We start from the raw sequence: 53,114 nt of genomic DNA, 5'->3' as shown, positions 1-53,114 counted from the left end.
AAAGGTCAGAGCCTTTCGCTACTGCCCGTTACAAAGATAGGTCCGGGCTCAGACGCAGCATTTGACTGACTGTTCCCTGTGCTAGGCACGCTTTGTTGAATATGCTGTCATCGTCTTTGTCTTCCCTGCTCCTCTTCTTGCGGTAGACGAAAAGCCACATCTAGTCACCAAAGTCCCCGAGGCTAGTGTCTTCTACTGGCGCAGGTTCCTCTGAACACCTGAAGCCAGCCAAGAGGTAACATTAAACAGAAAGTGGATGTGAGGCCACGTGAATGTGACCGGTAGTCTTTGCTCCAAAAACTTCCAATCTGTTTTTAATTCTGTATTTGCAGAGTCTCTCTCACAGTAGGATAACAGGCGCTATGTAATAGGAATAATAGCAGCATATAGTATCTGTCAGAAATGGTTCTAAGCAACAAATTCACCTGCTAAACTCTTTGCTACTTGATATAGAAATGCTTATGTATTTAATGATGTACCAATCGTATTAACCCTTCATACATGGAGCTTTATAAATGGAGCTGTTCTCTAGCTGTAGAACATAAAGGGAAAGAAGCGCAGTGACCCAGCAAGCTGACAAGAGCCCGATACTCAGAAATGATCCTCCCTGCCTACCCAAGCCACGGCCTCTCTCTGGAGACACAGAAAACCTGCTGCTCACTTCTTTTCTGGTATGGACAGGAACTCGCTCCGTACTCTGAGGCTTGGAAGCTCGTTTCATGTCAGACACCAAACAGTTGTTTCCTCTTTAATCAATTGCTTAACTTCTGCATGTTAACACCACCAACAAGAGATTTAGATAAGCTTGGGTTATTAGGAAATCTTTTTAGAAACCGTGGAGTACATCAAGCATGTGGAAATGGCTGTTAAAAGCATTTGTATTACTTAGTAATTTGAAAATAGAGAAACATAAAAAGGAAATGATGTCCACAGTGAGTTGGATGGTATTTGTGCATCTCGGGAGACACGAGCTGGAAACTGGAGTGTTACTTAAGAGTTTTGACCCCTGAAACTTGTGTCTCCTTCCAACTGGCAAGCGAACAGTGCTAACCATGTAAGAGGGCTGGGTCTGTCTTGCCGAGTCCTCCAGCAGTACTCTGCTTTCTGTAGAGGAAGGAGAGAGGAAGCTTCAGACCCCTCTGCCTCTTCCCTTCCCGCGTGTCCTATCTTGACTGTGTGTGCGGCCGCACATGATGCAATGTGGAGTCTGTGGGCCTGACTGGTGTTGGAAGTTGGGACTCCCAATTTATGGTCTCATCTCCTCCATTAATTTCAATGCATAACCTTGGGCACGTAACTGCAAACGCTCATTTGTGAGTGGAAGCATTTGGGACGTCTTGAAGTGAAGGCTCCCAGCTGTCAGTGTATTCCTCTACCCCAGCCCTCCGGTACGCATGAGCCCCCTGCTGAACCGCTTCAGTTAACAGCAAAGTGTTGAAAGGTGCTGGTGGTTGACTTAGAAAGGCCACACTGCAAGCAGTGACATTTCAACACCCGATGCTCCACCAGCTCAGGTGAGGGGCAGGCAGCCAGTCTGAGCATCCCCAGGACTCGGAGTGTTCAGTCTACGTGTGCTTTAATCAACCAACTGGAGATGGCAAGCGTTTAGGGAACGCTTTCTTAATTGAGGCTTTCGGAGCAGGCGGAGATCTGCAAATTGCAGGTACAACTTAGGGGCAAAACTTGCTTCGTACCCGAGAGGTCTGCATCACTCTATGCTGCATTAGGTATGCGGGCACTGATCCTGTGAAACAGACGGGGGCATTCAGATTAAAGGAGGCTCCTTTAGGAGGCAATTATTTTCCCCTGCAAGTTTCAAACAGAAGGAAAACAAGCTGCTAATAAAGAAGGCAGGCAGAGATTTTTTTCCCTGAAATTCTTTTTCTTCTTTTAGAAGTTATTTGCAGTGAGAGCTTTTGGTTTGAGTTGACTTGGTGCTCTGCCCGCCTGCGGAAGATGTTGTACTCTGCAGAAGAGATTTTAAAGGTCGCTAATCCAGCGAGAGGAAATGTGACTCTTGAGCCGAGTGCTGTGACACTCCCCTGGTGAAGGGGAATTCAGGTGCCAGTCCCTATTCCAAGCACTTTGTCTTGGTTTTGTCCCATGGCTGTTTAATGCAAAGTAAAAAGAAGTATTGTTGAATTAAGCCTATGACGTTTTCAAATACATATGTGCGATAGATATCTGTCTTTAAAGGCATTGCATTTAAAATGTACGTTCACTCTTTATTCACAGCTGTGAATTTCTGCTGAAGTTCATAATAGAACTCTGCTTTACACCACACAGGTGTGTAATACTGTGTACTTTGTAGTTGTTCTTTCTTTCACATGGTTGCTACTCCTGAGGTACCTTAGGTGTTTGGACGGGTCAGTAGACATGTGAACAAGAAAGTATACTACAGCATCTCCTTGTACCGCGGAACAGGAGCAGCAGAGCACCAGCTGTTGCTTTTGCTTTGTTATATTAAAATTGCATCTTAAGTAGCTGGGCTTTTTCTTCTGATGTATAGGTTATATTCGTAGGTGAGTTTCATTAATGATTATAATTTAATTGCATAAATTTCTTGCATGCTGATAGAAGAACAGGCCCCCTGCATAAGTACCTGAAGCATTCTGGAGTGGTTTTTCCTCTCCTGCTCCTAGTATTATGACTTGTTTCTCTAAACGTTGTTTTTATGTAATTATTTGTTTAAATGTCAAAAAAGCTACAAATCCTGCAGACACTTACCACTAGGTGTAGCACTCAATACCAAGAGTTTTAGTCCTGCTGACTTTTTTACAATTATGTATTTATGATAGAAGTACATTTTAAAGTGGTTTCCAAGAAAACACAAGACAAAATTCTGCTTGCATGAAAGCTTTGCTGAGATGTGTATGTATTTATTGCATTTACCTCTGTAGCAAATGAAAGGCTTTCACTTCCATGGCAGTTACCAAGGTAGTTACTTCAAGGTCTGTAGTGATATGGAGATACGTGAATTCACCCAGACACGTTAAAAACTACTAAATCACTAACGGAGCTGATCAAAACAAAAATGTATTATGTGCAGTGGTGTTGTGCACGGTTAAAGCGGTGATGATAGCCACATAAATAGACAACAGCATTTGCAGGACAGGGTACTTTTCAATTCATGGGACGTAAGACAAACATAGCATGACACTCGCTTTGACCCTGCAAACTACTTACACAGGATAAGCTAAGACAAGTTACCAACAGCCAAAGGAAGGATGAGGGAGATATTAAGAAGAAAGGAGGGTTCTTGGAATAAATCAGCAATCAGGCAGTGGCCTGAAAAGGGAGGGAATGTGTATCTGATGGAAAAAAAAAAACAGCAGATGTTTTCAGGTGAAAGTTAAAAATCTATTGGTGCAAGCTAAAGCTGTTTGGGAATTTCCGGATAAAGAAACTTGGATAGTAAAGTGTCAATATATCCAAACTTGAACTTTTCATAGTGTCAGTTTTAATGACGTTTTCCACGAGCTCTTTCAGATGGGTTGATAAAGAATCATGCTTTCTCTTTCTCAATCTTGTCAAATAAAATACTGTGACATTATACCAAGGTTCCTCAAATCAAGGTGGTCACACTTGAAATACTCGATCTGGGACTACCTTGCTCATGGGGATGCTGTGTGGCTACTTTAGAGCTACAAGGCTTACGGACCCCCTAAATCACAGATGCTTCTTGGAGGAAGTCTGTTGACTTTCACATTGTTCCATGCCTTTGCAAAGTGCTTGGGGAACCCTTAGCAAAGCAATGACATCCCCAGAGGCAAGCTGTTATAATCCTAGATATGTGAAAACTTCAGCAAAATCTCATAAAAAATCAAACATTGATATGGTTCTTTTGCTGTAAATCTCAAGAATGAAGTGAAAAAATTAAACTGTCACCTTTCTCCCCCTCTCTGCCACAGACTGTTACGAGTTAAACACAATGTTACATAAAGAAATGCAATATAAAATCCAGAGGTAAAGCTTAGCAATTCTCTCAGTGCTGCAAAATTTGCTTTATAAATGACTTTCCACTCCTCTCACCCCACTCCGATTCCAGAGCACTGTGCATGCTGGCAATGAAGCCTTTTTTTGTTGGAGTGCCAAAGTTGAACTCACCAGCGACTTTAAGTGGAAAAAATGAAATGGATCCATTTGTTTCATGGGGATGATGCGTATCCTGTGAAAAGCACTTGGAGCTGAAATTTAAGGCAGACTGTACTGGCTTTTAGCTGAGGGAGATGATTAAGGAGATGGATATTATTGCCTTGTTTTTTAATGTCTTGGCTCTGTTGTGTATACAGACAGTTGTCATTTTTCTCCGAGATGTTTATGGACGAAATACGGAACTTGCTTTTGCTGCTAGCTCCTGGAAAGTGCCTGGGAAGTGCTAAGTCTGGAGGTTTGCATATGGGAACTGGTAGACTGAGGTTCTAATTCTGGCTAGCCACATAGTAGGGTGTTCAATTTATGTTGGAAGAGCCCATCAGAGGAACGTAGCAGCTGCCTTTCAAAGACATCTTCCATCTTTGCTAAGGTTGTATGATCAAGGAGACCAGAAAAGCAAACACCTGACCTTGTCTGGGTTTTGTAGGAGCTACAGTTAGATTTAGGGTCCAGTCTCATTCCTATGCCACTGTGATGTCTGAAGAGTCCTGCCTTTTGACATGTCCCTTGCAATGCTCCTGGTGGTTATTATCTGCTCTTAACTTTCTTATGCCGATATTCACCGCACTGTGTTCTGCTCAACTGAGACATCTTTACCAGACTGATGGCTTTGCTGGGATTAGGTACCAGCAAACTCATTAATCCTGCAGGGATTGATAGATGGAGAGTCCTTTTATGCTGGCAAAAACACATCCAACCTATTCAGTAAGATATAATGGCTTTTAGGTATACTTGATCAGAAGCAAAACTCTAAACCTTTTTGCCTTATATCGGAAATTACTAACAAATCTTGATTTTTTTTTCTTTTTTTCTCTTTTTTTCTTTCTTTTTTAAGTATCATGTCTTATTGAAGTATAGCTGTATTGAGATTCGAGACGTAGCACAAATGATGTAGCTCAACTCCTCCAGAAGCATCGCACTTCACCAACATCTCTCTACAAGTATTTATCATATGTACCTATGCACACAAAACATTTAGCCTTGAGACAGCTCTCTCCTGTGAGAGGGGAAAAATTAAATTCCCGGAGCTCAATGCTGTTGCTCGTGCAGTTTGTCTTTTCTCCCCCCAATCAACTTTATTTTGTCTGGAATAGAGAACGGTAGGTTGTCATAGGAAATGCTTGCTGTCATTTATTATCCTACCATAAGACTCTGAAAAATCATAGTTAATCTAATTCATGAAATTGAAAAGTACTATAGGTCAGGAGGAAACACACAGTCCAAATTTTTGAGAAAGGCAAAAGAAAAGTCAGGAAGCGAATGTGAACCACAGCTCCTAATTCCTGTGAAATACGAGAGATGAGGGACTGCTGACCAAGGTTGGATCAGCTAGTGCAAGTACAGCCGGTCACTTTGACCTTAGCAGAACTACACCCCTTTGTAGCAGGCTGAGCCACACGTGTGGTGGGGTCACTTCTGGCAGGTAGCGTTCTGCTCTGTTGGGAGACAGTTCTCTGAAGGTGTCTACCCTCACCCTTAGCTTGACTCACTTGCTTGAAAATGTTTCTGCTGCAAAAAGGCCTGCAGGCAGTTCATTTGGAGTTTCAAAAGCAATGGCTGAGTGGTATGAGAGCGTGCTTGCTTTGCTCCAATTTTCTCTTTCTGATGTGTAATTGCTTTGCATATTTATGTGAAGCTGAGTTTGAATCCCCTGGAATTTTGTGGCTGTGGCTGGATCTTTCCTGCATTATTTGTAGCCTTTTGTCAGTGCTGTCTCAGATTTATCATAGCAATCTTTGTAATAATTACATCCAGTTCCTTTTGATTACTTTTAATCAGAGATGTGAAGTGTCTTGCTCAAAGTTGTGTGGAAGACCAGTGGGATAGTAGTACAGACTTGGAAATTGCTATGCTTCACAATGACCGGTCTGTCCTGTCCTAGCAAAGCAAGTACTTTGCACCATCTTCGAAGTTAAACTTTCTTGCGGTTTAACTTTTAATATGTCTAGATTACCTGCTGCGTTCTGGACAACATGCCAGCTACTCATATTTAGTATTTCATCAAAAAAATGAACGCAATAACTCCTTCTATATTTTAGTAGATCCTAAAGTTGGAAGAGGTATTTAGACAGTTTGGTCAATCTTTGTATACAATCATACAGTTTCACTCAGTTTCTTCCCTCTGAGTCCAGCTACTTGGGTTTGACCAAAATATATCTTTAGCAGGATATGTAGTCTTAATTTCCTAATATTTTACCAACAGTAACAGTCCCAAAGCAGGTTAGCATTTTGTCCAAATTTGAATGAATTTGTCAAATTTGTGCTTTCACTGTACCTCCATGAAAATCCCTTCTGTAACGTGGATGTTAAATGTTACGGTGGCTACCCTGAGCAGAAAGATAGGGCCAAAATGCAGTATTGTATCACCCTCCCTTTGAGACGGACTGCTTTGCCTCTGGTACCAGCTCTGAAGCTTCCTCCTTCAGCATCCTTCACTCCGTTCTCTGGTGCCTCTAGTCCGGTGACGTGGTCTCCTGGAGACACCTCTCTTGGGGATGATTGTGTACACGCCATTATCTAAAAGCAGGCTGACCTCTTCCACCTGTGTGGGCTGCCCACTTGCCGGACGAGTGTCTGTAGGAATAAGGTCTCCTGGGTCACATTTTTCTCAGCGCAAGGTAGGAATAAGCTTTGCTGAAGTAAACGGGAAGCAAAGGAAAAAGACATCTTTGGAAACTCACGTCTGCTTGTTCTGCCCACGGAGGTCTCTGTGGTTTGCTGTCTGGGAGATTCCCAGCGTGGCTGCGTTATGTGATACGTACCCGACGCCAACCCTGCGGCTGCTTTGGTTACAGCGCTGTGCCGATCTGCTGTCCTTCGCCGCTTTTCCCTCGTGGCTGTTGCACGGTGCGACGGCTCGGGCTCACCGCCTTAGAGGACACTTCTCTGCAGAGCTCGATGCTTGCAGGTGCTGGCCGGCGTCTCCTTCAGAGCTGGGCCCTGTGGGGCGGTAGCTGGGAGGGGCCCATGCTGGGGCAGGGTCTCCTGATAGGAAGTCCGTGCTGGAGCAGGTTTATCCTGAAGGACTGCAGCCTCTGGAAACCCATGAGCTTTTTAATCTGATTTTCTCCCCCTGTCCCTCTAAGGAGGGGGAGTGAGAGAGCAGCTGGGTGGGTGTCTGGCAGCTGGCCAAGGTCAACCCACCGCAACAGGCTCAAGAAGTCACCCCTGAGTTACACCTCGTCAGCCAGACCACCCCCGGATGCCCATAGCCTCTCTTGGGGCTGTTAAATGAGAAGCGGAAAGGACTGGATGTTTCTCCAGACACTCACAGGAAGAACAGGCTTTGCTGCAGTGCCAGCAGGAACCTGGGAGCCCAACTCCCGCTGAAAACCAATAGATTTGAGGCTTCTGAGTCACTTAAGTCCTTTTGAAAAGCTTCTCTATAGCCAAAAGCTAACATTACAGTTAAGAGGACCAGAAACGGAGCCCCACCCTTTACAGTCTTTCTTTAATTTGTCCTTTCCCACTAAGAATTGAAGGATGGATGTATCTGAACACCAAGAACAATGAAGATGAGAGCCAGCAGACAGCATCTCTTGGGAAATCCTGTTCTTCTCCCACTGTAGTACTTCAAGTGGCCGCAGGGAAGAATCGACAGGTAGGGCTGAGCGCGCCACACAGTAGTGCTGGCACATGCAGCAGTGCCTGCTGCTTGCATATGGTGGAAAAATCATGATGCGTCTCCAATTCCTCCGGGCAAAGAAGATGCTGTAAATAGCATGGCCAAGTTTCAAGCTCTCACACTACAGTGGGAAGCGATCCAGGCTTTTCTGGTGTCAGGAAGGAGAGGAAAAACGCATTTTATGCATCCTAGGGGGAAAAGAGAAGCAAAGCTGCCCCAGCTGGAGTTGTTAGCTCTGGGAGGGGCAGCCATTTGGCTCTCATTAAAAGTGGCAACATCTGAAGGAACAATAGTTCCCTATTGGATCTTGGTGAATGTGCGTTGGTGGGCTCTGTCATTCACCCCGGGAAGGACTGATGCCACGCCAAAGTCTGTTTCAGGTCTGCGCCTTAGGGCACAGCTTACTGGTTAAACAGAGTATGTGGGCAGCATCCCAAAACCCAAGTAGTTTCTCTGTCCAAAGCTTGTACCGTTCCCTGTAGGCTTTTCACTTATCCAGGCTTTCCTCAGTCCTTGTCCTGACTCATGGATGCCTGAAGGAGACTGTGTTCTCCTCTCTCTGTTGCTGATGGTCCATCTGGGAGTCACCTAATAGCTTCTAGACATAGGACACGTCTCTCTTTTTCTGCTCCTTTGCAATCCTGCCCAACTCTTTGCGCTTTAAAGGCCCTAATTGCAGAGCCTAAAGGGTGTTTAAGCACCTCATTCCCACTTAAATTCAGTTTGGACTGTCACCTGGTATGTCATCCTGCAGTCCCAGCTGAAAGGCAGCTGAATAGTTAGAGGTAGGACTGATCCCAGTTTCCCTCAGAGAAACCAGTAATCCTGTGTCAGGACAGAATACATGTAGCTGAGCTCGTCTTGAGGTTCAGGCATTGTAGCTTTGGCATACAGTGGTCCATATAGTTTTCAAATAATTCACAGGAGAGAATAGTTTTGTGGACTTGAATGCCCCGCGTGATTTTTCTTCCGAGAAGAAAACTGGCGGTAGAGTGCTTTCCATTTGGACACAGGACTCGTCTGAAAGCTAGGCCAGCGCTGTGCTAAATAAATCATCGTGCCAACCGCTTACGGGTAATTAGGCATGAAGGGAATCAGCAGTCTGCTCCCTCCGTTGTGACTCACAGACGGCATATTTGCAATGTGCCTTTAGCTTCCAGGACTTCAGCACTGTGGTACTCGCAAGGAAAATGGATCCTGAGCATACAGCAGCCCTGAGGTACTCAGTAGCTCTATCACTAGCGTTGTGGGGTGGAGATCTGTGGTGACAGTGCGTGGTTACAGCTTGAATATCTGAAGCAGTTCATGCAGCAGTTCTCTCGTAAGCGCCAGGGAGGGCTGAAGCACTTGTTCATTTTGTGGACAGCTGTGGTGTCCACGTGTTACGGTCACCCTAGCAAGTTACCATCCCAGAGGCACGCCATGACGATGAAGCACACATGCATGCTCCTAAGGTGCTTCAGTGCTGGGTCCATTGGTTTGGCTCCTACTTCTGGTGGCAATTCAAGCTCCTGGATGCCACGTTGAAGCACGCGTCTGCCCTGTTCATCCAGCTGGGCTGCAGAAGTGGTAATGAACAACTCGGGAAGACAAGGATGTCTAAAATCACCACAACTGTTTGCTAAGCGAACATGTGTTTAAGCTTTGGGTTCATCAGTTCAGAGCTTTAGGGCAATTCCTTTTAGTCATGAATAAGATGCACTGTCCACCTGCTTTCGATGTCTTGGGCTCAATGAACACCTAATAGGTTTAGTTCTTGGCACAGCCAAGAAAAGTGTCTGAGGGATGGTCCAGAGATAAAATTCCAATTTAGCTGCCTGTTAGGAAAGTCCCCTGTTAGGGACTTTCCTGACCAAAGGGAAGCTTTGGGATACGACGTGGAAACATACCAAAGGGAAAAGTCTTTGGGTTAGTGCATTCGGGTTTAATTAGCCTAACATGGCTGCTTCTCCGAATCTGCAGGGAACTTTCTCTGGGGATTTCCAAAATCTCTTCAAGTTCAGTACACTGGAAATACAGCATGGCTTGTTTTTGTCAAGCAGTTTTGGGACTATTTCCTTTTATGATCTTGAATGAAACCAGGAAGAGCGGGGGTGTGTGGGCAGTTAAACTATTTAAAAAAAAAAAAAAAAAAATCTTTGTTGCACTTAGGAGGAAAGGACCCACAGTGGTTCTGAAACATATCCATGTGAATACAGTTCCAATGTGCACTATTAAAATTTGCAGTCTAAATTCGGTGTATATTCTAAAGGTCTGAGACATCTGGAATCCAGAGATTTAATCTCTGTCATGGTCTGTCCTGTTCAAATCAGGACCCGCAGCCTTGTGAAGTCTGGAGTTACTCGGACACTGAGGTCATGATCGAGTTCTAACCTATTTTAAAATGCAGAGCAATAGTCATTAGAGGTCTTAGAGTGGTAATGGCCCATCCAGTTGTAATTCTGATTAGTGCTCCTTCCTCTGACAATATTATGGTTTTTGTTATTTCATTATAATTCTTACGACACTTAGTGCCCTTATGAAGGCTGTGACACGGCAGTTGGGGCCAGCATAGACTTCGTTACAAAAAGGCTAAATTTCTAGTCCTATTGCGGAGAATTGAGATGTGAGAGCTAAGTGTAACCTCAAGGAAAAATTGGAAAGCAACTGAAAAGCTTGAAATCTAATGAAAGGCTTTAAAAATAACACATGCAATTTTGTAGAATTGCTTTTCTTCAGCAACTCTTGTGAATTTTGTGAGGAGGGGGATTTCTGCTGCACGGTGTTCGAACACTCAGACACGGCAATATTGTAAATTGCAAATTGAAGTGCCAAAACCAGTCTGTCCTGTACAGGTCACTGAAGTCGACACAGCTCTTGCCTGAAAGCATTTGTAATCTAAAACCCCAGCACTATTCCCATTGAAGGTAATGACAAAACTCCATGTGATTGCAAACGGAACAGGATTAGGCCCTAACTAAATAAAAGGTGCTTTTTCCCTCCCCCCTTTTTTTTTTGTCACCAGATACTCCTTACCTATGACAAATTCAAGTAACTTCTGTTCAGGAATCTCATGACCTAATTTTGTCTGAAAAACTTCTTTATGCAGCGTTCTTTCCTCACTTTAAAGCAGGTTTGGAAAGACAAGATTTGAAAGAGAATTCCCATCTGTTATTGAAGCATTTAATCATTCTTTAAAAGCCAGTGCAGTTTTATTTTCTCTGGGGAGCGAGTAGCATTAGCTGAAGCATAAAGCAAACTAGACCAAGTGTAGAAAAAACTCACCCTGATGTCCTGTTTGACAAACTGACCCGCAGGTCACAACCTGAGTTTATTGATCTGTGGGGCCTTGTCTGGGTGTCGGACATGTTTTCTGGACTTTGGTTTCAGCTGCATTCCTGACTTCTGAAAGAGTAGGGGGTGTGGATTTCTACTAGGAGTAACCACTGGGAAGGAAGTAATGTTCATTAAGTGTGCAGGCAGTGCAGGACTAAGCATGCTCAGTGAAAAAGCTTTTCTCCTTTGCCTGTCAAGCCCTATGTTTGAACTCATTCCAGAATGCCGGATTTACTTTTCACGAAGAAACAGTACCTGGCTGGACTGCATTTTTCTTTCCCTCCTTAGTCACCGGAAGATTGGAAACAATATTCTTTTGATGATCAGTGCACTCTCAGTAATGCAGCGTGCCTGCATGCAAGTGTGAATCTTGCAGTGGAGAAGGAAGACAAACTTTGCTACCTGTGAAATGAAGACTTCTTAGGTCAGTAAGAGGGGTGCAGAGAAACTAACTTCTCGAGCAGCTTTTGACTTTTAACTAATGCTTTTGTTTTCTGCTCTCCTGTATCCCTTCCCATCTTTAGCAGAGCTGAACTTTTAGAAAAGTTTAGCAGCTTTCTGATTGTTCAGCCTCTCTGATAAGGTAAACTTCTTTTAAGTGAAAACGTTACTTACGAGAAGATTTGGGGGAGCTGAGCTTAGTTTTTGAAAACTTGAGTTGCTGGTAGCATAGAGGTTTGTTTTCTTTGCTTTTCCTTTTCTTTCTTCTTTTTAGTGGTTCCTATAAATGCAATCCTTTGCTTCCAGTGTGTGTGTTTTAAAAGACTGTTCCCCCTTCTCTCCCCGCCCTCTCCCTTAGAGCTGAAAATGAGACTCGTTCTTGAATAATAAACTCTGTATGTTATCAAGCAAATCTTGTGGCTTGTTCATGTGATCATTTCCAGCCTGAGCATAGATGTTTTGCCTTTTAATACGTTTGCAGTTCTTTCTGGAAAATGAATTGCAAAACTGTTAGCAGAGGGGTGAGAGAAAGCAATTTTACTTGATAAGACCATGTTTTAACGTAGTAGACTATTGCACTTTTAAATTTTTAAGTGCTCTCTACTTTTTGGTTTTAAAGACATATATAGAACTCCTGTCTCTTGAGGTTTTGAAATATTCCCAACCTTAGAAGGGGGAAGGAGAATAAATTTTTTTGAGACTTTGTGCTGCCTAATGAAGATTTTTCTGAACATAGGCCAAATGGTCAAGAAACAAAATGACCACTGAATAAGAAGTGAAATGGACTTAAATAATTAGAAACTGTCTGTAGTTAATGATTGTTTGAAGTAGGTCAGAAACATTTGGCAGTTTCTGGTGTTAAATTTTGTCCTCCGATGTTCTTCAGAATGGTTATATTGCTTATCAAAAGTTAGCATTTGATTTTGTAAGTGTGAAGAGTCTATACAGCCTTCAATATCTGAATTATATGAATTTTATAAACTTGAGATAATTGAAGAAATAACTATACATGCAAAGGTAAAATCTTTGTGTTTGAAGGCTATATATTTATTGTTTGGTTATTTTAAACTGGAAGTTGATTTCCCATGCAAAGGATCTCAGTAAGAAAAAAGGGTAGCAGGTTAGTCATGATGCGTACTCCTAGTTACAGGATTAGGCGTGCATAATGTCTTCGCAAACTACAATAGGTTATGCTGCTGCTCACCACTCTCAGCTGAAAAGTCTGCAGAGCCTCAGCATCTCTTCTTTGCAAAGGGCGAGAGTAGGGCAAAAGTAGAAGTGACTGGGTCTCTCGGCTGATTCCCGCCGGGATTACCTGCCGCGTGTACATGGAGGGACGGGGAGCCGCTAGGCCAAGCAGAAGGAATCTGCAAATGACCAGAGCTGAAGCTCTCTGATCTTTCCTTATGTTTACCCCCTGAGATCCAAGGAAGTTTTTGATGAGAGAAGGCTGGGAAAATTTCTTTGCATTTTTCTTCTTCTTTGATTTAGCAACCTGCAGGGGATTATGGAGGCGGTCAGGGTTGTGCTGCAGATGGACACGGACTCGGTGTGGCCACAGCCTGGTCTCTCCCCTCTTTGCACGCAATGCCTCCATTTCCTTAGCTGTGAAATGGGGAGGGTGACTGGGAGGGTCTTTTGGGAAGGTACTTTGCATATTTATAGAAGAAAAATGCCTTGTACTTGCAGAGAAGTGATAAGCCCAGGCTGCAAAAGTGCACATCCAGATGTGAGTTTTGAACACTAACTTTTGGACCTCAGGTCCACAGATTTAGCTTAGACCCTTTTAGTGACAAGGGAAAGGCAAAATATTGTCCTTATCCAGACACAAACAACATGGCCTCCCTCATGCTATTGTTAATTTTCAGGTATCCAAATCCAGCAGCTTTGTATGAATCCATTTCATGTGCAAAATGTAATTAGGGACAGGAAATGTTTTTGGATTATTTCATTTCCCCTCCTAGGGTTGAGATTTTGCAATTTATAGGCTTGTAGAAGTTATAAGTGGAAAACAACTCTTAGGCCGTGGAGCCCAGATCTTAACAACCCTACCTGTGATGTATAATAGTAAAGTCCATTAAATGAGTATCAGCCAGATTTTGGCCAATAAACCATTTAGCCTCTTGCCCATCTTTATTTTCATCCTTCATCTTCCCAGGTATTCCCAAGGCAGGTCCGCTACTGTTCATTGGTTGAATTTAAATCCTTCTTTATTTTTAAAACAGGAGAGGGGAATTCCATAGTTCTTGGAAAGGCTCAGGTCTTTCTAAGGTTTCATTTACCTCCAGAGTGGAGCAAGCTGTTGCAAATGTGTGTAGCACAGTTTTCTGTCTGTCTTTCATTTGTGTGCTGAATCCTGGCTTTTTGAACAACTTAAATGGGGAAAAACTTACAATGCGTCTCCTCCTCTCTGAGTTCCGTCTGTGATCTTGCTCTTTGAAATGGAGGTATATCTTCTGAAACCAGCCATAATCAATAGGCAGAGGTGAAATGTGAATAGAGAAAGCAGGAGGTGCAGGAATGGGATATACCGTATGGCCCTGAGCAGTAGGTTACCTTTGCTGTGAGTCTGTTCCTGTCCCGGGATGTGCAGAGCAGAAGCACAATGGTCTTGGGTTTCTGGAGCAGTTAATTGTGGCAGCTTCCTTGCTTCAGTCCTTACATAGGGACATCCTACTAAGGCCTTTTTTGAAGATGGTGGTTGCTCAGAGCATTTTGAGTATCAGGATGTCAAGACCCATCTGAAACACCCTGGCTAAGTCACTCAGAAAAGCAAGCCAGCTGGTATCCGGCACTGCTGTAGACAAACAGACCCCAAATGGGTGTATCTCTAATGGGTCATTCGTGACCTACAGATGCTAAATGTGATCTGTTCAGATAATGTACCCTTGTGATTATTGAAATGTTCTCCAAAACTGGGCAGGACTTCCCATATCGCTAAGTGCAGTGAAATACAAAACAAATAGGGGATGATTTATTTTAGAGAAAGCGGCACTGATGACATTGCATCTCTTTTGAGGAAGCACAGAATTTGCACTACATGTCAGAATGCGCAACTGTACATTTTCATGTCCAGCATAGAAGTGTGGGGCAAAAGCTGGTAACGGTACCTCAGGCAGTATTTTGGAGTATCGCAGCCAGTAATGTGGATTATCGCCCTGTGCTTTTGTCCTTGAGAAGAACCAAGGAACAGCAGGGCACGTCATTGTAGGCTGTTCTGTCTAATGTTTGTTTTGAGGCAGATGATCTTGGTCATTCTTGGGAAGATCTTGAATGTGCCTTTCTTTCCCCACTTTCCCTGTCCCCAAGAGTAGCGTGTGAAAGTAGCTGCAGGGAATGAGCCAGCCTTTTTTTTTTTTTTTAAAAAGGCATTTAACCTTTTCACCAGGGGAGTTTTCACAGCTCCACCGCTCCGGAGGAACCACATCTCAACCTGTCCCCTCAGTCACCTCTCGCTGAGATCTGTTCCTGAGCCAGTCAAAGCCACACGTAGAGCGTCAGTGCCCAGGATTACTGTAGATACAGCTGAAGAGCCAGGGGTCTGCTCTGCTGAAGAGCTTAAGTATTGCCTCCTCCTCTCCATTGACCAAAGTGAAGCAAGCTCTTTCTTTTCTCTGTGCACTGGTGGGTTTGAGGAGGCATCCAAAGATGCAAAGGCCTTCAGAGCAGAAGCAGCAAAACATGGATGAGTTCTGAGGAACACTTTTCCTCAAGGTGTTGATTTTACTGTAATTTTTCCTAGAAGGCAGCGAGATGCTGCAGGTATTGCCACATCATTGCTACGTCTTTGAGTCATAGGACAGTGACTATAAGCAAAAGACAATCCTTTAGTGCAGCACTGGTGAATTCCAGTGAATAATGGTGAATTCCTCCATTTATTTTTACAGGTAGCAGTGGAAATGAAAACAATTCTATTTACGATATTGTTCACAGACTCCACAAATGTAAGTACAAATATAGTTCAGAACTGCACTATATTTCACCATAGGTGGAAGTGTGAGTCTAATGATCAAAGAACAATACACGCGTTAATGTTGTGTGGGTTTTAAAAAAAGCAAACAAACAAGGAGGCTAGGGAAAAGTTACATATTTGACCTTCTCTTGCTGGCTTTGCACAAAATCAGGGTTCATTTGGATTTAGATCCTGCTGTATTTGGGCCAAAGTTGTCTCTGGAGAAGTCTGGGAGGGACAGAAGAGGAGAAAAGCTTTTATCTCTGTCTATTGAGAAACCTCCCAGGTAGCAATGTCAAAAACTCCTGTGGGACTGAGGAGTTTAAGTCCTATTTTTAGAAGCATTGTGGGAGCTTAAATCAGGCTTTAAAGCTTTTAGGAACCTGAAAACACAGGTAGGAACCCCGTGGGATCTATGAAGTGTCTGAACAGGTTATGTGCCTCACTGAGAGTTAATACTTAACTCACCATAGGGGTGTTAGTAAAAACCACTAGACTTCTGCATGAATCTTCATGTATCCCATATCCTTATAAATCTTGTATCACCTCATTTCAGAGGAACTGTGGTTCATAAATACTGAGGCCTGAGTTTAAGGTTCTCAATGGATGTAAGTGATTTTGAATATATTATCCATTGCTTTAAAATCACAAGTGAAAATAATGAATGCAACGCATAGTATTAGTGTCTATTGGTGCCTCCTGAACTCGCTTCTGTGTTCACCGAAGTTCAGGGGATTTTTTGTCCGAAGCTTCAGTTTCTGCCACTTGAGGTTGGAGAGGGCTGCAAAATTTAAGCTGAAGTTCAGTGCAGATTCTGATCACTGTAGAAGTTCGTGGGAGTTGCAACCTGGGCCAGAATTCAGCATCTGGAGCTCCTTCCCGGGCAGAGATGCAAACAAGCAGAATTTTCTGCATCGATATGCAAATTCTCCGAAGAAATGGGTGCCTTTCTGAATTGCTTCTGTGTTGCTGTTGGGGTTCAGGTGGTTGAAAAAATGAGCTTTGTGTTCACAAGGCAGCAGGGACTAGGGTTTCTCCAAAGTGCCTTTGTTTGGGTATATGTAAAGCTATCAATGCGTCATTCTTTCTGCTTCAGCTGTTAGAGACTCCCATCTTCTCTATTGATTTTACCCAGAATGCTTACTGCCCTTGAAGGTGTGACCTGTACCTCAGGCTAATTTATTTCTGTCATGGCTGCAGCATTTTTTAGAGGGCAGCGGGGGTAGGAGAGAGAACAATGAATTCAACATGGATTATAAATCCCAAGTCTGTAGCCTTCAGACATTCCGGTACATACCCGGCTCCATTCTCCCATTTGGCATTCTGCACGGTCTTGGATTAAAAGAGAGGAAAAAAAAAAAAAGGCATTTGTATAACTAATCAGGTGAGCCATTCTGGGGTAATCCCTTTGGTCACACATACTGGCATGTATATTAAAATTTTGCTAGGCTTCTAAACCATTTACAATGACCTCCTAGTTTATGAGCCTGAATGAAGTCTCACCTTGATGGCCTAGAAGTGTTTTGGATCTGAGCACTGTTGCTTTAATCTATTGAAATTTGTGTTGTGGAATGTGGATGGACAAAGACTTTGTTTTTGTGCTGAAAACTCATTTTGGACCATGGTGGTGGGGGGTGTGATGGATTTTTAAATTTAATTTAATTTTATTTTATTTTACATTGTATCGCATATTCTTCCCTGTTCAGTTTTTATTGGCAGTAATGTGAAACTTAAATGATGTGTAAGCACAGAAGTTTAAACTCTACAAATACTGAGCTTAAGCACCTGGTCCCTTTCATTATTCTATTGAAGTAAGTGGGGTTTGCTCTCATGACCTGCCTGTGTAGCTGAAGTCTTTCCCTCCTGCCCCGTGCCATTCATCAGTAGCGTAGGATTTCTCTAGGGCAAACGTGTTGCTTCCAAGTTCCTCCACAGAAAGGCTGAGCATCATGTGCTGCAGTGGGATGTGGAGAACTTTGTCGGAAAACTTTGTTGGACTGGTACCGTGTCCTGGGGACGCATGCAAGGACTGGGATAGATCGTGCGGTGTTTTACGGACCCCCTCCTCCCACCTTGCTTGGGTTTTTGATCGATAGCCACTGAGTCCTCTGAAACTGGAGGCACAAAGCAGTGAACCCTGGATCTCCAGTATGATGATGATGATGATGATATTGAATGTTTTGCTGGACTGACTGGTTGGGCTCTGCAGTTCAGACCAAAGTGTGGTGTTCAGGTTTGAGTCCATTGAGTTCTCCAGCAGAGGAGAGGCAGCTTTAAGGAGCTATATCAAAACACGAGCTTCACATAAAGCAAAGTTACTGCCTTCCTTGGAAATTTAGGGCTCATGCTTCAGAACGGTTGACCCAGGAGTACCTGGCTCGGGGTTACTGCTGTGGGTCAGGGCAGTGAGGCCAGCTGGGAAGGTCAAGCTTCAGAGGAATGCAGAGTGCTCTGGAGTTGAAGCGTATGAGATTTCCAGGTGATTTGCTGGGAGCTGCTGCCGCAGAAAGCACTAAATTAGCCCGGTGTTGTGGCTGATAACTGAATTTAGTGAAACTTCAACCGGTCTGGCCTGAATTCAAAGTTTATAGTTAAATCTTGTTACTTGCCATGTGATTTGGGTTCCAAGTGGGTCCATGTCGCACAGCCATAAATGTTTGTTTTTCTTTCCCCAAACATTTTCTGCAGTGAATCACTCGGAAGCATTTCTGCAGCACCTACTGCTGTAGAGAGGAAAAGTGGAACAGGAGGTATCAATTCAAAGGAGAAATATGAATAAAAAGAAGGTTTATGATTTGTGCAAGGGGCAAAGGGGTGCTATGCCATAGGGAGTGAAATGGTCCGTTGGTATAAAGCGTATCTTTTCGCCCCTCCACTTTCTGCATTGTGGCAAACGTATATATATGACCTCCGCCAACACACTGGTTATTACTCACGGAACAAAGCAGCCAGGGCTGGGCATTCAAGCATGTAGTCTCCTTGTATCTTGGCATCTTTGTGTTTATAGGTCTCACTCTTTTTACTTTGCCCCTAATGGCAATAAAGTATAACAAGATCCGGTCTTTTCATAGCATTGTCACTCTCCTAAAACAGAGGGAGGGAAGGAGGGAAAGAAAGGCAGTTCCAGCACAGAAAAGACCCTGTGCTCCTGTAAATGGTTTCTTGGGCCTCCAAGGAAAACCTGAAAGAGAGGGAGAAATACAAATACTTAACTGAAGCATGGTAGCAGCCACCCTTGTGATTTAGCACAACGTCTTGGGGTTTGATTTGTCTCTCAGTAGTAACAGATCCAGAGACTAACTCTGGCTAGAACCCATCTCATGAGGTTTTTTTGTAGCAAATCACTGGAGAAGAGTTGCCCAAAATGTTATTTCCCCAATTTTTCCACGAGGGTTGTATTTTTAGTTGAAAAGGGAAAATACTGGGTAGTTTACAGCTTGGAGGGAAACCTTAAGATTTCAGTGTTTCTTCCACACTTGTGTCGCCACCATCAAAATGCTTTTGTGCTTCAGGTATAAATCCATGTGTGCAGCTTGGTTACTGTCGTGTGCCTGTCCCTCCACGAAACTCATGTCTTGGCAGAGGCCTTCAGTTTTTGCTGCAGAGGGTGTTGTGGGATAGGATGAAGGTTTCTGCTGTGGACAAGTTTGGCTTCTTCTGAGGCTCAGTTTCATCTTAGCATCATTATGGCCTTTCATTTAATTTGTATTTTCTCCCTGCCATGTGGGATGGCACCCACTGGACAGGTTTGGAAATTCGAAAAGAAAAATATAATAATCAGAATGCCTAATACCCTCAATTGAGTTTAACCCCTCATTGTGTTAAGTGCTGTTATGTACTGAGTAAGAGTCCATGACCCTGAAGACACGGCAGGCAGGAGGTGGCAAAAGTGACATGTTATTATTGCCGGTTTGCAGATGAAGAATTGCCCAGGGTGCCTGATCCACACTGTTTCGCTGGCAGTGGAGCGAGGAAGGGAAAATCAGATCTTGGGCGGGAAGATGACCAGATTTTTTGGTTTGCTATGAGCCTCTGAGGGGTCACCGTCATTTTGGAGTCTGTCACTAGGCAGTGTTGCAGCTCTGCTTGCTGCGGTTAGTTTTCTGTAGGAATGTGCTTGCTGTCCTCTGAGTCACTGGTGGTGGCGGTGCCTTCCTGAGGAGCTGCTTTGCAGTAGGAATTCTCCTCCTTTGGTTTTAGAAACCCCTCAGAGCCATCAGCACTGAAAACATGTCTGAATCCAGTTCACGTTTGCTTCATGTCTGCTTGCTGTTCTAGAAGTCTTGTGATTTTTCATCCTTTACTGTCTGTCCTAGAAAGGTATTTGTGTGCCCAGTTTAACCCCAGAGGCAGCCTCATGTCAGTGATGGGAGAAATGAGTCCCAGGGCTAATGGCAGAAACAGAGAGTACTAGCATGTCAAAGAAATACTGCAGATAAGATGTATAAGGTGTAGTGGGAGATTTTAAGAGTGAAAAGCATTTCAGTAATGCAGCTGGGTGGTTAGTATTTAGTATCTTATAAACCAAAAACATCAGTCAAATTTTCCAGCGTGCAAACGAAGGAAAAAATACCTAAAGCTGGGTCTGAGAGAGATGCTTTGCAAAATAATTTTATATATGAGAAGGCCTCTCATATGCTTCCCAGATGTACAATCCCATATGTCTGTTCTGTTAGGCTGATTATGGAATACATGCATTTATAGCTCAGAGCAAAGGGAGAATTGATTTCTTTCTAGAGTGGTGTGGATATCGCTGTGTTCAAGATAATTAAACATTAGAACTGAAATACACACTCACAGATCCACCCTGGTGTTTTGGTGACTGCGGATGAAACTTTTGGGTGTAAGTAGTGCATATGTGATGCTTGTGATACTAGGCAGCTTAAGGTTTTAATTTGTTGTATCCAGTCCTGCAGGTATGTGTGCGAGTAACTTGACTCACAAGAGTAGTCCAAAGAGGCTACTTACTGCTTACATGCCGGAGCTGTATGCATCTGAATCCCAAGAGATCCTGGCCTAAGTGTAGTATGTCTTGTACATTCAGTATCATTGCTCCAGAGAGCTCACTGTTCAACCTGACAAGACAAAGGGTGTATTATTACACGTTTAGACGTAAAGAACCGTGGGCTTGTCTACACTGGAAGAATCAGAAGTTAATTCATATTAAACTAATGATGCACACATAAAATGCATTAGTTAAACGGCACTGAACGCCTTTGTGGTCACTCTTGTTCATGGTGAAAGGGATTTCTTTTCGTTTAAACTTGATTCGCTTCCAAAGTAGATTTAGTGAAACCTAATTAAAGCCACTTTGATTGTGAAGTAAAAAGTCTATACAGGGATTTAAATGGTGCTCGACTAACTTACCTCAAAAACTAATATGGTTTCATTTTTTTGAGTGCTCTGGTGTAGACAGACCATCTGGCACAAAAACGTTATATGCTTTGTCGAAAGTCCGCTTTTGATTTTATCATTCGCTTCTTGTAGTATTTGGAATTTTTGCCTTTAAGACTGAGCTCCAGCATAATGTGCTAATTTCAGCTTTCATAAAATAAAAAAGGCATGATTTTTTGCAGATAACATCTTTGAGAATATTAACCCCAAAGGTGTCAATATCTGAATTCAAGTAATTTTAGACTAATTTTAAAGGTGTACTTGCTTTTGAAAGTTCGGGTTTGTAAATGCTGAAGATTATTCGGTACCCTGGAGGGAGTGATGGATATTGAATTCTAGTCAGTGTCATAACTGGAAATCTAATCTCTGTAAAATCGAGCTCATGGCTTAGCACTGAATTATTCCATATGTAGAGGAAAAACAGCTTGGCTGAGCGATATCCATGGTTATGATGAAATTCAGTTAGGCGTGGGTTTGAACCTGTCCAAGTCTGGCTGAAACTCCTAAACGTGAGCACACACAGGGAACTGAGTCCAGAGCATTTGGAAGCTCAGGCTAAAAGTAAAAAAATGGAGCACATTACATGGCTGAATGTGTAAACAGACTCTGTTCCATGCAGTATCCAGGCTTTGGGCTACAGAAAGCAGGTAAGCTGTAGCCCCTTCCCATCAACACATGCCTGAGCTTTAGAGGCAGCGTGGACCCCTTGAACCTGAGCTAACAGGAGGCAGTACAGACTGAAGGCACACAGGACATGGCGATGAGTGTTCCTTGGCTGCAATTAAACCATAGAAATGTGTAAGTCTGTGTAATGGATATCTAAAGTTTTGCTATTGCTACTGTATTTAGAAATGGAGGTATTTGACAGACCCGTGATGGGTGGAGGTATAATAATTTTATATAGATTGGGACCAAGACAAACAGAAATCTGTTGGGTTTCGTTTCCACTTGTGTCGCTGGCTTCCTCTGTAAGCTTGAGGGGCAAGTAATTTAAGAGCTCTGTGTGTCTCAGTTTCTTCACCTGTCAGTTGGGGGAATTACTTCACAGGGGGATTGGAAGTATCATTATAATGATACTTGCAATATGCTTTCATATGCTAGGTAGAGGAGTGGGAGCGTTAACATGTACAAGAGAAAAAGAAAAAAGTAGGTTATCTTGTCTGAGCTTGTCATGCTTCTACTGTGTCAGCAAACTCAGGGAGACAAGAGAAAGGAGAGAAAGAGAGATCAAAAGAATACATTAAATTAAAAAATAAACAGAGAAAGTTAAACTTAAAGTGGCAAGTAAGGAATTGCCTAGGACCTATTCTGTGCTTAGCTGCAGTAACCTTGCTTTTCCATCATACGCCAAGATCTTTGTCATCAACAACATGTCACCAAAAATCACAAGGCCATCCCTGTGTCTACCATGTGGTCTTGAGCTCCTGTCAGCTCTGGTGAGCTGGCCAAGCTGAGATTGCTCTGCACGTGAACAAAGGCCTTTTGAGGAGAGTGGGGGATTTTTCCCTGGTGATGGAGAAAGCTGGGATCCCTCTCCCTGGACTGGTGTGGGACCTGGTCCAGCTCAGATGCTCAGAGAGCTTCCCTTCGCTTTCAGTAGGACTATCCGTATTTGTTATTTGTGGCACATTAGGATGTGAGGTGCAGCGGCTCCGTATTGCAGTGGCGATGGCAGCAATAAGGTAAGGATTGTTACACCGTGTCCTTGCCTTGTACCTTGTCACCAGTAGTGGTGAGTGGCACGTGCTTAGGGAAAGACTGTGTGAAAGTGGGGTTTATATGTCCTCCCAGCTCTCAGCAATCCGTACTTCAGGGACTCCCTAAACCACAGGCTGCATCTGGTGTGACGCCTAAGGCTAATGTTGAACTTTATATAGTCTTATTTCTATCACAGGCGTGAGAGAGTTGATTTACCTTTCTGTGCTTGCAGTGATACTTCTCTAAAAGCTGCTGCAGTTACACAAAGCAGCAGTATTGGGAAACAGCTTTCAGAGTCTGCATTTTTTTCCTCCCTCTCTGTTGCGGTGGGAGCAAAAAGTCTCTATGCGGGATAGCTGTTTCCTCTGAGCTTTGTCAACACGTTCACACTAGACTGGGCTTCTGCACAAACGTTTCCCTTGGCTTCAAAGTCCATGTGTAAAGAAGGCAGCTCTGTAATGTGGTACTGTTGTGCATCATGTTGCGGTAGCTCAAGAAGCGGTGCTGTCTCCTGTTGGGGGACAGATCAGGCAGATTGATGTGCTGCCTTCCCATTTGTGTTCCTACAATATGGATTCATTTCTGGAAGTGGTGAATGTGTGTTGCAGTCCTTCAGAGTTGCTGCCGTTTGGCATCTTTTGACAAACAGGCCGCTGACGTGCTTTCTCAGCTGTTTGGACACAAGGAAGAGATGCAATCTTTCCTTTTTTGTCCTTTCCTTACCCTGTTTGTTTTGAAGGCGCACTCTCTTGGGTAGTTAAGATGACCAGACATAGTTCTCAACTGTGGTTATATTCCATTTAGTTTAATCTGCTCTGTCTGATCATGAAACAGGCCAAGGAGTCTTCATATGCAGATCTATAATACGGCAAATTTTCCGTATAAAGTAGACTGAGAAGAACAAAAAGCACGTGGGGGAAAATTTTTGACAGTCAATATATGAAGGGTTAGTTATATTTTTACAGAATTATAGGTCAAACACTAGGTTGCCGAAAGCAATCATACCAGCTGTAATCTTCTTTAACTGTATCCAGTCAGAAAAGATGAAAACCTGTTTTTCTGCCTTTGAAGAATGGAAATATCTTTTTCCATATCCACTTTGACCAGATTCTGGATCCACTCAGCTAAATCATCATAAACAGAGTGTGATGGAAACAAATTACACCATAAAGCTTATCCTAAAACTCTGCCTTCTGCACCTTCAGCAGCTGGGTAGTTTTTGAAGAAAAAGTGCTCAATTTGCATCCTAAGCCTCCTCAGACTGCATTATCTGTGGCAAAGCTGGACTACTTGGAACCGTGGGCTGTGCGGTATAATCTTATTTTTACACCTGGTCAGACTGTTTTACTGTGTGTCGTCTGAAATGCACCCTTCCTTTTTTAAAACCACAAGTAACCACAAGCTTCCGCTAAAGTGCCGGAGAACAGTAAGTTTTCAAACGGACTGATGAGTAAATAAGAGAGTGGCAGGAATGTGGCAGAGACCTCTTGGAAAACAAAGGGGAAGATGGCATCTGTAAGAGACCTTATTAACATAAGTGCCTATTCCCCAGCCAACCGAACTGCAAACACCTATGCTGAGAATAACACAACCCAAATGCAGGAAAGCCAGCCGCTTTAAATGTGGCGGGCAGGACTTGAAGCACACACTTCTCAAAGACGTTAGGAACAGAGCATGGAAAGTGCTATTTGCTTTGTGGTCTGCAAAATCTTGCAGCGTGGGGGAGAGGAGGAGGGCAGCAGAAACATCAAGCTGCCTTACAGCAATTTGTGTGTCACTGGCAAAGAAATGGGGTATGGAAAGGTAGGCAACTCTCTGTATTTATGTTTTAATGCAAATTGAGCCACTTGTATGTGTAGTAGCAAGAACGTTTTGGACGTATTTTAGCAGATTTTTGTAGTGGTGGTGTTGAGGAACTGGATAAGGTCTGTAGAGAGATACAGTGATGAAGTAATGGGATCTCCTTCATCTTTCAAACCTTACTATCTGCAAAAGGAGGTTATTTCACCCAAGAAAACTTTTTGGAAGGCGTGGAGCTTCAGACTCATCCAAGTGCCTGAGGATTTTGCATACTATTTCTGTAGATTAGAGCCACAGGACCTGATCAAGTTGACCGTCATCACAGACACCAATGAAATAGGGAGATTAACTTGTACAAATGCTCTCTTGCTGAGACAACTTTTCATCTTCTTGCCCAGTACGATGGTCTTTCTACTTCTTGAGCAATAGCAGGGTAAATCTTAACCAGCTATTTGTCAGAAGTTATGGAGACTGTGTTAAAATATTTCACCGAGGGCTGCTAGCAAGTGTTAGAGCCAGCTTTGATGAAAAAGAAAATGATCTGCCACTGTTGTGCATTAGAAGCACTAAGAAACATATTAAAAATCATGTCTGTCCAAGTAGCTCAATACTTTTTGATAGAAAACTGACTTGCACACAGTTTTAATTGCTGCCTTCATGGTGAGACTAAAGAAAGTAAACTTGTAAGATTCTGGTGTATTTGCAGAGTAGAGTAACCCAGAACTAACTTAGGGTTCCTCAGCAGGGTAAGCAAAATTCAGTGTTGCCATCTCCAGGGTTTCTAGCTGCTCTAACCGTGAGGAAGGGGCAAAGCATGGATGGGGAATTGGAAAAAGGTGTAGTGTGAAGCTATGAACTCTTGCTGCCCCAATTTTTCTGTCCATTCTGCATAGTAGACTTCTAATTCTGATACCCCTGTAGGTTGTTTCTTATGTAGCAATATAATAATAATAATAGCTCTGTTTCAATATAGTGTGGGTATACTAACAGCATTACTTAGCTTGGGAGTGATGAAGAACCAATTCAGCTGTGCTCTTCTTGTTCAGAGGCTGGCTTGCTTGCTGCTAGCTGAGGTGCTATTCCTGGTTGTACTGTACAGACACATGCGATGTTGTATAACAGAGCTCGTGTTAGTCCCCTTTACTTTTGTCCTAGTCATCATAAATAACGGTTTTAGAAGGGGAACTTGAGAAGAAGGTTATCCTGAGAAAAGGGCTCTAGGGAGATAAAGGTGACATATCACTTGATACAAAACAGATGATTAATGGTGAGGTTTGTAACTCCTACTTTGAAATGTTAGCATTTAATGAAAATGTGAGCTGTATCAGAGAAGATAATAATTTGGCTTTTAATTCAGAACTGCATATGGTAAGTCAGTAGTATCTACTGTATAAAAGAAAATTGGAGTTATTGAGACACCCTCCCAGCCTCTTTATTTTATGAATGCATTCATTATAGTGTGCTTAGTTGGTTGATTGTTAGCGATGCCATAAAATAGAGGCTATCTCTGGTGTTTACAGACTTCTGCTTGTTTTCGTGGTTCCCTGATTATGCTGTATATCTGCTTACCCTTCATGCCATCTTGTGAGGATGTCAGACCATCGTCAGTTGAACAGCCTGGTTCTTGTTCCTCTTAAAAGACTTTTTTCTCTTCTGTGCTTTTGTGCAAGCCAAATAGCAGCCACTTTCCATTTTACTAGTAGTACCTAAACTGTAAGGAAGGCTGGCCACTAGCCAATTCATTTAAGTCTCTAGAATAATAGTTTGCTCTCTAATGAATAGTCTGGCTTTAAATCTCTCCATTCAATTGTGGTGGCACTCCTGAAGTTGACAGGTACTTACAAGACACTGAGGAAAGGTCATTTGTTGGGTGTTAATTTCATTGATTTGTCCAGAGAACCTTCTAGTAATTCCTCTCCACTCTCTCAAGGCAAAAAAAAAGACAAAAAACCGGGCAGAAAATTCATTAATTTTCTCATATTTGCTTCAGAAGTCACAAATAATCCATTCTAGGTAAGCAGTTTCCTTCTTTTCTGCCGGTAAGTCTGAGTCTATCCAATATTACATGTATTGGTGGCCCATTATTTGTATTGGTAGTGCAGCAGCTGAATTTGGAGCTCTGTCAGGTCAGTTTTGCAAGCATGTCCAGAAGGAGTCACTGTCTGGCCCTAAGAGATTGTAATGCCAGTAGCCCTGAGAGGAAGAAGAAACCAAGGAAGAATGGATCGTTTTTCTGTTGTACAGACGGGGAAAGTTTTGATGGTTTGCCTGGGCTCACACAGGGAGTCTGGCAGAGTCGGTAATAGAACAAAATACCTTGAGGGCTAAGACAGTGTCAATAACTGTAGGGCTATCCTAATGCCTTCACGCTGGTTCTTTTGTATGTATCCTAGAGACATACTTTATATAGAAGTACGTTGCTTGATAACACTGTCTCCATGGATTTGCTTGTGAGTACATGATTTTATATTTTTATGTCTCTGCCAAATGTAACGGAATTCAGCTTCACAGTTAGCATCATCTTATTCTGAGCAGGGAAACCAAGGCACAGAGCAAGGAGAGGACTTGCCTTGGACATCAAATATATGTGCTAGTCTTGGACTGGAATCTGGGTGCTCCTTGGGACTGGCTTGCAGTGAGCTGGAGTAACACCACTGTTACTAGATTTATTGCTTACTTCATCCTCCTTCCCCTGTACCAATAAATCAAATGCTACCATTTTCTTCCTGAAGCTGGAACTTAATGAACTTAAAAGCAATCTGAGGAAGGAGTCCTGTAGTACAAAAACTGGCTGTGCTAATGCCCTGTTCCATTTGCAGAAGGAAACCAAGAGCAGTGGCAAAGTTATTTTTACTGTAACTTTAATTTACTTTAGACTGCAGCCACTGCCAGGAGTTGCCAGTCATATATTTCAAGAACTGGCTTCTTGATGTCCAGGAGAATAAAGCCTAGAGTGACTTGGACATTTCTTAAACCATGCTGGTAGGGAATGGCTCCTCTCTGCTAGCAGTGGTCAAGAATGGGCTTAAATCACATAGTTTTCGACCCAATTCTGAATTTTTCTTTGTAAACTCTTTGTACAGGGCAAGGGGAGGAAGGAGGTTAAAACTGAGTAAATCAGTGAAAGCACATTTCTGGTGGCCATTTCTAGCTAGCTGGCTCGTGTGCTGTCCTGGTTTCAGCTGGGATAGAGTTAATTTTCTTCCTAGTAGCTGGCGTAGCGCTGTGTTTTGGATTTAGCATGAGAACAATGTGATAACACACTGATGTTTTAGTTGTTGCTGAGCAGTGCTTATACTAAGTCAAGGACTTTTCAGCTTCCCATGCTCTACCGACTGAGAAGGCTGGGGGTGCACAAGAAGCTGGGAGGGGGCACAGCCGGGACAGCTGACCCCAACTGGCCAAAGGGACATTCCATACCGTGTAATGTCAGGCTCGGTATATAAGCTGGGGGGAGTTGGCTGGGGGGCAGTGATCACTGCTCGGACACTGGCCGGGCGTCAGTCGGTGGGTGGTGAGCAATTGCATTGTGCATCACTTCCTTTGTATGTTCTTCTATTATTATTATTATTATTATTATTATTATACTTTATTTTATTTCAATTATTAGACTGTTCTTATCTCAACCCACCAGTTTTCTCACTTTTACCCTTCCGATTCTCTCCCCCATCCCACTGGGGAGGAGTGAGTGAGCGGCTGGGTGGTGCTTAGTTGTTGCTGAGCAGTGCTTATACTAAGTCAAGGACTGGCTGGGGTTAAACCACAACTTGTCCTTTGGAAAAAAAGGAGGATGGAAAGGAGTGTGAAGTGGTTGGAGGAGAGAAACTTGATCGGTGTTTGTGCAGGGCCTCCCAGCATGCTCTAAGGGAAGAGCAGGGAAGAGCAGAAACCTGCTTGTGAATGTGGAGCTCCAGCTTCTGCTCACAAGTCACTGGAATTGCTCTTGCAAAGCTGAATGTGTATGAGAAGAGGGTGGCATACTGTTAGAAGTATGGCTTTGAAACAAGGCCGTTCAACATTAAAAATGCAAGGCTGAGTAAAAGATCCTTTATCAGAACTGGTCACAATAGCAGAGTCCAAGAGCTCTGTGGATCAGCCTTTGCAAGGGAGAGGATGGTGGTACAGAAGACGACATGGAAGTCAGGGTAGGAGAAGGGGACAAAGGGTTTAGATGTTGTAGGGTGAAAGCTAAGGCTAAGTTAAGAGGGCGTAGGAAGCTACCAGAATAAGGGTGTGCGTGGACCTGCAGGTGAGGCTGGGAAGTTTGAACCTGAAGAATAATACAGGAAAGAGTCAGTGAAGCAAGGAGTGCTGTGGTCAGAGCGGACCATGGAATGAATGGGAACGTTTCCCACTGTAGATAAGAGGAGAGCATGCCCGAGGTGAAGAGTTCTCAGCCCAGGGAAGTTATTAAGTGTCTGAATTCCTGGCGGCTGGCCTGAGGACATTGTTAAGAGAGGAATGAAGTCAAGCGTGGACCCCCACTATGACTTGGCTGAATGATATTTAATATTTAAGCCTTTTAAGTGGAGAGAACTGCGTAGGAGCACCTCTTAAAGAGGAAGGAATACAATCCCTATTGATGAATGGCGTGCGTTTTCCATGATTTTTGTTCAAAATGATACTAGCAAATTGGCTTAGTCTGAAAAGAAGCTTTGGAGAATTGCTGCTTTCCAGTTGATTCACAGGTCCTAATTACTCCTTCTCTCTCCCCATTTTACCCAGTGTGTTTTTACTTTTTGCTTTGGTTTGGTTGCAGCCAGGGATGGCAGAGTGCGTGGCTCTCAGGTGGTGCAGCATGAAGCTGATCGAGAGCAAAGTAATACCTGTTTTTCTTCTGCAGCAGTTTTACTTCCTAGAGGACAAAGCATTCTGTGTTATCCCTGTTTGATAGAGGGAAGTGAAGGACTGGAGAAAGGAAGTGACTTGTCACCCAGCAAAACGATAGTGTAGACAAAAATGGAACTAAGGTCTCCTCTTGACGGAGAGAAATCGGTCAGACTGTAGCATTTTCTCCGGGGTAGAGAATGGAAAGTCTATTTTAGAAATCGGTCATTTTAGAAGTCAGACTGTACCGGAAACTGAAGGTTATTTTGTAAGGAAAGAAAGCCCTAGTCCAAAGATGACTGAAGTCACTGGAATTCTTTCCATTGCTTTCCATGGGAGCAAATCTTTATTTAACAGTGGCTGGTAACAGGCAAGATAACACCTGACGAACTGTTTCCCATCTCAGTCCTCAGGCTCTGCAATAAATACTGCTCTTCACTTAAAGCATGGTCAGCTGTTAGATTTCCATACAGCAAATGGTCAATTGACTTCTATTTGAAGGGGGAGGGAAGAAGAAATGGAGGTGAGGGTAAATTGCAGCAACAGGCAGAACAAAAGTGAAAGAAGGAGGAAGCAGAGCGTGTTTACTTCTCACCTGCTACAAATTATCCTGCAGCACAGTGGCAGCAGAATGCAGGGAGGAGGAGGAGGAGGAGGAGTGGTGGGACAGGCGGCGGTGCAGCCAGCGTGCTGGGAACAAAAGGCTTTTCTGTCTCGAAACGCTGTGCGCCAAGGTGGAAGCTCCGTGCTCGTGCTGCAGCTCTTGAGTTTCTCTGGGCTTTGCTGTCACCAGACAGACACATACTATGGAAGGGTTCGGAAAGGCTGGCCCACAAGCCTGGGAGATCTTTTGCTCCCTAATGACACTCAGGCTGTGTCCTGCTATTGCTGGTCAGCGTTTTCCTTGCAGGCTTGTGTTACAGTTGTACCAGAACTCGTTCCATATTGGCGTTTGATCCTGGGAGAACGGGAAAAATCTGGTCAATACGGTTCTCATTAGCCAAAAAAGCTGTAACATGCTGGAGTCATTAGTAGTTTGTTGATTGAGTTAACCGTGCAAGGCGGGCTGCAATTGATCATCTGCATTCTCATTAAATATGCCGCAGTCTAGGAGAGTTTGTTATGAAACTATTTGGAGGACATGAGGAATCTTGGTTTCAGCCAAGAGCACCATTTTCAAAATATCTTTTGGCTTAAATCTCAAACTGTATAATTAATATCAGAGGTGGACAGAGGTGTAACGTAAAAATAATCTTTCACAAAAGTGTTACTATGCAGGGTCTTCTCTCAGCTCAACATGGGGAGGGAGATCGGGGCTGAAACTTGAATCCAAATCTAAACTTTCTTAGTGCTGCAAGAGGCAAGGGAAGTGGTGAGGGTCTGTGGCTAGAGGATTTCCATTTGGAACTGTCTAGTGGGTATTTGAAGGAAGGAAGCATTGCTGTGCTTCATTTAAAGATAATGAGGTATAGTAAGCCCTAACCAAAAGTCAAATTCACTTCATCTTTGCATTGCTCATAAGATAGTCAATAAGTTAAAAAGATACATATAGAGAGAGGTGATATAATTTCACTTTCAAGAAGTGGGTGAACAGGAATTGCTGAAGAGTGTTACCTTGAAAATATATCATGATCACTTTAAACCTTGTCTATGTCTTTCAGCTTTTGAAATGCTGAAGATCACATCTTGAGGGAATTTGTTAGAGCCTTTGAAGTATTTTTATGTTAGGCCCCTATGGCAGAAGATTGTACAGATCAAGAAAGTACCGAGTAGATTTATTCACAGAAAATGCATTTAAATTACCCAGCTATACGGGCACACATTCTTCATTTATAGCCTGGTGTCTGGTCTCTGAAATCCTCCCAAGAATTGAGGTCATAGAATTTGAAAATGAGCTTCTGTACACCATACTTCTGGCCTTTCAGATGTAATGTAGTCTGTACTGTGTGGTAAATTGGACAGAATTCAGAGAAGAGCAACAAAAACGATTAAGGGAGTAGAGGATCTGACTTACATGGAAAGATTAAAGGCATTACAAATTTGTGGCTTGGTGAAGCAGACTACTGCAAGTCATTGGAAGTTTCTGGAGACAGGAATGCAGCTTCAAAATCCCCGGTCTTGTCTAAACCTGTTTTTGTTTGTGTGTTTGTTTTAAAGCAAAATCTTTTTAGAGCAATATCCTCATCTGGTGTAACTTAGCACAGTTCCAGTGAAAACAATGGAGCTAAGGGATCTGTGCCAAATTATACTGTCTAAAAATGTGGCCCTTGCGCTTTTTTAAAACTGGCAACAGCGGGAGTGGAAGCAGTAGTTTAGGGAGGCAACTGGTGTTTTAACTCCTGCAAGTTAATTCCTGGTATATTCAGAATACAGAGCGGTTAAATGCAGAAGATACTCGGACATCTTTCTTCCGTAGGGCCTCGGCCTGTGCTGATGCCTGTACTGGGGCAAGAGTGCTAACGAGCAGAGCCGGTACCAGAAGGCTTAACGTTTTGTTTAATGCTTCAGCTGAATATTGGCAAAAAGATGGACTGAAAGGACACTTCTGTTACCTTTTTCTTCACCTGCTCTTGCAGAAACACAGAGAGCTTTTAATCCAGTAGAGGAAAGTCTAACGTAGTCCCAGAAAATGGAGGGACGTTGCCATGAGAAGTGCCGAGAAGCTGCAGGTGTAATCCACTACTGAATGTATATGACATGCCTCCTTCTGTGCAACATTTGCACAGAGGAGCGGTCTGTAAATACCCCAATTAGTGAGCGTAGCCTGTTGAAACGGGGTATAGCAGCTCATGTTTTCAGCCTTAGAAACCCTTAGCCCCGTCCTTGCTGAGTTGATCAAGATGGTGGCCGCTCTGCAGACACAAGGAACGAATTGTTCGCGATGGTCCATGGGGATTGAATTACAGTGAGATTGAGCAATTAAAAACGTGGGCTGACTCTTAGGAAAATTAGGTGTGAAGCACATTGTACTGCGAAATAGTCTCAGAAGGGAAGTGGTGGAGGCCCTGTTGCTTGGGATTTGGTACTTTTCATAAGGATGGAGAGTTAATTGAAGCATTATGGCCAGATTTTAACCGAGAAGTTAATTTCTGGCTCCCTTGCATGCTCCTTCTTCCAGCTGGGTATGGAGTTACCCTGTCCCAGGGCTGAAGTGCGGTGTGGCTTGGCTGCGCGTGGAGTTCAGAAGCTGCCACCTTTCACAGAAGTGATTGCTTTTATGAGATGGGTGAAGCTGCCAGAGAGCAGAGGAAGGAGATGGGAGTGCGGTAGCTTCTGGATGGAAGTTGCTACAGATATTGCTTTCCATTGTAATTCATGTGTGATCTTCACTGAGGGATGAAAGCGGCCAAACCTGTAAAACATAATTAGGACTAATTTTCAGTCTTGCCATTTGCACCAAAAAAAGCAAAAGCGCTAAAAGCGCCTGTGGAGACTGTGCTGCCCTGTTGCCTTCATCCTGATTTCTCTGGGTCAGGAGTGGGGCACAGTGACCTGCCAGATCATCCCCGTGATATCCAGCTCAATGGCTGAATAGAAAAAAAGAAGAAAACATAGCCCTCCTGAAATGAGCGTTTGGAAAATGGGGATTTTGAGTGTGTGAATGAGACAAACAGTCAGACAGGAATACCGAATGTGGACCGAAGATGCCAGGGGAATTGTTTCCATAGAAACACAACCATGGAGGCTCACATGGCTCCCCCATCTCAGACTTACAAATTCGTATGATTATCTTAATGGTCAACATAATGGATTGAAAAGAGGTAGGTGATTAGTAAAATTTGATCCGAGTTTGTTGCAGATGTAGGGAGCATTGTGCTGAAGTCTCTGTCTGATTGCAACTTAGAATGGCTCATATGCTGAGCGCGTATCGCTCTGATTTGCTGCAGTAAATCAGGATTAACTCCTGAGCAGTGAATGGTATCCTACTGGTGTCAAACAAAGGGAATCAGACCTAGTTTCTTTTAATTAACTTGAAGAAAAAAGGTCTACATTTGTTTCTTGATGCATTGTTCTTTCACCTTTGTTGTCCAGTCCTTTTGCATGGCTGCAGACGTAATCTTTTGCATGTAAATCAATACCATTCAGAAATGCCTCAGGAAATATTGTTCTGAAATGTACTCAATGGAAGCACATGTCTTTCTGTGCCAGAATTTATGGGGGGCCCTGGGAGTCTGTTTTCTTCATTTGTTCATGGAAATATTTCTCCTTGGAAAATGCAAGATGTTTAGGACTAATTTATGTTGCTCCAGCCCCTTCAAAGAAGCTAACACCTAAAAGTGGTGGGTTTGCATTGTATTGGTAGGCTTCTGGGTGTACTGTGGATGATGCCGTGTTTAAATGACTTTAGTAACATTAACAAAGGGCATTTAACTTTCATTTTTATGAAGTGAGGGTGTTCTAGGCTTTTATGGGGTGGCATTTCTAGGTTCTGTGCATGATCTGTCTTCTGGTGTGCGTAGTGTTTCCAGCTGAGGTTTTTGTGTGGTACTGTTGACCAGTCCTGCACAGGCACAAGCAGAGTGGGTTGCTGCGACGCTTCAGGAGTGGCTGGTAAGATGGTACTTCTGATGCGCTGGGAATCAGGAAGGACGAGAAACATCCTGTGGGAATACTAATTATCAGGGGTTTCTCGCCCAGTAACCGTATCCTGATAGCTCCCATAAACCCCCGAATGCAGCACCCATATGGGAGTCAATTTTCATGTGGGAGAAGAGGCTAAACTGTATAGTCTAGGTCTGAGCAATCCCAAATGAAACCCCGAGGTTTCAGACCGTAGTGCAGATGTGTGGCTTGGGCTCCTCTCTGCGAAAGCCCGTGGTGGCCTGGCCATCTCCTGTGATCCTGTAGTTTAAGCTGGGCTGAGCTGACTTGGTCTGTCTGATTGTTAAAGCAGCCAAAACTTCACAACCCACAAGCTTCATCTTTAATGATAGTCATTTGTGCTCTTTTTAGAAGAGAGACTGTCTGTGTGGAGGGGGAGAGAAGAGCGGGAAGTGGAGACAGGACAATTTTGTACACGATTTCCAGTAACTGATGTTTGTGAGGAACCGTCCCATTATCCAAGACACTAAAGGCTCTACAGCCAGAAAAATATGTGGTGTTATCTTTCTGGGCGCATGTGGGGGGAAAGCAAAATAAAGGCTAAAATTATGGGGAAAATGGCTCCCATCTTTCCTCCTGGTTTCCCCAACCTCTCAGAATTGTCAAAAAGTTTCTAAAGACCCTCAAAGCCTTAAGACTAGCCCAGCTCCAGGCTGGTCTCTTGGTAAGCATACATAATGCTCCTGCAGCTCCAAGAGGAAAACATCCGAGGTTTGGGAAGGGTCAGCCAGAAATGACATAGCTGCAAATATGAAAGGAAATCAAAGAACTGCAGGGTTCCGCCCAGGAGAGAGGAGAGCACGAGAGGCAGCCGGGCCAGCCAGCGCCGAAACAGGATTAACAGGAAGAGACGCCCAGAGAGAAGCATTTTTCCTCTCAAACTTCGTGTGTGTGAGTTCAGGGCTAACCTTGACCCATGCTTTCAATTGCCTTGTTTTGAAATGTCCTCCCTTGGACTAATTAGTGAGAATGCTCTTCCAGTGCTCCTAAGTTGCATGTTTTTGTGGTGAATTGAGTAGTGTTTGATATTTTTCTTAACGACCTGGATTGTAGAGTGACAGGAGTGTGCCAGTACCTCTGACAGAACCTCTGGATGATACTAAAATTAAAGTAACACCACCATTTATAAAGGAAAGTGGAGTGTTTCTGCATTTCCACAGGTGAAACCTGTAAAGTGTTGTCATGCAGACAATACGTTAATTCCTTGATGGCATTCCTTTCTCCCATACTGTGAGTTTCTTCTCCATACTGTAGTCTTCCAGGACTCTCCTCTTACTTCACTGAGAGCAGGGTGGCATTTACAAGAGCATGTAAATGACTTGGACTTCCAAGTCCTATTTTAAACAAAAAAAGTGCTTAAGGGCCTGAATTTGAAAGGTATTCAGTTGATAATGACAGGGATAGGTTGAAAATGAGATAAAAGCAAACAACAAAGGAAAGACTTGGTGTCTAGTGTCTCTTGAAATAAACGGGAATTTAGTGTTTCAGTGTTGCAGAAGATTCAGTGAGGTTCCTAGCTCTATCTTTAGGACCCTAAATGCCTTTAAGCTGCTGGTGACTTGTAAACCTATGTAAGCATTCCAGGCTTTTTCTATTTTCTCCCTTAAGCTTTAACGCAGAGGTAGTCAGCTTTCCTAACTCGGCGTGTATGTCAAAACATCCTACGTCAGGAACGCCACTGCTGTGCTGAGGGCTGTGCTGGTTGTGCAGGCGACACAACGGTACAGGCACCCTGAGCTCCTGTTAGCCTGTACTTGGCACAGGGATGCCCAGCAATCCTGCCTCCGGTGCTGTCATTTGTTGGGGACACGTTACAGGTCGAGGAGGGGAGTGTGTCCTGCCCTGCGCGTGTGCGGTGTGTGGCTGGGGAGGTAGTGGGGACCGCTAAGTAGCCACTCCTGATTTCCCAAAACAAGGAGAGAAAAGGTGCAGCCTCTACCCAAACCCTATCTCTGAGCAAACATCCACTCTATCGTGAACACTGTTGGTAAGTAGAAAGTTGTTAGTTTAATGAAGGTTTTTTTTTTCCCCCCGTCAGTTAGTGAGGAGCGTAGCTTGGACCAACTTTGTCAAGCTTTTAATCTGGGGAGACTTTTTGTTGCTGAACTGCCTCTGCACACAAAATGTAATTGGTTGCCAGCTCACACTTCCCTGACCCATTTCCAAAGCTATTTCATTTGATTGTGGTGGGTGATCTTTCTGAAATTATTTCTTGATTTTTATCTGAAATCCATTGATAGTGGTTATTTAAGCTCTTTCTGTGCTATCTGGTTGTTTTAATTTCAGGGAGTACATTGAGGAGTTTAAGTGTGTATTAGTTATCATATTGATGGATCAGCCGAGCAAGGAACATTTGGAAATTCGCATATTCTTTTTCATTGACCTATGATATTTGAAAAGCCTCCTGCATTCCATTAGCAGTTTGAACATCTATAAACATTTCTCAGTATGTTTAAGTTTTGTTTTGGAATAGTTTGAGTATGTACATGTAGATTTTTCCTTTAATCCATCCAAGAATATTAATTGCCTATTCGGTTTGCTGTTTGCCATTTATTTAATACTTTTCCTTTAAAGTAGTATTGGATTAGTTTGTGCTGAATCAAGTACACTGGTGAAAGCCAGTAAGATCTAGTGCACTGAAAACTTGCCTGAAAGCTGTGAACTATTGTGGTCTGTGACTGACACAGACATGACTTATATCCTGGGTCAAATTATGCACCTCTGCATCTCGCTTCACCCAACTGTAAAAGGGTGAAAGTAGCACCTCCCCCTCACGAATGATTTAAATAGTATTGGTACAATATGATACTAAAATTGTAGCGCTTGCGTTTTATTAATGGCAGAGCTTGGTGCATTTCAGAGGTAATTTTGTGTAGGTTCTCAAATGTATGAATTATTATTCACAGCTTTGTGCAGCTGAGCAGTTAAACTGCTTGTCAGAATTGGGCTCCAATGCATTTGAAAATCTTCAAAGTGATCCCCTTCTATTGCTGGCCCATGTTCACCTCAGATTGGAGCTAATCATCCCAGATTCATCTCTGGGATCGTGCAGTGGAGGCACAGAGGCTATCCTGGGAGTGCACCTGCCTTTTGAATCCCGTGCATGGCTCTGCGGCTGGATGACAAACCCTTTGGGCTCCAGTTAGACGAAGTGGGACCATCTGTTGCAAGTTGCTTTGACTCACTAGCATCCCTTACATCTGTGCCAGGTCTTACCCTGTTGAGTTTGGATGCATGATCAACCTTTAAGTATTTGTGGAGGACAGAAATGGGTTGAAGGGTTGTGCTCTGATGTGACAAGCGTTCAGCTAAAGAGCTTCAGCAAGGTTCACGTGCAAGTCCTGTAGTCTGTTATCATGTGGTGAATCGGCACATAAACCATCTCGGTTTTGGTTTGTGCAGTTCCACTCGCTAAAGCTGATGGTGTGAATTGACAGACTGGACAACTCTGCCACTTTGAGATACGACACATTACCTTGTCTATATACCTCGTGCAAATAAAATGAAGTTGGCAGGCCTAGTGCTCTGCTTCTGCTAAGGCAACCCCATTGATGCCAGTTGTGCCAACTTTGTTGTGAAATAACACCCAGGAAGTATTGGAAGCACAAAGTGTGATTAGAATCACCAAAGCTAGATGTGGAAAAACGTTAGTCACATAATTGATCCCAATTGCAGGGTACACAGGATGGAATGGGTTTCCTAAACACTTTGTCTCACCCTGTCTCAGCAAGCAGGATAGCATTTCTTTCTACTGAAAATTGTCCCGTGGATGTGTCTGCCTATCAGTGCTATCTGATACCCTTCTGGTTTAAGGTGCGTGCCGCTCCACTGGAGTGCCAGTTCAATATTGTGTTATGCTGTTCTCCGCATGGGCAGTGTTAACGGTGTTGATTTCTTCAGCAAATGTGATAGAAAATTGCTGGAGCCACTGATGCATCTGTAAATTGAATGAATTGGGATAAAGTCAATAGGCTCTGAGAATTTTTGTTAGAAAGAATTTGGCCCTCAGTATGTTATGTAGGTATCTTGTGGCATGGCATTTGTTGCTTCGGGACAAATCCATCTGTCTGTCTACCTATCTATCTACGGGTTTTCCATAGGCACATCAGCAGACGGTAGGGTGGGTCAGTTCCTGCCTTTGCTTCTAAATTGCAGATATAGGCTCTACTGTTACCAAAATTTGCTTTCTATGATCAGATGTACTTTCAGCTTAGTGTCTGATGATCCTTTGGCAGAGACTATGCTTTCAGTATGTGTGATTTTTCCACTGCATCACCCCAACTTCTTTCAGGTGTAACTCTGTTAAAATCAAGTTGAAACTAGTTAAAACTTGGTAACTTGATGATGCATGAAAATGCATGATCCAAGGAGATCTCTTCAATCTTTAACTTAGGCGATCCAGATGTGGAATCAATACTATTAACTACATTTACAACCTCTCCAGGAGCGTTGTGAGGCTTAATTCACCAAAGTGTGCAAATCACCTTGTGATCCTTGGATAAAAAAATAAAATGCAAGAGCACAGAGCTGTAGGAGTGGTAAAGAATATCCTTCTCTTTAAAATTTCACAAGCATGTAAGGTTTCTCCTGCACTAGCTCTCTAGATTCCCAGTATCTGCACTAGGAGTTAGATCTGGTCCTTAGGCAGCGAATTAATCTGGATTCTTCTTACAAAACATATCTCTCAAGAGAAACTTTTGCCTATATTTTTCCCAGAAGATTCTTCTCTTTCAGTCCAGAATTTTGTCAGCAATTCTTATGCTAACAGGGGTCAGGAGATGAGATGTTTCTCACGTTACACTTGAAGCTTCTCATGAATAATGGCCTGTATCACCTCTATTGTCTGTCCAAAACATAAGCAACCAGACATAAGGCCAGAGGAGAAATTTAAAGAGTGCTGAATAAGCCAGCAGGACAGACCAAGAACTAAGATAGTCGGAGAGTGAAACAAATACAAGGTAGAGCAGATGGTTATTTGGGGAAATATCTGAGCAGATTAACTACTAGGCAGCTAGAGAATGAGTCAGTCCCTGGTTAAAAAGTACCCTGAAATCTTCCGAGTGAGATGAACAGAAGCACAGATGAAGATCACTGTAGCCAAAATAAATTAGAGGTCATTATTCCCTAGTGAATTTTCTTAAGTGTTAAGTAGAGCACATCAGGCTTTTCACAGAAATCTAAGGGGGGTTGCCATACTTAAGACTACCACTTGCTCCTGTGTAAGGGCAATCTGTCCGTTTTGAAGCAATTTTTCCCATCAGTATTGTCCTTCTCTTCTTTCTCCAATTCATTTCTTTGCCTTTTTCGTTCTCATATATGTGTGTATCGTGTATGGAAAAAAAATAGCTGCAGTTTGAGCAGGATGATAATCCCAAAATACGTGGCATTGGAAATTGCCATCATGGAAATTTTTAGTCCCCTAGCCCTCCAATCTTTCTGTTTTTCTTCAGTAAGACTGCAGCTGCCATCTGATTTGTATTTATATATGCTCTTTATAGATATTAATGCAATAACAGATTAAACCTAAAGTAACTGTTACTACACAGAAATCTCGGGGTCTGATCTTGCAAACACTAATGCCTCTGAATAACTTTAATCTTGTGCATTGTACATTTGAATTTAATGGGGACTCTTACATGCCAAAGTTTCTCACATATGCGAATGTTTGCTGCAACTTCAGACTTTCCCCATATGTTGATGTCAATTTGTTTTTGCAACCTCAATACGGTTTAGAAACCTAAGTCTCTGATAACGGTTTGTATATGTTTTTTTCAGTTCTGCAGGCTTCATTGTACCAGATTTTCAATTGAAAAAATGGGCCAAAACCTCACTACTGTTAGTGAAACCACCTACAGTGGTTTAGCCATCAGGCTAAACTTGGCTTACGAGAGGTTCTTCAGGCATTTTCTTTGAGGTCTGAGCAAGCTCATAGGTAACACGAGTTACAGAGCGGTAACACTCTTTTTGCGGTATCATCTTCTCACCACACATTCTGAAGGTGAATTCCTAAAACAAACTGGATTGTAAAACTCGGAAAATCGTACGATAGCCCAGAAGCCAGTTTTAGTGCTTGTATAAATAGCTGGAAGTGTCCAGGAAACAGAGAGTGGAGTTGTCACTGCACAACTCTAGTGTAGTTGGCCTCTGATCTCTGTGTAAGGGCTCAAGGCAAACTGAAGAGTTCAGACTCACTGTGTATCTTCTGTAGGGTCATCTTTTCTGTGTAGGGGCTTAGATGCCAAAAACTGTTTAGAAGATATTAGTTTTATCAGATTTCCACTAGAATATAAAGTTTTGATAAATCCACTTCAGACCAAATATGGTTGGTCTCAGAATACTTCGGGGGGGACCAAAAATCTGTCTTGAACTCTAATACATGGGTATTTAAACTCATGCACCTCCTCCAGTGAGCCAAAGCAGTATATAATCCTTATATTCTGCCTTTGAAGGTATGAATCGTACTCACAGTGCATGGTCAGGCTGTTGCATTCTGCTGCAGGAGGCTGCTGAATTGAAACACCAGCGGTTAGTTTTGAGTTCAGTAATAATGGTAATTTTACAGGCTAATGTAAGGGTAATAAAGTCTTCTATAAGGCGACTACTGTGACCATCAGGAAAGTTTTATTTCTCCAGGTTCAACAGTTTACATGTGACTGATGTACTTTTGGAAAAGAGGTGACTTCTCTTTAAAACATGCAGCAGCTGACTTGCAAGAACACTGATAGGTCTGTGTTTGCAGTTAAGGCTCACTAACCATTGGCATAAATCTGATAAGCATCTGATAGCATCTCAAATTATCCCACTTCTCAGCTTTTGAGTGAGTAAGACTTATTTCTTAGCCCACAAAAATGTAAATAGATTTTTTTCTGTTCTGTATCCTGGCATTAGTTAAGATTAAGCTCCTTTTTGTAAGAGTTATCTCTGTATCTGTCAAGACCAAATATATATATATGTGTGTGTGTGTGTGTACGTATACGAGTGTAGTAGAGGTAGAAGAACAATAAGAAGGTGAGAACCAAGGTAACAGACACAAGAAAATGATTAGGCACTTGAAATTAAGAAGAGATTTGCTTAAGTAGCATAAAGAACATTACCCATAACCTCTTTCTCACAAGTTTCCACTCCTGAGATATTAGAGGAATGCATGAGATGTATCAGTCTGTATGTCAAAAAGTCGTGTGAGACAGTTAAGATACTGGCTAGGGCTTTTGAAATGTGTTATTTTCAGATGACATAGGATATTCAAGAGTTTTATCAGTTTTAGGCTGCTACATCCCTGTAGGAAATCCCAATGTTAGTCATACAAGGGCTAGACACTTTGGAGAGGATTAATCTTGTCTAACTTTAAATGTCTAAAAATTAGTAGTTTAGGACTATGCTGGTCAGTCAGGATCTCTTTCTAACCAGTGGAGAGAAGGGGGCATGTCCAGAGAGTGAATGATGTTAGCTATTTTAGATCCTGTGTTAGGAAGAGGTGATTTGCCTGTTGGAAGTGTTGCTCTTTCCATTCATTCTAGAGGGAGATTACGGGAATAGTTTAAATCAGGCAACTGATTTTTTACGTCAAAAGTTATATGAGTATAGTGTCAGCCCTGAACGTGTAATGCTGATTATTTTAAAAGTTGTTTAGTTGTTGAAAGAGGCAGATAAAGGCCCAGTGGATTTTTTTGTTTGTTTGTTTTTTAAATGGAGCCCATTTATTGGATATTTCTGAAAATCTTCATAGCCTCTGTAGGCACTTACACAACTCTTGAAAGAAAAACAAGAAAAAAAGCACACTTGTCCTTGTTTAAAAACAAGTTGGCACTACTGAATTATTGGTGTTAATTAAATGACTGAGAAAACACCCCGATGAGGGAACAAGAGCTAATTGCTTTTGTCTGGGTGACGATGGACTATTGTCTGCTCCTTTCTGAGCTGGGTGGGACTGACGAGTGTGTAAGGTGGTGCTTCTTGCTCTTTGCTATGGAGCAGCCTCCAAATTTCACTGGCTTGTGGAGCAGCTGGGAGTCCTGATACGGTTTAGTCTTCCACCTTCTGGGCTATACGTCCAAGGTTATACCTCCAGGAGGTGCAATGGAAAAATAAATCCATTGGAGAGCTGTTCTCACCAAGACCCGTGGCTTTGAGTAGAGATCCCAGCAGGGACATCAAGAAAGGCCGATTAATGAACTCCTTTCTGTGCCTACTCCCTCCATGTGTGTTCTTCTTCTGTTTCAGATGGGCCTGAGGACTGGAGCTTGTCCTCAGAACACCACGCGTACTAGAAGCTGCATTTTTGTATAAATTGGGAACAGAACTGGCCACCAGAGATTGAAAATCTGGCAGGCAGAGATGATTAGACATGCTCAGAAGAGCTTGCAATTTCACTGCCGCCTGCCCTTTGGGCTTGCAGTGAAAAACAAGGCTGAGCGCTGCCAATATTTGTATATGTGATTCTATTGTTTTATCTGAGGATGAGATCAGTCGGTGGAGAGAGCCCAGAACAAAACTAAAGTGCTCTTTTTTATCCCATGGCATCATGAGGAATGTGAAGCTGGGATCACCCCCCACCCCACCCTGACCTTTATGACTCCTGAACCGGTGCTCCTCAACCTTTTTCGTTCCAGTGGCAGCACGCTGTCCTTTCAAAAGGACCCTGTGCCTCTCTGTCTCATTTAGGTGCCTAGGAAATGTGGAATTGTCCCGATATATGTCCCTGCCTCTTTTGGAAATCCCCACCCTTACTTGAGAACTTAAACTGTGTCTGACCTCTTCCAGCCTTGTAATCCCATACGCATCCTCAGAATATTTTAGCACCTAGATGATCTTTAAAGGTCCCTTCCAACCCAAACCATTCTTTGATTCTATGATCAAGAAGGTGACACCTTCAGGTGTCCCTTTAATTTTCTTATCTACCTTTTAATAATATTGTGTTGTCAGATAATTATATGTAAAATGCAGGTACTGAAATATACCTACTTTTATTTTGATGGAAAGGAGTGACTGCGGTGCTACGGTTTGAACGGGGATTTGGAGAAAGCTAAGGATGGGATTCCTAGATAAGGAGGCACAGGGGAGTTTTTATAGGTGGTGGCTGACTAGCAGCGTCCTTGTTGAATTGATTGTTTTAATGCTGAAATTTAATTGTAGTATTAATCGTGTGCTAGAGCACCGGGAGCATCGTGAAGGTGTCTTTTTAGTTACAGTTTCCGTAGAAAGAAGGAAATTGAGTAATGACTCTTTAAATGTGATCAGTAGGGATTGGACCCAGGACCTTGGTAGCTGAAGCTCTGTGTTTCTGTGGCTAAATTTCCAGAAATTTCCCCACCACATGGGACAAGGTCTGACTCCCAAAGCTTAGATTTGTTCATGACTTTGAACAGTCCGGGTGGATTTTTTGTGTGCCTGTCTGTACGGCAATAAGACAGGTAGCTGACTTTTTCTGTTGACAGGGTCTAACAGAGGCTCCACAGCTTTCGTAGACAGATGCATTACCACGAGGCCAGATGCTGCCGTTGCCCCAGCCACCGAACAAGACAAACAATTATAGAAGCCTTCTCTTTATCAAATTCATTTGCAGTGGTTGCTCCCAAAGCTCCTTTGAGAGAGATGAGGAAAAGAACCCTGAAAATACCTACTGAAAGCTTGTCCAAACCCATTTAAAAAAAAAAAAGAAAGAAAATATCAGTGTGTAAGTCTGTCTGCAGCTACAGCAGAGGGAAGCAGATGTAAGCAAGCCTGCCCATGCCTTCTGAAGCTCTGTTAGTTCCTGGAAGGCAGCCAGTGCTGAAATAATGCCTTGAGGCAGCACCCCTTTCTCCCCTCTCCTTGACCTACTAGCAGACAAGACATTTGTACGTTATTAAGCTGTGGAGCACATACTGTGCTTTGCAACTGGACAGTGCAGGGCACTGTTCAGAGCTGTAAATCTCCAGTCACATATTCGCTGTGAGAATCTTGTATAGTGTCAGAAATAGCCCCCCCAGCTCCTGCAACCTCCCTGGGCTTAAAGACACCTCCCTGTGTATAGATGCTGACATACGCACAAAAACTAGTTGGGGTGGTTGTCGATGTAACGTGTCCTGTAAGTCAGGAGAGGTGATCGGGGCTGGCTTCTAGCCCGAGTGGCTGGTTGCACCTTGGAGGTCACTGAGGTGTGCGTGCGGCAACTGCGCTGTGAAACCTGCTCTTCTGAAACGTGGTGGGGTCCTGAGACACCTGTGGTTGTGCGCATTTACGTGCTCTATAGAGAGAGGGCAAGATACAGTGACATGCAATATAAATATTTTGCATTTGGCTTCCTAGTCAAAGTTTCCTTTCGGTTTTACAGGTTTCTCATCCTAGATTTCTTTTTCCTATTTCTTTAGCCTGCGTTCAACTCTCATGTTTTATTTGTAAATTAATTGTCTTTGCTTCTACATGATTTATTTATTTATTGTTCTTTGTCTGCCAGTGAGTGGGCATCTCTCACTGTGCTTTAATGTGATTATTTTGCAAGTCAGCTCATGAGCATTGTCCCACTTCACTTATTGCCATGGTGTTTTCAGTTCCCCTCCTAGGCCCGCAAGCTTACAGACTGTGTCTGACTCCATGTGTGGCATGGATGGGTACATTCAGATGCAGCATTAACGGGGCTTTTTTTCGAGGTGCTGCTGAAATTCGGAATTGCTGAAATTTGATCATAAAAGATGCTAAGAAGCAAAGCCAGAAACGATCCTTTAAAAGCACTCTTTGATATTTGAAAGGATTGGTGAAGTGAACCTTAAAAACCTCCCTTGTTTTCTGTTGTTCCACTTCTTGTTTTCTCTCATAAAGATTTCTTTTCCCTTTCTGAAGACTTCCAAAATATACAACCTCACTGAAAGTCTACTGCTCCCAAAAGAAGGTCTTTTTTGTAGGTTTTGACCTGGGTCCATCTCCTATCACAGCTGCAGCTTCTTTCCTTTGAGGTGAAGCCAAGGCTGCTGAAATAAGTGTCAGCGCTGGAGATTGAGGCTTCATCTGATCCAGAGGAAGGGGTTAACGTTGGCAGGGGCAGTTCACGTCCAGTTTCCTGTCCAAGGCAATGCAACGGGATCTTTCTGTAGGCAAGATGTGTCTCCCGTTGCCTGTGAACTCACCCTTGTCGCCTGGGAGGTCCTCCAAATCACTCCTTCCTTCTAAGCTGCTCATCAGCCGCAAGGTGGTAAAGCCTTTGGGTTCGAGCTCTTACTTCCCTGGGTGACCCGGAAAGGAGAGGCTCAGTAGCTTTTTAGGAAATGCGCAGCTGCGTGATATTCAAAGAGAGGGTGTTTTGTAAGTCAGGCATTTTAAGGCCAAAAAGCTACCTTTTAAAAGAAAAGACAATTCTGAATTAAATCCTTTTAATAAACACAGCGTTCTGGTTAATCGCCGTTTTCTCTTCCTGTAGTGTTCGGCTTCTCCAAACAATACCCACGACGTTTGCAGTAAGGGAATTGAAATGTGCTTGGCAGCTCCATTCTGCAAAGCCTCGACAATTTTTGTCATCGATCCAAAATCTGATGCCAGTTCAGTGACGTGAGGTCACTCTATTTTCATCCCATGGTTGCTGGTAGACTTTTTTGTCCCGGCTGCCCTCACCCCCTGCCCAGCGCTCTCCCCCACCTCGTTTTGTTGGAGGTTAATCACTGCGTGAGGTAACTCCATCCTTGGCATGTTCTGTGATCTGGAAATTTTGTCGCTAATTACTGCCTTCGCACCGGAGAACGAGTCTGCAGAGTCCTGCCCTGTAAGTGACTGCGCTCCTCCATGGCTCAGATTGCATAGAGGACATTTCTGGCTAACAGGAGTCTGGTGGGGGTTGCCCAGTCTGAGCCTGGAAGAAAAATGGACTCCTCTTTATAATCTAGAGTGTCTACCTAGAAAACGCTTAGTGCTCCATGTGCTTAGCGGCAGAAGAGAAAATACCTGTCTGGAAGGGAGACTGTCCTGCTTTTAAACAAAAAAAGCTTACGTGATTTTTGCTTTGAGCACTCAGGACTTGGGGCGAGACAGGAATGTAGAACCGAGGCTTGTACAGAGTGGCTTAAACATCCCCAAAAATCTTGCTAGGAGGATGAAATTTTCTTTTCTTTTCCCTTTCTGGTCACGTTTTACCACTGGAGTTACTCAGCGAATTAATAGGTATAGAAATGCAAAGCTCTTTTCTTATTACACGCCATCGATCTGATTGCAGTGTCATTAATTGAAAGACTCGGGAAATGTGATGGATGGTTCAGTTCAGGATTCCACATTCGTTTTGGCATAGCCCTGCAGGAGAAAAGCTGCATGAAGCTGATTGAAGGGCTCTTTTTGCCTGACATGAATTATTCTTTCATTGTCAAACCTTGTAACAGCATTCAGACATAGGGAGATTTACAATGTGAAATCCTAAATGGGGTCTATTCTTAAAATAAAATTAGAAAAAAAAGAGAGCTTTATCTTGCAATGTTGAAAATAGCTGCGTTTAAAAAAACCCACAACTATTTCTACAAATTAAATCTCTTCTGCAAAACCCAAGGGGCTGATGTTTCTCACTTAATTTTAAATTATTCCAATGGTAAGGCCTTAAATGAAAAAAACAATTGCTTTAATCACATAACTGTTGTCAACATTTTTATTACATTCAAATATATTTGTTTGTATGAGAGGGTTTGTTTGTTCTTTCCACTGCTGTCATTTACCTAGCAGACCGATTTGTCCGTTAATCTGTGAATCCTGCTTGTCCTGTAAAATAAGACGAGGTTTTCTTTTTCTTTGGGGAAAACCTAGGTGGATGTTGTTTAAACGCTTGTTTTTAAGGAAATCATTCTGCATTTTAGAAAACATAAAAATGTATCAGTGTTGTATGCTGGCAAGATTTCATCGCTTTCCAGCTTGTGTCTGAAGGTATATCTTATCGAATAGCTTTGTGGTTTTCATTTTTCACTGTTGATCCTGGGCAGTTCTGTTGTTAAAGTCCTGTTGCTCTTTTGTCTGTTTAAAAATTTGCGCCGTGCTCCGAGAATCGTCTGCAACATTATGAAATGTAACAATTAAAAAGTAGCAGAAAGGTGCAGATCAGCTTTGCTTCACACATGATATCATTTACAAAGTTGATGAAGAGTTCTGAATGCAAAGTAGCCACCCAAATTGTAGTCTCGTTTAAGAATAAAATACTGAAATAACATTATACGAGATCTGAATCAATGTCATGCCTATTACAAATGCTGGAGCTGGTAGAATAGCTAGATTACACAGGGTAGACAGATTAGATGAAGAAGAGCATTCGATTATATTACATCTGATTAGTGGTGTCTATTCGTCTGTTGGGGTTTTTTTTTAAAGAAAGCTGACTTATTTTATCGGAATGTGGTGCGTTTGAAGGAGCGACGGTATCAGGACTCAGAGCAGGAGCCAGAAGAATTGGACGTAAAATACAGTAGTAAAAATATCTAGGTCTCTGGTTTAACCGCCTTCCTCCCTTAGCTACCTTGCTGTCTGACGGACCTGCGTGCCCAAGTGCTGTTAGTAGATAGATAGCCACGGGAATGATTACAGTCTTTACTATTCTATTTAACTACTTTTCAACCCCAGATAAGTATCGAGCGATTGGTTTCTGTTTGAACTCCTAAACAAATGCCCCTTTTCACCTGAGATGTACATTTGCAGGCAACAGACTGGCCCGATAAAAGAGATGAGTAATTCACGTTAAAGTGGGAAACAGCCTTTTCAGACACTAAGAAATAAAACGCATTGATGGGAAATGTTGTTCTCATCCCCCCGCCCCTCCCCCTGCCTATTCTGCATGTAATACCCTCGCGTACGTATATTTTAAGGTCTCATTGTTCGGCGAAGGGCGAGATTATTTAGTAGTTTTTGTTACGCTTTTGTCTGCCTGATAAGACCTCTGGCAAAGGGACCGCGAGCATGGCTGTTTCTGGTGGAGTTGCAAAGCCGGCCACTGCTCTCCGTGTTGTGCTAGTCCTCTATGCGGTGTCTGTCTTTCAGAGAGCAAAGAGCCTACGATAAACTCTGCGCTTGGCACATTGGAAATCTTCTGTCTCCATAGCGCCTGCAATTCCCAACAGCTAAGTTTTGAAATGAAACTGCATGGCGGGTCAGCACAACACCCATTTAGCACCGTTTCTTTTAAAGCCCGTTATTGCTTTATTTTACGCTGTACAGTCAGCTCTGGGATGCTTGCACTCAGGGCTTCTCTGGGCAAAGCCGTTGTTTTACTGCAGCTTTTCTTTAATCTTGCTTCATTGTGAGCACCTTCTATGTTGTTAGCAGTGGCCGGCTGTAATCTTCCAGCCACTAGCCTGTTCTTAAAAGGTGAGGGAGCTGGGGAGTTGTTTCTTTAAGGAGGTATTTATGTTGTTTTAAATTTAAGATGATTTTTTTTTTTCCTTTATGCCGTCTAAAACTAAATAAACTTGACAGTTTCTCGGAGCCCAAAATTGGGAAGAATGTTTTTCCTTTGGTGTCACTAATTAGCCTCCTATGGAAGCTGATATAAGTAGAAAGAGAGCTAACGGTAGAGGGTTATGCAGCGTGCATCCTTGCAGGACTCTGTGAGCATATCGTATGTGAGGAAAAAATGCTTACTTCTCAGCAACAAACTCTTTCTGTCAAACGGCTTAATTTTCGGAGTTCCCTGCACCTCGAAACGTGGGGTATAATTTCTGCAAATTAAATTACAGTTTGGAGCCGTAGTCGCTCTTATCAAATCTGTGTAAATAACATTGTCCACAGACTGTGTTACCACCTTTGAAATGCTCTCTGCTCATGGATAGCAACCTAGCTCTGTCTTTTCTTGTGGTGGAGTCAGGGTGGTGCTGGATTTTGGAGCTTTTTCATTTTATTGTTTTTGATTTTGTTCAGGGCATTTTTTTTTTTAGTCCATTTTGACTCTGACAGTTTTTAAAGGTAAGGCTCATTTTTTGAGGTTAAGAAGAAGGAGAGAGTAAAAGGTACCGTATCTTTCTTCTTAATTGTCTGGCTTAAGTCTAAAACATCTGAAAAACCACCCTTAAAATGATTTTAAAAGTAACAGTCGCTTAATTAAAAAAAATAGTAACAGATTTAGCTTACCCTCTTTATGGACTTAACTTCAGGAAATTAGGCATCCTCTCTGTCTCCTCTGGAATAATCAGTTTCTTATCTAATATATATGAAATGACCAAATACATCTACATCATTTGCATCTTTAACTCGGGAACAATTGATCAAAAAATGGAAGCACTGCTACAGATCAGAGCATCTTTTAGTTTAAAGCCTTTAAGTCACCATTTATTTCCATCTAGTTAAGCTTAATTTCCTTTTATTGTGTTGTTCAAATGAAAATATACAATGCCATGTCTAATTGTGTTACTATTCACATTAATAACCTGTAACTTTACATAACAATGAGCAAGAAGCATTGAAAAGGCAGAAACAGATGCAATTATTTGTTGCTAGCTAAGTTACTGTACGTGACCCAGGTGCTGTAGTACTATTTGCATGTGTTTCTCACCTTTGTTCACCCAGACACATGGGGATCTCAAGCTATTGCTGACTAATTGATAGTTGTAGTAACTGCTATAGGCTCCTTAGATTAGAAATGCATGCAGACGTGTGTCTTGATTCAAACATTAAGGAACACACACTCTCACTTACTTACATGGGCAGAAAGTCTTCATACTATTAGAGGTGTGTGATGGAGATAGCAGGACATAAAACAGAAGAGAGAGAGACACAGAGAGAGAGAGAGAGACAGAGACAGAGAGATGGCATGCAGCATATATACCCCTACAAATAGTTCTAAAATGCGTTTGCAAATGCAGAAGTCTTCAGAACCATCCAACAGTTCAGCACACCCTTTTTATCTCTTCTCTGCGGGACGTCTCCATCCAGATTACTCGAAAAAAGCGGAAAAGGTGAGAGCTCTGCCATCTTAGCTCTGAATTCATCTGATTTCCTTTTTTTTTTTTATCCCCCCTCTCCCTTGTATTCCTCATGCCATTGTCCATTCTTATGATGGCAGCCGCCCTTGCTCTTGAATGCAAGTGTCACAGCGGGAGCAAAAAGGGTTCAGGGCTGCATTGTCAAAGCCATGGTTGCCTATTGTTTCTTAGCCTTTCACTGCTCTGCTTTTCCGAGCCTCTTTCCCTATCAGTGGCCCCTGTCAAGGGGAGGAGTAGGGAGAAAATTGCAAGAGTTAGTCGTCCTTTTTATTGCACACTGTTATGATAAACAGCCCAGCAATACATCCCACAAAATTAGGAATTATAACGACGGGACGGGGGAAAAATTCTTTGTAGGTTTGCGTTTGTCGCTGCCCTTATGTCAAAAGCTTGGTTTCTTAGGAAAGACTTTTGTATTGGTGTTTTGCCCAGCAAAAAAATAGAGGCAGCTGCAAAGTGAACAGTGAGCTATTTAGCCACAAGGTAAAAATTTCCTGTTGCTATTTGGATACTGATGCTTTTCAATTTTAAGGGTGGGGGGGGAGGAAGCATGACTGAAAGCATTTCTCTAGCTGTCCATTCATTCATCCATCCATCTATATTTTATGTTTTAAAGCAATTGAAAATGATTTTTAAAAAGGCCAGAGAGACTGTTTGCAACTTGGTTTTATTTGAAAATATCTTAGTGTAGAATGAGGTTTGTGTTTCAGGTGATTGAATCTTGTACTGGGAAATGAAGGGGGAATGACTGTCCTGCTCGTGCCAGAAAGTGCTGCTTTGTCAGGTCATCTAAAAGTAAAATCTTGTCACAATTTCTTCCTTTCATGGGGGGAAAAAATGTATACAGAACTTTACTTGACATTTAAGTATGTGTTTGATTGTCTTGTGTGAACAGGCCAGCTTTTCCGGTGTTCAAAACTTTAGGGAGGTTACAAAGTCATGGCCTCAAAAGTTTTTTGTTTTACTGTGTTTGATATTAAATTCCTTAGAAAAAGAAATTATTTCTTATATATGGCTTCCAAGAAGAGTACAAACTTATTAATGTATTCAAGTTGTAAATAATCTAGTCATTTCACTGTCAGCATTTTTTTTTGTCTTAAAAATCTAACGAAGTATAAGAGGAGCAAATGCAATTTGGTTTATGCTTGTAACTGTTTTTGTAAATACGAGCATCTTTTCAACCCTTAAATTTATACTTACTCTCCTAACTGTACAGTATATTTAGCAGCTTTGGGATTTCATTTTTAAAAGTCTATTACTGCATTATTTCGACTGAGCTATTATATTATCGGAAAATATAAAAAGAAAACACTACAGACCATTCAAATATGTGCTTCTCGAGTCTGAATATCTAAGTCATTGCAAACGTCTAGTGCAATTTTATCATGTCTAATAATAACAGGCAGAGTGCTTTCACGGATGTAAATATGGTTTAAGTCTCAAAGAAGCTTGCAGAGAAATACTCCTTAAACTGCTGAATAGTTAGGCTCCTGTTTTGGTTACGTTTAAGAATATGTAGTTGTCCGAGTCTCCCAAATGATGAATGTTTGTTGAAAGAAACGGGAAAAGATATTTCACCTGAATTCACTTTTAACTCTCAGAAGGCTGAAATATAAGGGTTTTGATGAACAAACTCTCTTAGTCCGTCCTACAGACAACTTGCTTTGCCTTTTATTCTCCGTATTAGTCTTTTTTACACATATATATTGTCTTGCATTGCCAAGTTCTAGGTCAAGTATGTGTCTGTTTGGAATATCTTTAGAATTTAAACTTTTTGAAGAAATGATGAAAGAACTCTGGCCTTGTTTTAAATCAAACTCTGAATGCAGCCGAGGCCACCCTGGGAGCACAATGTTTAATTTCCATTCGACATCTGCCTTATATTTACCGTTGCAGACCAGTGTCTGTGTGGAAGGAGCACTTATCGTTGATAAAAGTTTGGTATCTCTTTTGTCAGAGGTTGTCATTTCTGTTCTCTCAATCTGGACTGTCATTTTGTAAAACCTTTTGTCATTGGAGCTGAATGGAAAACCTGGAATGTGTAGGAGATTAAAGAAATGGGGAAGAGGATTCAAATGTGTAGAGCAATTCTGGTCGCTTGACTCTCTGAGACAGATGGTGCCTAATCCTGATTTTCCTTACTCCAGTGTAAATACCGAGCTGTCCCACTGAAACCACGGCTGAATACTGATGCAGCATCAGGATCAGGCCTGGCTTCATTGCTTTGCTTTTTGAGACTGTGGGCTTATCTTGCAGTGCTTTATGCATGCAAAGCTCTCGTTTTACACTTCTGATGATAGATGCCCACTGAGTTACTTCATGCTGATTGCAAACATGCGGGTGTAAATCCCGAGTTTCAGTCGTTACTCCGGACTCACGCTTGGAGAAGTGAGATCAGTCCGACCTTCCAGAATCTAGGAATAAATATTTGAATAACTTGATGTGTTTTCTTTAGGTAGGTCTGGGTAGGGAAATATTATCCCCTCCAAAGAACTGGGGTGGAATTTTGTGTGTCTGGACATTCCACAGTGTCAGTGGGAATGTGGTGGTGGTGGCTGAGATGTTAGGTCTACCTGGGAGGAAAAAGAAGTTTATTCAGAGCAAAGGCAGCAACATTTGGCCCCACAGATGTATTCTGCTGCAAAAAGGGTGATTCGGGGGGATTGACTGGAGAACTGTTACAGCCTTGGGATTAAGAGAGAATTGTTTCAGGTAGAGAAGGGAAAACTTTGCTCTGTGTTTAATTTTTTAAATGAATTTTATCTCCTTATTTATCAAGACAGCTTGTGTTCATGTTGCTTTTAATATTAGAAAAGAAAAAGGCTTCCCCCCCCCCCCCCCAGATCCATTGCGTAATCTGGGGTTGAAGTGCTCTGTGTACAGTGTCAGCTCAAGACTCAGGCACCTGTTTGACCTTTACCTGTGGCATTTCAGTGAAGCACAACCCTTATAGTCCTGCTCTACATAGGAATAAATTTCTCTCTCTTCCCCCCGCCTCCCAGGAGTAACTTGATGACTTCAGTGGGAATTGCTTACAAACAAGAAAGAGAAAGGGTCATCTGGATTCTTCTGAAGGCAAGAGTCAGGGCCAGAAGTCTCCAAGAAAGACCTACCCAAGACACAAGAGGAGGATCTCACCTACTGCCTCTTCTCCAGAGACTCCATCCCGCACTGAGGTTCAGGCAAGTATCGTTTTCCCCCGGTTGGAGCTTCACTGGTGAGTCCTTAGAAGTGCTTGCTTCTCACATGTATCAATTTTGTCAGTAAAGACTTGTAATGAATCAGGGGGGCAGGTTCTCGTACCCCAATGTGTTCTTTCACACCCTGCCACTGGCCTGTGTGGCATTACGTGCTCATGAATATGGCGGGTTTATATAGTCCAAAATGCAAGAAGAGT

The 53,114-nt window shown here is 42.7% G+C and overlaps 1 long non-coding RNA gene across 1 annotated transcript; it reads left to right on the top strand.

Annotated features, from left to right (window-relative positions):
• The first annotated feature begins 11,304 nt into the window (after window positions 1-11,304).
• LOC143170395 (uncharacterized) lies at window positions 11,305-52,893 on the top strand. The gene is made up of 3 exons (XR_012997047.1): window positions 11,305-11,519; window positions 15,424-15,480; window positions 52,720-52,893. It is a non-coding gene; the product is annotated as an uncharacterized LOC143170395 (long non-coding RNA).
• Window positions 52,894-53,114: the final 221 nt, after the last annotated feature.

Source organism: Aptenodytes patagonicus, chromosome 23, assembly GCF_965638725.1.
Source record: "Aptenodytes patagonicus chromosome 23, bAptPat1.pri.cur, whole genome shotgun sequence".
NCBI classification, from domain to species: domain Eukaryota; kingdom Metazoa; phylum Chordata; class Aves; order Sphenisciformes; family Spheniscidae; genus Aptenodytes; species Aptenodytes patagonicus.
Note: the sequence above shows the minus strand (reverse complement) of the source record. Positions and strands in the feature narration are given on the sequence as shown.